The sequence below is a fragment of the Camelus bactrianus genome, chromosome 9 (assembly GCF_048773025.1).
Source record: "Camelus bactrianus isolate YW-2024 breed Bactrian camel chromosome 9, ASM4877302v1, whole genome shotgun sequence".
NCBI classification, from domain to species: domain Eukaryota; kingdom Metazoa; phylum Chordata; class Mammalia; order Artiodactyla; family Camelidae; genus Camelus; species Camelus bactrianus.
This window is the reverse complement of record NC_133547.1, coordinates 337,676-408,469: the sequence shown is the minus strand read 5'-3', so window position 1 is coordinate 408,469 and position 70,794 is coordinate 337,676. Positions and strand designations below refer to the sequence as shown.

At 46.6% G+C, this 70,794-nt stretch overlaps 3 protein-coding genes and 2 long non-coding RNA genes across 8 annotated transcripts in view; 3 read left to right on the top strand and 2 right to left on the bottom strand.

Moving 5' to 3' along the window:
* LOC141578706 (uncharacterized) overlaps nucleotides 1-275 on the top strand; it is a 3,018-nt gene extending 2,743 nt beyond the window's left edge. The window contains exon 2 of the long non-coding RNA XR_012509331.1: nucleotides 1-275. This exon is cut by the window's left edge and continues 954 nt beyond it. This is a non-coding gene — a long non-coding RNA (uncharacterized LOC141578706).
* Nucleotides 276-17,690: 17,415 nt separating this feature from the next.
* Nucleotides 17,691-20,293, top strand: LOC141578704 (uncharacterized). Its single transcript, XR_012509329.1, has 2 exons — nucleotides 17,691-18,043; nucleotides 18,928-20,293. It is a non-coding gene; the product is annotated as an uncharacterized LOC141578704 (long non-coding RNA).
* Nucleotides 20,294-23,448: 3,155 nt separating this feature from the next.
* On the top strand, nucleotides 23,449-35,695 carry ZNF135 (zinc finger protein 135). Of its 3 annotated transcripts, XM_045521908.2 has the most exons (6): nucleotides 23,450-23,788; nucleotides 25,175-25,259; nucleotides 25,403-25,969; nucleotides 30,124-30,250; nucleotides 30,904-30,999; nucleotides 32,396-35,695. In XM_045521908.2, exons 4-6 carry the CDS (start codon nucleotides 30,217-30,219, stop codon nucleotides 34,111-34,113), a joined length of 1,848 nt encoding a protein of 615 aa, XP_045377864.2. In that variant the 5' UTR covers nucleotides 23,450-23,788; nucleotides 25,175-25,259; nucleotides 25,403-25,969; nucleotides 30,124-30,216; the 3' UTR covers nucleotides 34,114-35,695. The 3 variants fall into 3 exon arrangements, with proteins under 3 accessions (XP_045377863.2, XP_045377864.2, XP_010960313.2); XM_045521907.2 differs by lacking the exon at nucleotides 25,403-25,969 and having other exon boundaries at nucleotides 23,449-23,788; nucleotides 30,904-30,987; XM_010962011.3 differs by lacking the exon at nucleotides 25,403-25,969.
* Nucleotides 35,696-50,818: 15,123 nt separating this feature from the next.
* On the bottom strand, nucleotides 50,819-54,110 carry LOC105074444 (cysteine-rich protein 1). Its single transcript, XM_074370899.1, has one exon. The coding sequence runs from the start codon at nucleotides 52,046-52,048 to the stop codon at nucleotides 51,815-51,817; it is 234 nt and encodes a 77-aa protein (XP_074227000.1). The 5' UTR covers nucleotides 52,049-54,110; the 3' UTR covers nucleotides 50,819-51,814.
* Nucleotides 54,111-55,759: 1,649 nt separating this feature from the next.
* ZNF329 (zinc finger protein 329) lies at nucleotides 55,760-68,522 on the bottom strand. 2 transcript variants are annotated; one of them, XM_074370880.1, is made up of 2 exons: nucleotides 68,306-68,522; nucleotides 55,760-58,376 (listed from the first exon to the last, which is right to left on the bottom strand). In XM_074370880.1, the coding sequence occupies exon 2, from the start codon at nucleotides 58,354-58,356 to the stop codon at nucleotides 56,737-56,739; it is 1,620 nt and encodes a 539-aa protein (XP_074226981.1). In that variant the 5' UTR covers nucleotides 58,357-58,376; nucleotides 68,306-68,522; the 3' UTR covers nucleotides 55,760-56,736. The 2 variants fall into 2 exon arrangements, with proteins under 2 accessions (XP_074226981.1, XP_074226982.1); XM_074370881.1 differs by lacking the exon at nucleotides 68,306-68,522 and adding an exon at nucleotides 67,922-67,943.
* Between the last annotated feature and the right edge of the window lie 2,272 nt (nucleotides 68,523-70,794).

Sequence of the window (70,794 nt, the reverse complement as noted above, 5' to 3'; positions counted from 1 at the left end):
AGAGTGGTATTTCATTGTGACATGTGTGCGCTTACTAATGAGACTCAGCATTTTTTCATGGTTTTTAGCCATTTGTGTTTTCTCTGAATTACCTTCTCATTTCTCATTTCATTCCTGTATTTTTCTCTTGGTTTGTCTTTTTCTTGCTGGTTTGTAAAAGTTCTTCACATAAATTTAACATTGATCTTTTATTAGTAATATATCCCTTCTAAGTCGTAACTTATCTTTTACTTTGTTTATGGTGTCTTTTGAAGAAAAGAAGGATTTTTTTAATATCTTTTGTTTCCATTGTGTTTTGTCTTCATTTCAAAATCTCAGCTACATTTCAGTCCTAAAAATAGATCCTGTATTTTCTCCTAAAAGACTTCCTAATCAGCTTAATTGCTGTATAACTGACACATGATAAACTGCACATATTTAAAGTGTATAATTTTGTAAATTTTGATATGTTTAAACCTGTAAAACCATCACCACAATCAAGAGAATGAATCTAACCATCATCCCCAGTTTTTTCACGTCCCTTTAAGTTCCTCCCTCCCATCTCTCCACACATGGGACGATACATTGCATACTCTTTATTTGGGGGGATCTGGTTTCTTTTACTCAGCATAATTATTTTGAGATTCATCCATGTTGTTGCATGTATCAATGGGACATTCCATTTTATTGCTCAGTAATACTCCATTTTGTGAATCTACCACAATTTGTTTACCCAGTCACCCGTTGTTGGACATTTGAGTTGTTTCCAGTTCAGGGCTGTTATAAATAAAGCGGATATGACATTAGCATAGGGTACAAATCTTTGTATGGGCATCTATTTCCTTCTGGGTAAATGTCTAGGAGCAGAATGGCTGAGTCACATGGTAGGTGTAAGTTCAGTATTTTAAGAAACTGTCAAAAAAAAAAAAGAAAAAAAGAAACTGTTCTAATCTGTGATAAAAAAAAAAAAGAAACTGTCATTTTATTTTTCAAAGTGGTTGTACCATTTTACATTCCCAACCACACGTATGAGCGTTCCAACTCCTCCACATCCTCACCAATGTTTGGTGTGGTCAGTCTCTTTGACTTCTGCAACTCCAGCAGATGTGTATTGGTACCTCACTGTGGTTTGAATTTATATCCTAATTACTACTGATGTTGAACATCTTTTCTTGTGCTTCTTTGTCATTTGTATATTTTCTTTCATGAAAATATTTTTCCTGTTTTTCAAAAATTGGGGTTTTTTTTTTTATTGTTGATCCATTTTTTTACTTAATTTTTGTAGCCGGTGTGAGGTAAGGGTCACAGTTTTGGTTTTTTTGTTTTTGTTTGAAATAACTATCCTCTTGTTCCAGTACTATTGGTTGAAAAGGCTATCCATTTCCCACTTCGCTGCCTGTATGCCTTTGCGAAAAATCAGCTATCCACAGATGTGTGGGCTTCTCTGTGGACTGTATATTCTGTTCTGTTGACATATTTGTCTATCTCTATACCAATACCATGAGGCTTTGATTATGCACTTTATAATAATTCTTGAAATCAGATAGTGCTAACTCTTCAACTTTCTTCAGTTCAGAGTTGTCTTCATTATTTTAGGTTCCTTGCAGTTCCATGATTCCCTGTCTACAAAAGTCCTGCTGGGATTTTGATTGGGAGTGCACTGAATATATAGATCAATTTGACAAAACTGATATCTTAACAATATTGACTCCTCTGACATATAAATAAGTATATTTCTCGATTTGTTTAGGTGTTCTTTAATTTCTTTCAGCAATATTTTGTTTTTAGTGTAGAGATTCTTCACATCTTTTGTCATATTTATCCATAAGTATTTCATATTTTTTGATGCTGTGGTGAATGGTATTTTTAATATTTTCAATTTCCAGCTGTTCATTACTAGCATATAAAAATCCAATCGATTTTTGTAGGTTGATCTTGTATTCTGCAATCTTACTAAACTCACTTGTTAGTTCTAATAGCTTTTTTTTTTTTGGTTGATTCCATCAGATTTTACTTCTTCCTTTCCAATATAAATTCCTTTAATTCAATTTCTTTGCCAATTGCCTTAGCTAAAACCTCCCTTACGATGTTGAACAGAAGTGATGAAATCAGGCATCCTTGCCTTGTTCTCATGTTAGGGGTAAAGCATTCAGGTTTTTTGCCATTGGGTGTGATATTACCTGTGGGTTTTTGCAGATGCCTTTTATCAGGTTGAGAACGTTTCCTTCTACTCCAAGTTTGATGAAAGTTGTATTTTTTTTTTTAAATCAGGAATGGATGTTGGATTTTGTCAGGTTTTTTTCTCCATGTATTAAGATAATCATACTTTTTCCTTTTTAGCTTGTTAATCCAGTGAATCATATTTATTGATTTTTGTTACACCCAACTCTGCAGTCTTGAGATAAACCCCACTTGATCATGATGTTTTTAAAATTATTTTTATTATGTTATTATCATTTTATTGGATTCAATTTCCTGAAATTTTGTTTATAAAATGTTTGTAACATATACATTTGATAAAGGACTAGTATCTAAGATCTATATACAACTCCTACAACTCAATAATAGAAAAGACAAATAACCCAACAAAAAAATGGGTAAAAGGCTTGAATAATTCACAAAAGAAGACAGGTGGCCAAAAAGCACATGGAAAAGTGTTCAGTGTCATTAGTCATCACACCACAATGAGCTATAACTAGAATGGCCAAAATGGAAGAGATGGACAATACCAAATGCTGAGGATGTGGGGAAGCAGGATTCTCACGTATGGCTGATAGTCGCATGAAGTATTACAACTGCTCATAGGTAATCAGTTTCAACACGTGGGTGACGTTCTTCCAGGGAGTTCCCCTAGAAGGGCGTTATGGTTTCACAGAGTTGGGATTATCCGTGTTATTATGAGCCTAATTTTGTCTTCCAGTAATAGGCTGTTTAATTCTTGCACCATAACTACGTAAACAATCTCCTACTGGTGAGCACTCCTTACTTTGCTGTTGTGACTCACGCTATAATGAAGGTCCCACACCCACGTGCTTTCATACCTGGGCAGTTACTTCCATGAGTGAATTGCCAAGGCGAGGCTGCTGAGTCGACTCACGGGCGTTCTCTACACTGGGACTCTTCTAACCTGACCGCCCTATAGAGAAGGTGCAGCCATATAACCACCCACGTGTGCTGAGTACTGGGGTCCATGTCCCCACTAGTTTTGCCTACGTCCAACGGTCTTTTATAATCTTTGCCAGTCTTTACCTGTCAGCTGCCCTCCCGGGACTGCATTTTCTGCAGTCTAAAAAGAACTTCCTGACTAGGATTTCTGTATTAAATGAGGTTACTCAGACTGAGTGCTTCGGACACCACCTACCTCATAACATGTGCCCAAGTGTATATTTTTACCATTTTTGCTTACAACTCTTGTACTGATGAGTTCATACACTTGTCCATGTTTTCACTGACCACTTGTGCTCTCATCCGTTGCCTGCTCATGTGTAAGGACGGGGAGCCACCCAGCCTTGGTCCTCCCTGAATGGGATGGGAATGGCCCTAGATCGGGGATTGGCAGAGCCTTTTCTGGTAAGTTCTTTTGGCTTTTCAGGCCATGCAATCTCTTCCACAACTACTAGCTCTACCTTATAAAGCAGCCGTAGACAATAAGGAAACGACTGAGTACATGATATGTTCTAATAAACCTTTATTTACAAAAACACATGGGCCAGATTTGGACTGTGGGCCCTAGTCTGCCAATCTCGGCTCTAGTGTCGCCATTAAGCCTGATATCACCATATTATAAAAACACTTTTTTCCCCTGAAATAATAAATACTAAACTTTATCAATTTTTTCATTGATGATTAAGATGACTTGTTTTTCTCCACTGGTTGATTAAAATGGAGCACTATAGTTGTACACTTCCCAAAACAAAGAACCCCGTTTCCTGGAAGGACTGTTCCTAAATCCATGCGTCCTCACTGTAATGTCTGAGCTGGAACTTTTGCGTTAATATTCCTGAGAGATATTGGCCTTTAATTTTTCTTTCTTTGAGCTTTGAGTGACTAGTTACCTCACAAAAGAGGTAAAATTTAGCTTTCTGCATGTTCTGGGACAGTTGTTGATCAAAGAGTTTTCTCTGTCTTGAACAAGTAAATAATTTGCTGGTAAAACAGCTTGGGTTTAAAATTTTGTGGAGTAATTCTCTTGAGAACTTTTTCAATTTAAGCTGAAATATTTATTAGGTTTTCTATGTTTTTCTCAGTCAGTACTATGTTTTCCTAGAAAACTGTCTTTTTCATCTAAGTTATTCAAGTGTATTAACACAAAGATGTACAAACTTTCTGATATAATTTTCTGTGTTGATTTCCCTTTTCATTCCCAAAGTTGCAAATCTGTGTTATTTTTCTTAGATTGGAATTTATACAGTTTGCTTTTCTCAGAGTCACCTTTTACCAGGTATTTTCTGCTTTTATCTTTATTATGTCTTTGATTTTGCTTTGATTAGAAATATTCTCTTAATTGTTCTTCAGCTTGTGGGTTGCCCACCCGGAGGGTATGAGGCCCGACTATATTGTGAGCACACCCAAGAAATATTTTCTTTTTCTCATTTCGTGTGTTGGCCACTAACTGTCCACTTCTTCTTGCTTTTGCTACTTTGGTGCACCCATTTCTAATGACTCAGACTGACGTTGGATCTACGTCTTTCTCTTCTTTGTCTTTTTATTTATTGTAAAATTGTAGCAATTTTTAGAGAAACATAAAAAGTCACACAGTATTCTAAGACTCTTATTAAATTAGCTATGTTCCAAAAGAGAAGAAAAGAAATGAAAAAGAAACAAAACAGTGTAAAAATGTATATAAATAATTAAAACTTAGCTAGGTTCACTTCTGTGTTTCCCTCTAAGCCCTTTCCAGGTGCACACACAGGGTCACACAGCCACGTTTCTGCACCTCTCAGTGCATTATGGGTGTTCTCCACATTTCTACACAGTGCTCATAATTACAGCTCAGGGTGGCTTCCTGAAACAAACTAGAAGTAGCCTAGCCTTCCAGCATTGGGGGAACAAAGAAGTAAAAAAATAAGAGCACGCTGGCTCTTTGAAGTACTTCATTCAGTCACTTAGTCAAATGTCATCAATTATTGTGACTTCTCGCAACAGCCTTTCCCACACCGGTTGATTGCATTACCTAGGATTATTGAGGGGAGTTTTGATCTTACTAAGTATTTCTCACTGGCAATTTCCCCAGCTATCAAATGCCTCCCAGGCTCAGCCCTTCTCTGGGAATGGTTGAAAAAGACAAAATCTACATGTACTTGTATAGCTTTTCTGAATTAAAATGAAAGATGCAGTTGCCCCCCTGCACCCTGTATGAGTTCTTCGGTGCCCAGTGAGTTTAGAGCCTTGATGATGGAAAGCGTTCCCACACGGCTGACATTTACATGGCTTCTCTCCAGCGTGTGTTCTCTTATGTGAGTGAAGGCTAAGTGAAAACCGAAAGGGTCTGCACCTTCATCATGTTTGTAGGGCCTCCCTCCAGTACGGGTTCTCTCATGAACTGTAAGGTGAGCGCTGTGGCTGAAGGCTTGTCCACGCTTGTTGCATCTCCGGTGCACACAAAGATTAGACCTTCCACTGAAGGACATTCCATGTTCATCACCTTTAGAGGGCTTCTCTCCAGTATGAGTTCTCTGATGTACATACAGAAGGTAAGAACTTGGGCTAAAAGATTTTCCACATTTATTACAATCGTAAGGTTTCTCACTGGTGTGAATTCTCTGGTGCAAAACGAGGTGAAGTCTTTGCCAGGAAGACTTCCCACATTCACTGTATACATAGGCTTTTTCTCTACTGTGAGTTGTCAGATGGTGAGAAAGAGATGAAAGCTTCTTGAAGGCATTTCCACTATATTCACAGGATTTTCCCCCACTGAGCCCACATGACCTGAGAGATGTGACCTCTGGGTTAAAAAATCCCCACTTTCCTTACATCCATAAAATTTCTCTCCTGTGTCAATTATCTCACGTGTAGAAACGTATATGCCCTGGTTGGTATGTTTACCGCACTCATTCAACCTGCACATTTTCCCAAGACTTCCACATGGATTGCCTTTACAAGATTTCTCTTCTAAGGCTTCCTGATGATTCAGTAAAAAAAAAGTTACGCTGTAAGCTTTGAATGTCTGAGTCAATCTGATGGAACTGTTTGATAAGAAATCTCTGTGAAGGAACAAAGTCTGAATCGAAGCTGCGTTTTCTGGCAACTTGTGTGTGTTCCCAGGCCCCATCCAGGGTCACTGTTTGCCCTTGTTTATATTCCACTGGCCCCACACCACCACTGCGTGTCTTCTGCTTTTCTGACTCATCCTCAGACTCCCAGTCACAGGCTGCGGTGGGACGCCAGGAATCACCCCCTGTGGACCTTTCCAGGTTCACGCTGCTGGGTAATTCCTCACCAGAAGTGGCCACTATTGATGGTGACTCTTGGCTTTTAGGTCTGTTCTTCCACGCTGGAAGGAAATGAAAAATGGTGCTTGGACAAAAACTCCTTCAGTGGGAATGATGAGATAAAAGCCACAAGGTGTGCACAACACACGTAGATGTTTTTCAGTATCAACTAAGGGACGAAGAAGAGAGGCCGCAAAATGTACGCACAGAACAAGAGGTGTCCACAGGGAGGCTGATCAGCTAAGAGTCACCAGCAACACAGGGGAGAAGACAGCATTAGGGGAAGATCATGGAAGCAGCAGACATTCCCACATAAACCATTCAGGACAGCCACCCTTCTTGAATGCTTAGATATCTCCAAATTCTGGTCCATCTCCGTGCTTTGGGTGGTGTGGCCATTTTAACAACATTGATTCTTCCAGTCCAAGAGCATGGGGTATCTTTCCATTTCTTTCAGTCTTCTTTCATTTCCCTAATCAATGCTTTGTAGTTCTCCATGTATAAGTCTTTCACCTCCTTGGTCAGATTTATTCCTAAGTATTTTATTGTTTTTGATGTGATTTTAAAAGGGATCATTTCTTTACTTTATTTTCCTGCTGTTTCATTGTTAATGTAAAGAAATGCAGCGGATTTCTCTATCCATCTCTGTGCTTAGTGTCCATCCCTCCTGTTTCTGACATCATACTAAGCTTCCTAACAAACCAGTATCACAAGAGAACACCCCCTCAGACCCAGTCCTCCCAACCGCTGCGAACCCGGTCAGACCACCCCAGCTGCCCTGCTCCTTTTTCTTCCAGGCTTCTCTAGCCCTCGCTGTATATGACCATTTCCCCCATTTTTATACACAGTTCCTTTCTACTTGAAGACCTGCCTTTGGTCCTCAAGGTCGTAGGTGACAGCAGCCCCTCCCCTTCTTGTCACCGATCAGGTCACAACTCCCAGGTCACCTCCTCTGAGAGACCCTCTCCGACCTCCCCACCAATATGGGCTCCTTCTCACTTTCCATCCCATTGTCCTGTTTTTTCTGCAGCGCAGCGCCGTTCAGTGCTATTTAACACACCGTGTTCTTCTGGCCCTTTACTGCCTGTCCTCCCCCAGACACCACACGGCAGAGGTTTTAGGCTCCACGGGGGCGGGGACCTCGTCAGCCTGTTCGTCCTGTGTCCCCAGTGCCCAGCACGGCGCCCGGAGCACCGCGGGTGCCGAGGCACGTCCGTGGGATGTGCAGGCAGGCGATGTGGTTGTGCTCCCCAGCAGCCTGCCTCCTGGGAGGGGAGGCCTGACCGGGGGAGGAGGCTGTGGAATTGAAGGGCAAAGGAGGGGACCTAGAAACTCATGGAGCAGGTTTCTTAGCTGGACCCTTAACTGCAAATGCACAGACCTGGCACAGAACAGCTGCTGGGGTCCTGAGCAGGCGTTTCAGAAGTTACGCAGGGTTGGGAAACACCCGAGTTCTGCCCCAGCACCCTAGGCATTCAGCTGAAATCTGATAAAGCTGCACCCCAGAAGGAAAGACGACGCCTGAGAATAAGGACTACAATCTAGGACTGAGGCAACACCGAAGTAACGCCACCTCATCAATCCTAAAACCAGCCTCAGCAGAGTGAGGGCTCCCTGCAGTAGCGCAACCCCTGCCGGAACAGAACCCACACCCTGCAGCGGGAGGTAACAGCCACGGTCTCCACCACATCTCATCCACAGTGTCCAGGACACAAAAATAACGAGGCACGTACGAGTCAGGAAAACGCAACACATGATCAAGAAAAAAAGGCAACCAAACAGACGTACCCACGTTAGCAGGAAAAGATCTTAAAATGCCTATTATAAACATGGTAAAGAGTATCATGGATAACCTACAATGGGAAACAATCTGAAGAAGAATATGTAGAAATAGAATATATATACATACCTGAATCACTTTGCTGTACCCCTGAAACTAACACAACATTGTAAATCAAGTATATTCAATTTTAAAAAAAGAATTTCATGGAAAAACTGAAAAAAGAACCAAATAAAAATTCTAGAAATAAATAAAAATGTAGTGTCTGAAGTAAAGCATGAATGGACTTCACAGCAGACCGGACACAGTAGAAGAGAGAATTGTGAGTTCAAGGCAGGTAAGTGGAATCTTTATGAAGATACAAAGGGAGAGAAAAGAACGTACAAGCAGAGCATCTGACAAAGGGACTCGCGTGCGGCTGGAGCGGCAGCAGAGGGCAAGTCTGAAGAGGTGGTGGGAGAGAGTGTCCTAGACTGACTCAAGGCAACATCCCACAGATCCAAAAAGCTCAGCAAACTCCAGTCATTTCAAAGAAGACCTCACCTAAGACAGCATAATGTGTTGAAAACCAAATACAAAGCAAAACTCTTGAAAGTAATGAGAAGAGAACAGATTGCATTCATGGGACAATTAGGAAGACAGCTGACTCCACACAGGAAACCACAGAAGCAAGAAAACAAGAGACAAGCGTCTTTCATCCTGAGAGGAAAAACCTAAAATTCTATATCCAGGGAAAAAAGTCCTTCCAAAAAGGAGGATAACGAAGGACGTTTTTAGGTGCACACACACACAGTGAGGAGGTTTTTCACCACCTGAGCACACCACAAGAAACATCACAGCAGTGTTTTTACGTGGTTTATTCCCTATTCTCTACAGTCACGTGAAATGACATAACATGAAAGCCAGAAGGTAACTAAGATCACCCTGATGACTGAACCTGGTGACACAGCAGGTCCCTGAAGCTGGAGGCCGTGTACAAACTGGAGGAAAAGCTGTGAGCCGATGTTTCGTCTTCTGGCCCTCTCTCTTTTCACTGCTGCGTTCAGCTGACATTCCTTACTATTGCTGGCTTCTGTCAACTGCCTGCATGACCTGAGTTTTCAAGGGTTACAGTCTAACTGGGGAAGCCTCTCCCCTCCCACCACGATGCCTCCTATCAGCACCACCCCGTAACAGCGCACTACAGGCATGTACATGTATTTCCTGGCAAATGTTCTACCCCTAAGGTCTGACAGTCATAACAGTAACTTTTCTTTTTTTTAATTTAAATTTTAATTTTGGGGGGGGGTGGAGGTCATTAGGCTTTATTTTTTATTGGAGGTACGGGGGATTGAACCCAGGACCTCATGTGTGCTAAGCACGAACTTCGCCACCAAGCTCTACCCTCCCCCTTATAACATTAACTTTTAAATTTTATTATCTTTCAAAGATATTCTTCCAGTTCTTCAATCAATTATCATCGATGTTAATTTTTTAATCTACTGCTAATTTCTATTGCTAATACTCTTTGGTGACAGTAAGGCAAACTCAAAACTCAAGAATAAGGTAACCCTCTGAGAGTTAATCTAGTAAAATCAACAATGACTGAGGCTCCTCGCCTGTATAAGTAAGTAAGTGTCAATTACTGAAGACGTCTGCCTCAAACTTGACCTGGGCGGCCTGGGCAGCCTGATCGTGGGGAGAAGTTACTGACATGCGATGTTTAGTAAGAAAGCTAAACCTAATCAGTATAAGAAAGATCATAAGAACAGAAGAAGTAACTTAGGTGGTGGGATTTGCAAAGAACTGAAACCTGGCATGTTACATCTGTTAGATATGTAACTTGGCGTATTACAAATATTTACCAAGTTAAGTAATTTGAACTGAGAATAGAGAAGCCAGACATGGTGATAATGTATTCCTTTCCTAACAGATGTTTACTGTTCAAAGGCAACAATCTACAGAGAAAACCTTATGATTCTGACGTTTGAACCCACATTTTTTAGCTCGTCATAACATACTCCAACGTTATGGTAAGTACAGCTAGGAAAGCCATTCTAAGCGACAGTCTCTGGGGGAAAGATACACGTGAAAACTAATTTTCCATTTTTTAACTGTAACTTTTTAATTGAGCCCATAACAAAGACTTACCAAAACAGAACCAAAAAAGAGAAAGGTCACAAGCAGCGTGGGTTTGAAGTTTAAAGCACCAAACCCGGAGACGTAAGAACTGAAACTCCAGTTCTGATTTCTTTAGTCTGTTCCCTGTAAATCCTCTCTGCTCTCAAGAACAGTTCATGAACTGCACCTGCCTTCCAGGGAGAACTGAAACACACATGGGAGCCTCCCCAAGGCCAGAACCACTGAAGGATGGAGCCAAGACTTTAAATGATGACAGACTTTATCCAAAAGTCCCTCTGGGGAAAGCATGTTTTTTAGACAGACGGGAAGCAATTAGAGACAGAAACCTGCAGCTGCAGAAAGGAATTAATAGCAACCCCAAAACTAACTAACTCGGGAGGAGGATGTAGCTCAGTGGTAGAGCATGTGCTTAGCACGCACAAGGTCCTGGATTCAATCCCCAGTACCTCCGTTAAAATTTTTTTTAATTAAAGTAAATAAATACACTTAATTACCTCGCCCCCCCCAAAGAAATCATTTTTAAAAATGCAAAAACTTTTTTAAAATCTAAAAAACCACCTAATTAATTAGGAAAAGCATTGTACAAAAGTACTTTTAAATTCCTTTACAATGCTGGTGACTGGATACAGCAAGGATGACAACAGTGCACCACGGGGCTTGTACAATATGCAGAAGTGACCTACGTGACTGCAGCGAAAATCACACTGATGCCAATGTAAGTTCTCACACTGAACACTAAGTGGCACAGGGTTAACTCCGGGTAGACTATGATCAGCTAGAATTTGTACTGTCACCCTTAGAGCAAATAAGACATAAGAGTACACAGCACTTATAAAGCTAAAAACAGATAAAGGAGATGAAATAATTACCCAATGAATCCAAAAGAGGGCAGAATGGAAAAACAAAGTAAAAGACCAGATGAGACAGAGTAACAAGCGGTAGACCTCAACCCAAACCTACCAGTAATTATATAATAAATACAAATTTACTGAACAGTCAGATTAAAGAATAAGACGGCAAAATGGATTACAAACAAAACCCAGTTAAATGCTGCTCACAAGAGACTCACTTTAACATTTCAACAGGTGAGTTGAAAGTAGAAAGAAGACATGTCATGCAGTGCCTGACTACAAGAAAGCCAGCTGGTTATGTGATATTCAAGCAAAGTGAACTTCAAGGTCTATGACATAGATCATATGCTGTGTCATAAAAACATTTCTCAATTTCCAGAGGAAAGGACATTTCACAGTGAAGAGAAGGCACGCTCAACAGGAGGGCCCGACAATCTGACAGGTCATTAAGCCCGGGAACACAGCTTCAGAATACACGAAGCAAAACCTGATAAAAAATGTTCAGGGGTACGAAATACTAAGTATAAACTAGAGAAGCAACAGGATATATAGCACAGCACAGGGAAACATAGCCATTGTTTTCTAATAACTTTAAATGGAGTATAATCCATAAAAATACTGAATCACTATGTTATATACGAATCTAACATAATATTGTAAATCAACTATACCTCAATAAAAAAGAGAGTTATGCCATCTTCAGAAAAAAATTTTTTTTTAAGTTTTCATCACAAGGAACAAAAAATTATAGCTATGTGGTGATAGATTTTAACTCAACTTAATGTGGTGATCATTTCACAACATACATGTATATCAAACATACTGTAGTATATATACGTTAATGTAATACAATTTTGTATGTCAATTATATCTCAATAAAATTGGAAAAAATTGTTTAGAATTTTACATATATACAAATGCAGCCACAGCTGGAGATTTAGCACTCCTCTGTCAGTAGCCGAGAGAACAAGCAGATGAGGAAAATCCAGAATTAAGTATGCAACACACCTAACTTAACTGACATTTATCAACTGTGCCCAGCAAGAGCAGAATACACATTCACTACAATAGATCGTACACTGTGTCATAAAAACATTGCTCAATACATTAAAAGGAATGAATTCATACAGAATAGGTTCTTTGACCACGATGGAATTCATCTAGCCGTCAACAACAAAAGACTCGTATTTAGAAATTACAGTGAATATTTCACAAATCAAAGAAGGAATCAGTTTCAGATATTCAAAGAACAGGCCAGTAATGAAAATGTAACACATGAAAATGTGCAGGATGCAGTTAAAATAAGGCTTAAAAGAAAATGTGTAGCTATAAATGCAAACATTGGAAGGATTAAAATCAACGACCTAAGCCCCCGCCTCAAGAAACCAGGACAAAGGAAAGCAAATTAAATGAAGACAAAGGAGGGAAATAATCCAGTGGGGAAACCAATGGAACAAAGGAGAAAAAATACAGTCACGACAATATATTCACATATTTAACAAAGTACAACACCCATCCACGACAAAACTCAGCAGACAAGGAACAGTCCTCGGTCAGGCACAGGGCATGGGATCATATTTAAGGGTGAAATGCTGACTGCTGTTCCTTAATATCAGTAACCAAGCAAGGACGTCCACTCTCACTTTTATTCAATATTGTGCTGAATAATCTACAGTGACAGATACCAGAGCGATGGCTGCCACCTCTGCACACACTAACTGGAAAGGGACTCAAAAGGAAAGTACAGGGAGATGGAAACACTCCACGCGTGGATTAGAGGGTGTGTTACACAAGTACACAGTTGTAAACCTTTATTGGACTGAACTCTTAAGGACAGCATGTCTCACTGTACGTTAACTACACACCAATATTTTATTTTATTTAAGTACCAGCGGTCCTGGCCAGTATAGCTAGAATTAAAAAAGAAAAACATAAAGACTGGAAAAGCAGCAATAAAGCGATCTTTATTTGCAGATGACATACTTGTGTAAGAAATCCAAGGAGACTGACAAATTACTAGAACAAGTGACTTCAGCAGGTTCACAGTGATGAAATAAAATTTGCATCTTAAGGCAGGAAAGAAAATGTAAACATAAAATTCACTCTCTGTGTCTGTTTGGGCCCCTCCCTCACGAGCAGAGTGCACCTGCATCACACACTACCCAGAACTTCTCAAAGACAAGAACGTCTGTTCAACCACAAGTATCAATTTTTCCCCTTTCTTCTGACACTAACAATGTGACTTCTTAAAAGAATGGCGTTCTTTTTCAGCTCTGTAGGAGACATAGTGACTAACTGCTCACTTTGTTCATGCTTACCTGACTATATATCGTTGGTGAATTTTATATAAAACATAAGCATTTTGATGTACCATCCTTTGTTTTGAAAATGTATATGACTGTACTTTCAGCTTCTAACAGGCAAAACAGCTCTCAGAGCTTCTGAGAGTCTGTCTCCTGGGTTATAATCCTCAGTTTGGCTTGAATAAAATTTCCTTTTATCTTCTAAACTTGATTGTTAATTAAATTTTCATCAACAATAGAATAGGTCAATTTTAAAATAAACTATATTTGTATACACTAGCAACAGACAATTAGAAAGTAAAATTAAGGAACAATAGTAATTACATCTGAAACTAATATAATATTGTAAATCAGCTATACTTTAAAAAATAATAAAATTAAAATTTGTTCCAGATGAAATAAAAAACAGCATTATAGAAAATTTTTAAAAAGGAACAATAGTATTCACAGTAGCACCAGAAATATCAAATGGAAAGCAATAAAGTTAATGAAAGATGTCCAAGACCTGTATACTTTCAAGGTGCAAAATACTGCTGAGAAAAAATAAAGTACCTAAACGATTAAACCATGATCAAGGAATTAAGGTGTAAATTGTTCCCAACTGATCTGGAAGGCACTGCAAATCAAATTTTGTGGAATTTAACAGCTTGATATTTTCCAATTGACAAGCTGATTCTAAAATTTGTGTGAAAGTGCCAAAGACCTGGACAGCTAAGGCAGTTATCAAGTTAGACGCTGACTTTCACTACCTCATTTCAAGATTTACTGTGAAGCTACAATAATTAAGACGAGTAATGTTGGCCCTAGGCTAGAAAAACAGATCAAGGGAAGAGAAGAGAGCAAAGAAATAGACTCCCCCGACACACATTCAGTTGATTTTTACCAATGCAATGGAGGGAAGTTTTTTCATTACATGGTGCTGGAACAACTGGATTAACAATAAGAAAAAATAAATACCGTGTCTACAGCCTCACACTTACATAAAAGTTAATTCAAGGTGGACATTAAGTCTTAATGTAAAAACAAAAACTATGAAACTACCAGAAGAAAACAGGACAATACATCTGGAGTCTTGGAACAGTCAAAGATTTCTTAGGACATTTTAAAAACTGCCCCCCCAAAAAAACTAACCATAAAAGAAAAGATTAATAAAATCAGACCTTGTTAATCTACGATCCAGCAAGTCCACCCCTAGATATTTTCCCAAGAGAAATACAGAGATCCACTAAAATCACTGTATAGGAATGTTCAGAGCAGCATTACTCATAATGGCCCCAAACTAGAGACAACCCAAATGTTCATCAACAGGAAATGAAACAAACTATGGTTCATTCAAAAAATGGAGTATTACTCAACAGTAACAAAGAAATGAACTAACGATGCATACAATCTCACGGATGAATCTCAAAAATCTCAGGGTAAGCCTCACACAAAAGAAGTAATGTATGATTCTCTTTATATGAAGTTCTACGAAACGCACAAGTAATCTGTGGTGGAAAAAATCTGAACAGTGGCTGCCTTTATTAAGTCGAAAGAGGTCACAAGGGACTTTGTGAGGTACTGAAAGTGTCCTCAAGCTCGATTTGGATGATGATTGCACATATGTATACATTTGTCAAAAATTACCAATTATATACTTAAAATTTGTGTCTTTGAAAAAGTACCATTAGCAGGTGCAGTTCAGTGGTAGAGCGTGTGCTTAGCACGCATGAGGTCCTGAGTTCAATCCCCAGTACCTCCATTAACTAATAAATGAATAAGCCTAATTACCTCCCCCCTAAAAAAGACCCGATGAAATAAAATTCGTATATAAAAAGGTATCATTAGCAAAAATATATAAAAAAGGCCTATTGTCTTCAACGTAACAGCAATGAGAGGAGGGTTGACTTCTCAACAGAAACCATGGCGTCCAGAAGACAACAGCAGGGTGTCTTTAAAGAGCCAGAAAATAAAAAACCTACCTGCCTACAATGCTCTGCTTAAGGTATCTTTCCAGGATGAAGACAAAATAAAGGCACTTTCAGGGAAACAGAGTGGGGAATTTTGTCACTTGAAATGATAAACGGAGCTCTTCAGGCGAAAGGAAAACGATCCTGGGTGGAATCTCGGAACTACAAAGTGGGTGGAGAGTGCGAGAGAGAGCAGATGTGAAGGGAAACAGACACACTGAATGTAAAGACCCTTCGCCACCTCACCTGGGCAGGAATCTTGGGAGAGTCCTCTGTCCACTATCCATGGCTCCACTAGAAGTTCCAGTGGGGCAAGGAGAGCTGGGTTGGGTATCCAAGGCCCTGTCCAAGTGAGAGATCAGGCCGTGAGGGTCTGGAATAGGAGGAACCCTCCTAGGGTTCACAGACCTCACACAGCTACTCTGCCAAGACCCCTGCCAGGTGTAAGTCAACACAGGGACCAGATGCCCTAAGGTCTCCAGCATCCCATCGTGGTATAGGGTCCTCTGGCCAGGGCCCTGCAGCACCCATACCTCCTGGATGACGTCCACAGCCATGTTATCCAAGGTTACTTGCCCCTTATTTGCCACCCACGTCTGCTGGGCGGAGACCCTCATCTCTGCAAAGCTCCCAGAAGGGCAGGGAGGTACATGAGGACGTGAGGATGGACCCAGGTGTGCAGAGAGATGGCCTGCGACGATTCTGGGTCTGAGGGCTGCGCTCGAGGCTTCCTGGGGGCTCCGGGAGAGGGGGTCTGAATAAGCCATTTTCGAGGGGAGCTCCCATGATACTGGAATGTTTACCCCCTAAGAATCTCACCCATTTCCTGATAAACTAGGGATATTCCACAAGATCAAAATGTACAGGCCCCCTTTAGGATTTCCCTTCTGGTCCCCTTCCCTTTTTTTTTTTCTTTTCTTTTTTGTTTGTTTGTTTTGGGGGAGGTAATTAGGTTTACTTATTTTTTTTAAGGGCAGCACTAAGGATTGAACCCAGGACTTTGCGCATACTAAGCGCACGCTCTACCACTGGGCTGTACCCTCCGCTTTGGTCCCCTTCCTTTTTATACCACTAGATATAAAAAGATGACGATGTCGTCTGCTGGTAATAACGTTTAACATTTGCCCAGGGCGCTCCAGCCCGGGCGCAGTGCTACCAGCACTGGCTCTAACGCAAACGCACCTGACCCTCGAGACAGCCTGAGAAAAAGCAGCCGCTCCTCCTGGAGTCTCTTTGTTTGTCTTTTCAAAGGAGTAGCCTGAGCGAGACGCGTCCAGCTTTCGGAATCATGGCGACGCCGGTTTCCTAAGAACTAACGGAAACGAAGTCCCTCTTTGAGACACATCGGTCCAGGGGATGGCAATGTGCGGTAGCCGAAGCCTTCGGGTCAGGGGTCTTCTCGCTGGGGCCTTGTGACTCGGTCCTTAGCGGTGTTAGGGCTGCACCTGAGGCACTTAAGGGCTGCGGGGTCAGTTTTCTGCCTCTTGTTCATCGCTCCTTGGCCAGAGGACGCGCTGAGGGTCCCACCTTGGGGGAGTCCCTGCCGCCCAGCCTGGGAACCAGGCCAGCCCGTCTCGAGGTAGGGGCCCGGCAAGTTGGGGGAGTCCCTGCCGCCCAGCCTGGGACCAACCCAGCCCGTCTCGAGGGAGCGGCGCGGCGACTCACCGCGGGTCGGGCTGCCTGGACCCCCGCGGCCCCCACCTCTTCTGACTCCGGAGTCTCGACCGAGTCAGAGGTGGAAGAAGCGAGTCAGAGACGTGGGGAGCAGTGAGGCCCAACCCTGGCCTTTCTGGGGCCCTATCAGTTCCCGACGGCGACCGGCCCAGACCCCACCAGCCGACCCCGCAGCCCTCCAGAGCCCAGGCTGCGGACGCCAGAGAGCCCCGGAGCAGCGCGCCCTCGGCGGGAACTACCACGACCAGAAGCCCCCGCGGCGCGGCGGCGCGACCAACGCGAGGGCGCGACGGGAGAGTCCGCAGCGTCGAAGCGCCGCCGTGCTGGGGATTCTGGGACTAGTAGTCCTGCGGCCCAAGCCCTGGACCTGGGCGTCCAGAGAGCTCGACTACATTTCCCAGAAAGCGCGGCGGCGCGGGGGGATGCCCAATGGGTGTGCGCGGCCAGGCCTTGGCTGGGCATGGGGTCCTCTGGGACTCATAGTCAAGGCTCTAAAGGCCAGGCCTAGGCCGCCCTGAGACCACACAGAAATGACCGTTGGGCGGGCATCCACAGAGTCCAGGAGGCCTAGGTAAGAGCGTTCTGGGCGTTCTAGGGACTCATAGTCAAACTACCCTTGTCCGCCAGGCGGCGCCTGTGTGCACCTAGAGCTTCGTACTACACCTCCCAGAGAGCTCCACGGCACAGTGGGCGGGCCCGCTCTGCGTCCTTTGGGAGCGGTGTGTTCTGGGATTTATAGTCCATTGTCTTCAGGCCAGAGCCTCTGGGAGCAAGGCATTCTGGGAGTTGTAGTCCATTGTCTCCAGGCTTGTCTCCACGCATCTGGAGCCCACTGAGAGATTTCTAGGGACTGCTGTGAATGCTTACCTTGCATCCCCTGGGTTTGGGGGTCCAGCGATGGGAGCCTGACTCCCACTTGAGAAGAAAAAGGCCAGGTTGCAGGAGAGGAGAGGAGGTGAGGGCACTGGCCAGGGTCCAGAGGAAGGACAGGAACCGGGTCTTGTCGTTGAGGCTGGCCAGGGTGGACAAGTAACTGACCTGGGCAGGAGGGGGCCAAGGCATAAAGGAGGGGCCGTGAGAACAGGGAAGGGGCCTTCGGTGGGAGCTCGGGTGTGGGCTGACCGTGGGTTTAAACGAGGGGAGGTGGGCACTGTCACCATCTCGTCCTGCTGGCCTGCATCCCATGAGCGCTCTCCGTCCTGGGCATAAGGGGGTGGTGTCACCCTACTAGGAGCAGCGCCTGGAGCACAGTCCTCACTCAAGGAACATCAGCAGCTGAGCCTGAAGCCCCTTCTGTCTTAAGTGGGGGCCTGTTGCGGTCCAGGCGCTGATGCAGGAGTCCAGAGTCTGTATGTGCAATGTCTTCCAGGTCCGAACTTTGAGTAAGGAGGTCCTAGCCCACTGGGGGCACCCCGGGATCGTCTAGATAACTGCAAAACGCTGATGCCTGAACCGGCTCTAGCTATCTGCTGTTCCACCGCCAGAGGGTAGTAATAACATAGGTTATAAATAGGTTCCACAGTTAAGGGGAAGGCGTTCTTGGCCTGATTGGTTTATGGAGACGGATATGGGCGACTAAATCCCACAAAGGTAGGGCTACTGTACTAGGGAAGAACAAATCTGACTCCATATGAGTTCTGTTTCTTCAGCCTTAATCCTGAGCTGTTTCCTGTGCTTAGTCATGCTGGCTCTACACCTTTTGTAAAAGAATGTTGCCTATAGTTTGAAATATGTAGGAGAACCCATTCTAAAGGTTCTGGTCTTTAAAGATATAAGACTACCCCATTCATATAGGAACAAAAAGTTGCAGAACAGAGAATAACATTTGTCTTGTTGTAGGTTTACAGGGACACCATGACCTGACCCAAGTGGACAGCTGCAACAAAGGATTCCGACCTCAAGAAGTTTGCAACAACCAACTACACTCCCCTCCCCATTTTCAGTATAAAAGGTGCCTGAATTCTGACTTGGGGAAGATGGTTCTTTTGGACGTTAATTCCCCCATCTCGGTCTGCTGGCTTTCTGAATACAGTCATTATTCCTTACCCCAACACCTAGTCTCCCGATTTATTGTCATGTCATGTGGCAATCAGAACAAATTTGGACTCAGTAACACTGCCAGATTCAGCCAATAAAAATCAGGATGCCCAGTTCAATTAGAATTTCAGGTAAACAATGAATACTATTTTCATGTATGTCCTATTCAATATTTTTGACAAATTTTTTAAAAATTAGTCATTTCTTACATGAAATCCAAATTGAACTGGGTATCCTGCATTTTATCTGGCAACCAATCCTACAAATATGGGAAAACAAAAGTTTCTTGAGGGGTGTTGAAGAAATGGAGTTTCTAATGCTTTAAATGTGCTTGAATATTTTTAAAAAGGTTTTTGCAGGGGGGAGGTAATTAACTTTGTTTATTTAGTTTTTTGATGGCGGTATTGGGGATTGAACCCAGGACCTTGTGCATGCTAGGCCTGCACTTTACCACTGAGCTACACTCTCCCCTAGCACATATTTTTACTAAAAAATTACTCATCTGAAATTAATATTTAACTAAGTGTTGTCCTGTAATTTTATTTCCTAAATGTAGGAACCCTAATGTGACACATACCAAAAATGACTCATACTAAATATACTTCTATTTAAAAGTTCTGAAAATATAATAAATATGGGATGCACTTATACCAAAAAAAGTATTGACTGTTTATCTGGAATTTAAATTTAAGTGAGTAGACTGTGTTTTTATTTACTAAATCTGGCAACCCTACTATGGGACATAGTTACACTGAAAATTACTTACACAAGTATATTTGTAAAGTTTTTGTGTTTATCATCTTTTGAATGTTGGGGATTTTTTATATCAGGCAACAAAATTTGTTTTTCCTGTGCCTATTTCATATTTATTTTTCAAGTAATGTTTACATGGTCCCAGAACAGACGAGGCAATCCTTTTCCTCCCTTTTTCATATATGGTAGCACCTCTTTGTTATTCTTGGGTTTTGATCACTTTTTAAAATTTGAAGTATAGTTGATTTACAATATCACATTAGTTTCAGGTGTACAACATAGTGATGAGTATTTTTATAGATTATACTCCATTTAGATTTATTACAACATAATGGCTGTATTTCCCTGTGCTGTACAATCGATCCTTGTTGCTCATCTATTTAAAGTTCTTCAAATACACTCAATGAGAAACATACTAATCCTAAAAAACAATTCATTGTTATCTGAAATTCAGCTCTTCTCGGGGTCTCTTGTATTTTTTCAGTTGGTAAATCTGGCAATCCTATTCTGGCCCTCTTCTCTCACTCCCTGTGCCTGGCTCACCCTGTGCCTTCCTCCACCTGCGTCCCCTGCAACACCTCAGTGCCCGCCCAGCAGGACCCTTCCCAGCCCCCTTGTCCAGCCTCCAGCCTTTGTCACAGAGCAGCTGCCTGCTGGGTCCTGGGTGCTGCTGGAGGATCAGGGCCCCTAGGGTTGGAGGAGGGGTGGGCACTGCTAGGCTTCAAGGCTCCTGAAATGATTATTCTTAAGGAAGAAATGTATCCAGAGGGCTATATAAACATTGGACCATATTTAAATGTATCTATGGAACAAATTAGCAAAAACGCAGCATAACTGCAGTCTTGCTCTCCATGATATAATTATAGAATTCCTTGAAAGCCACACTGATTTGTAATGTAACTGCTCAGGGTGGGTCCTGCCACAGCCACGGGGAGGGACACCTGTGGCTGGAGGAAGCCAAGACTGGACTTAGAAGGACCCAGCCAATGGTGACAACGTGGTCTCGGGGTGGGGAGGGAAGGCAGCTCAGATGTAGCCTGCAGTTTATCTTAGTTGACTGGCAGAGTGTTTTAAAAATCTTTGAATTCCCTGCCAGCTTCTATTTCTCATTTTGGGGTTTTTTGGGGGGGGTAATTAGGTTTATTTATTTAATGGAGGTACTGGGGATTGAACCCAGGACCTTGTGTATGCCAAGCTCATGCTCTACCACTGATGTATACCCTCCTCCCCTGCCAGCTTTTACAAATCAAGAGATTTCACACACAAATCCAAATCTTTGGTTTCTTTTGAGAAATCCAGACCTGTCCCCATGGCACCTCATGGCTGGGGTCATGAGCAGCAACCCTTTTAGAAAGAGTCCAGGCCCTACAGGCATTTAAGCCTGTGAAAGTTGGTTGGGGAAAAACAAGGATTCAAAGGCCAGAGGCAGGTGGCAGAGGGGCAAGTCCAAAGGGAAGCGGGCAGGGACCTGAGCCAACTTCAGGGCAGGCAAGTCTGGTTCCACACCACCGTCAGCTCATCACCGGGAGTCTTCTCAGAACTTTGAGGGAAAAGAATTCACCATGAGAATTGTGTCCATATCTTTTGATCCAGTAAAGGGTACACATTTTGTGGAAGAAAAGTTAACAGAAAAAAATTGTCTTTTTTTGCACTTGGATTTGCAGGTGAGGGAACTGGTAATTGATGTTTTATATACATTTTAAAGCTTTCTGGGAGGGGTGAGGATATAGCTCAGTGGTAGAGTGTGTGCTTAGCGTGCACAAGGTCCTGGATTCAATCCCCAGTACCTCCATTAAATAACAAACAAATAAACCTAACCCCCGCCCCAAAAAAGCTTTCTTACTGCAGTAGAAAGAAGGGTAGTTTCAGTACAGCAATCACAAATGTGGGCCTTTATACTTTCCGAATGTGCTGGACACCCTTAAAGAAAAGCTAATGAGCTTGCCTTTGCTTTGTTTACATCAGTGTGTTCTGACTTTGGGGATCCATCATATCTTGTCGTAACAACCACTGTTACAGCGCTTATGAGATTTAAAGTCTTTCACTCATGTGTGAATCACCCAAATCTTTTCAAGAGTCTCTATATGTGTAAAGAAAATGTAATCAGCTAGGTTTTTTCCTGACATGAGAATTCTTACTATCTTCTCTCTCGTTTTCAGAGTCAGAGATTTTTCAAAGAAATAGTTGTTTTGGGCAAAGAAAACATGCCCTTGTCTTGAAACTTTTTCTCAGCTTCAAATCCAGCAGGCAAGCCCTGACTGATCTGAATCAATCAGTCCTTTCTTCAAAGGGCAAACACACGTGGCTCAGTGTTGGTCAGATTCTTCCTGCTCACTGCTCCATGGATGTTCCACGTGCATTTGTGAAAATAAGCCCAGCTCAGGTGGGGAATGGTGAATGCCCTCACCTCGTCCACTGTTGGCTGCTGTACCATGGACCTTCTGCCGGGTGGGCCTTGGTCAGTGTTGGCCAAATGTCGAATTCAGTCGCCTGCAGGCACATCAGCTTTGAATGATGTGCTACTTCTCAAACACACAGTTTTGACAAGTATGCAGCGAAGTATCAAGTGCCTAGGTCTAGCGGTGACATTCTATAACCACGTGCTAAACACTGGCAACTGTCCAAAGCTGGTCAGTGTGGCAAAGTCTGAACTGCTCTTGTGTTTGGAATCTTAGTGAATGTTTTTGTTTCAGCTTTCCCTGTAATTGTTTTATTTTTGTTGACCCCCCTGGTTTGTTTTACAATAAAACTTACAGTAAAATTTCCAGTATTGTTACCAAACTGGGTCCACTAGCCCTGTGTGCAGCAAAGCAAATCTACTGACATGTGGGTTGTGGTGAAGGAAAGTACATCATACATCGCAGAGCCCCAGCCAAGGAGAACCAGCAGCTCATGCTCAAAAGACCCGAACTCCAGGAGGGCTTTCAGAGAAGGGTTTTCAAAGGCAACATTAAGGGTGAGGATGGCGGCTACTGGACTTTCTTCTAACTGGTTGGTGATGGGGTAACAGTGTGATGTTTCAGGTGCTAACATCATCAGCATTCTGGTTTCAGCTGGCCTGAAGTCTACGCGCTTGCGGTCAGCAGTTTCCCTCTAACGGAGTTTGGTTTTTGTAAACAGCAGCAGCAGCCTGGGAATGTCCGCCAGACATTGTTACCTACGTCCTTCACGCAGGAACTGAAGGTCCTGTGACTGCTACATGGCTCATCTATCCTTTAAGTGATTACCACTTCCCCTGCCGGGCTGCTGTTCTTTGTCTCTGCATGTCATCGCTGCTCTGATCATTAACCCTCAAGCCAGACTTTTGGAAACTCAGGGGAGGTTCAGGGGACTTAAGTTTTTCCCCTTAAGCAAGAGGTAAGGAACACCAGGGGTCTGCTGATGCTCGGTTTCACTCCTGACCCCATGGCCCCCCTGTCTGAATTAGTCCCCCAGGCAGTCATCTGCTGCAGAAGCGCGGGGAAGGCGGTCAAAGCTCCTAACGCAGCGGCTGCGCAGGGAACATTTACGAGGTGACACCAGTACGGGCGTCAAGACGGGAACCCCTGTCCCAGAAAACCCGACGGGCGGGGACCGACGAGCGCGGCAGCCGCGCGTGGCCCTCTGGGAGATGGAGTTTGGCGCCCTCTGCGCAGGCGCAGTCCCGACTAGTCACGGGCTCAGCCTTCGCCCTGCGATCCACGAAGATGCGGCGTGGGAGGGTCCCGGGGTCGGATACCAGGCTGAGTTCGGAGGGTCTGCGAGACCTAACTCGGAATCCGAATCCCTCTGCCTCGGCCCAGGGCGGGGTCGGGGCGAGCGCGGAGGCACCGGAAGTGTGCGTGCCGCTTTCTGGGAGATGTAGTTTAGCGCGCCTGCGCAGGCGCATTCGCTGCGTGGCGACCGCGGCCTTTGTCCTGCAGTCCGCCGGGTAAGTGAGATTGGGGGTGTTCGGCTCTGGGGAGGCCGAGCTAGGCATGGGTCCAGGGCCTTCTCTGGGGCCCTGGCCGGGGTGTGTACCCAACCGCGCACGTCTAGGTCGAGTCCTTTTTGCTGCTTTGGTCCCGGGGTTTGGGTCAGTGGGGGCGGGGCCGAGTGGGCGGGACCGCTTGGGAAGGAGGGTCCCAGCGTCTTAGAGGAGGTGTTGGGGCCGGGGTTGAGTCCTGGCTTTGGCCAAAGAGATGGGGTCTCGGGCTTGGAGCCACAGTCAGAGAGACTAGCTGCCTCGACCTTTCAGAGCCTGGAGCCAGCCTGACCTGCATCCCTCCCCCGTTTTGGTGAGATGTCCAGAGTTTCGGGGGTGGGGAAGGCCAAGGCCCCAGCACCGTGTCAGCTCTGGAGCCTCACCTTCCTGAAAGTGAGGGAAACCCAAAGCACAACATTTTAATCCTAGCCACCTGGGACCCATTATATTAAACTCTTATTGAGCAGCAACTGCATTCCAGGCACCATGCAGGCTCCTTCATTAATTCAACAAGCAAGTATTTAGATGGCTGCCAAGGTGCCCCATCATATCCAAGAGCGCCCAACATTGTCTGTGCCCCGGACGCCAGGAGAGTCAGGGCGATGACGACAAAGCCATAAAACGTCGCTGAACAAGATAACTCCCACCCAGGAAACTAGTAAAGACAACGGGGCACAAGCTGGATGGGGCAGAATCAGGGGTGCAGAGGCAGGGCCACCAAGGGCCCGTACAGAGAGAAGGGGAACACGGCCTACCTTTGGCCTGAGTTTCACTTTGGCAGTCAGCCAGGGATGAGCTTGTAAATGGTGGGGAACACAGGGGAGCTTGAGTAGGTGCTCATTTGATGTCCGCTGAAGCACTGCTTCCCTCCCAGGAACTGTGGCCTTCCTGTGTATTCTGCTGCCCGCCGGGCTCCATTTTCAGTCCTTTTCCCATTTTAACTCCTAAAATCTCTGTGGGTCACACCCTCTTTTTGTGGGAGAGGGAAACTGAGGCACACTCAACAGTGCCCTGAACCCCAGAACTGTCTGGCTTTCTGTCACAGTAACAGAGAGACTTACCACCCTGGAAATCACCTGTGCAACCGCTACCCACCCTCATTTTCCCTGTATGTGGAATGGGGTAAGGGAAATTCAAGATCATCCTTCACCAGTGCTTGGAATAGCACCTGGGCACACAGCAGGAGCTTGGAAAATGCCAAGCTAAGGGTCCACTGCTGTCGGGTTTGGCTTCGGTGCTGGTCCAGGCTCCAGCAGCTGCAGCGCCTTCCACCTGCGCATAGGGCTTCCAGGGCCCGGCGTTCCTGATCACTGCAGCTGCCTGCTCAGTCTCTCACATTCCCTTTCCCCCCAGAACTTCCTGCAGAGGAGCTGGCTGTTCCTGCAAGAGGCCAGAGTAGGAGGGAATGACCGCTGGGCTCCTCACTGCTGTGGACCCGGTGAGTACACTGCCACCCTCACACTTGGGCTTCCCAGACTCCAGCCTGGGCTCCCCACCAAGCTCATTCTGCCCTCAGGGCCTTGGCCCTCACTCTGCTCCCTGCCAGCAATATGCTTTAGTCAGCTCCACGTCTTCTTCCAGATCTCACCTCACCACCTCCCAGAAGACCTCCCGGATTCTCCCCTGCCCAGTGCCAGCCTGGCAGACATCACTCATCCATCTCACTGATGCATCTGGCACTTTCCCGACATAGGGTTCTGGGTCTGTTCTCCCAGCTCGCTCTCTCCATCCAGTCCCTTGGCAGACGTACTGAGCACCTGCCATGAGCAGGCACCATTCCAGGTGCTGCAGGGGCCAGAACAAACAAAATGAACAGAGATCGCCACCCCATGGGGCTCAGAGACCATATGAGGAATGTAAATGTGCCAAATGTTGGGGAGGGAAAGAAGGTGGGCTGGGGGACCAGGCATTAACCCGTACAGCTCGGGAGGTCCCCCTGAGGAAGTGGCGACCCCCAAGCAGAGACCTGCAGCAACACAGAGGGTGAGGTCGAGGCCCACAGGAAGAATGTTCCAGGTGGAGGGAACAGCACGAGCCAAGGCATGGAAGTGGGACCCTGCTGGGCACTTATGAAGAGCCTGCAGAGGAGGGGCTGGAAGATGGAGAACGGGGTTTTTCTACGCCAGCCGCAGGGGCGCGTGGCCTTTGGTAAGCAGTTCTGGCTGGTTTCGCCATGTGCAGAGGCCCTGCATACAGTAGGTGCTGAGTGAAGGGGGAACGATGAACGTTCCCAACTCTGGTCAGTGCTGGCCTCGCTTCACCCTGTTCGTCCCCAGTCCATCCCATACGGTGGGAACAAGGAGGAAGCCACAGCCCAGAACAAGTTGTGCAAGCGGGAGTGGCCGGGCCGGCCTGAGCTTGACCGCCTGCCCCTCTGAGGCCCCCAAGGCCCAGCCCACGTGGCCCTTCCTCCGGAAGCACGCTGCCAGGTTCTCCCGAGCGCCGACCCTCCTGAGACTTTCATGTTGCCTTGCCCGGACCCTTCTCCCAGCACCCAAGCACCACGGGGAAGGGGAGGTCTTGTATCCATGGTCTGGTTGCGGCTCTAGGGGACCCCAGCGGACGGTCCAGCTGAGGCGCCGGAGGTTCCCCACCCCCAAGGGCAACCCCTTTCTCCGTCGATGTGCTGTGATATCTTAGGAGTCCTGTCCAAGGAGGAGCCAGAGAGGGTGCGAGTTTCCTGCCCACCCACAAGGCCCAGAAGTCTCCCAACCCCCGGGTCGTCTGTCAAGGAGGTGGCTCAGGCCTGGCCAGCAGGTGGCTCTGGACCACCAGTTCAAATCCCAGCTCAGCCATTCTCCCCCCCGGGGACTTTGGGTGACTTCCTTGGCGTCCTCCTCTGGTGAGCAGGGGTTGGTTTGTTATCCATGGCCCAGGCTTACTCAGTGAGCGATCCACATCATCTCTCAGCACCGTCTGTTTGCTCTGAATTTTTAAGATTCACAAATTTAAAGTTCTTAATGTGTCAAAACGCTGGTATCTTCCATGGTGATTTCTGGGTTGATAAGTTGGCGGACTTATTTCTTTAAGGCCACATAGTCCCGGAATGTCAGTCTCATTATAAACATGTCGAGCAACACCTAGAAAGTCCCCCTTGCTCCCCAGCGCCCGGCCCAGGCTTCCCTCTCAAGCTGCCGCTGGTGTCACTTCCACACACCTCCGGTTCCTGTGCTTACGGGTATGTTTTCAGACAGATAGGAATTCAAGTTCTGTTTTACGTAAACAGTTCTGTGCTGGCAATGTCCGACCATTTGAGATTTTTCCATCCGGAAGGTTGCGCCCCAGCTGTGCGTCACAGTGCTGTGCTCTGCGGCGGGGTGAACCTGACTTTGGCTGCTCCCCTACCAGGGGTGTCTGGGCTGTCAGCGGCTTCCTGTTAGGTGTAGATGAGGCAGCATGGGACAGGGCTCTGCAGGGAGAGGGATGGAGGGGAGTGGAATTGCTGGAATAACGAACGGACGCGCTTAGAAACCCTGCCGGTGGTAACAGTAGCCCACGCCCGGGTACACACCACCCTTCCTCTTCTCCGAGGGTCCGGCTCCCCGTCCCGTTGTCTGCCTTTCACGTACTGAGCTTCACTTACTGAGCTGTCAGCCCCTCACCTGCACAGCCACGAATGCTCTTCTTTCCACTTATGCTGCATATGCTCATTTTGCTGTCCTGGCTTGTAGTAGCTTTGTCACTAGAAGTCACGCACTTTGCTCAGTGTATGATTTTCCTGTTGATTCTGTAACAAACCCCAACAAACTCAGTGGCTTAAAACCACACAGATGTATTATTTTATACTTCTAGAGGTCAGAAGCCAGAAAGGCATCTCATGGGGCTAAAATCCAGGTGGCAGCAGGACTGTGTGCCTCCTGGCAGCTCTAGGGGAGAATCCACGTCCGGGCCTTTTCCAGCTCCTAGAAGCCTCCCACGTCCCTTGGCTCCTGGCCCTCTCCCATCGTCCAAGCCAGCTTGGCCATTTCAGTCTTCCTCTCATCCCGCCACTGTGAGGCTGACTTTCTGTCTTGTCCCCATTGAAAGGCTCTTGCGGTTATACTGCTTTCACCAGGATATTCCAGGAGAATCTTCTAAGATCTGCTGACTAGCAGCCTTCATCGCACCGGCCACCGTAATTTCCCCGTCGCTATCCAGGGTTGGTGGTGACACTGTCGTGCCCACCACACTCATTTTTCTTCTTTCTAACTTCTAGTGTCTTATATTTTGTGTGAAGACTTCCTCTACCCCCAGTTTATTAAGGGCTTATACTTCTCCAAATTTTCCCCTTTTGACATTTAAGATTTCTGGGATCTTTCTGTATTTACAGTGTGAGGCAGGTATCTACTGATTTTCTCCCAGACAGAGGGCCCGTGCCCTGTTGTGCCTGTTGCTTTGAAATGCGCCCACCACCACACATACTTTCCACTTACACGTGGAGCTTCGTGTGCTTGGATTTAATTTACATGGTGAACAGATTCTTATTAAAATCGCCCAGGTCCAATCCTTAGACCTGCTGCTTACTAGCTTTATAACTGGGCAAGACTCTTAAGTGCTCCCAGTCTCTGTAAAACGGGCTCGCAGCAGCAGGGACCCTCTCCCAAGATTCCTGATTAGATTGGATGGGATGAAATCTTGGCCCAGGGCCCAGCACGGGCACTGTGGGTGAGGGTTTCATTGAGTCATTTTTTTAATCTTTCATAACTCTTACAGAATATATTTCAGGTTGTGGTGAACGGTGAGGATTTAGGTAGGTTCGCCCCTTGTCAGGCTCACCAGTTATCATCAGTGTGTTTTCTGGGCAGTCTTTCTCTTCCTTACTAATTTGGGCTTCTTCCTTCCTGTGTTAGGACCTAGTTTTAGGCTGAGCTAGTCCATGAAGCTCCCATTTCCCTGCCTGCTGCACGTGGTTTTAGTCTTCATCATTATCATGTATATACTTCCAAGTCTGGTGAAGTGTATCCAGACCCATAATAATCCTTAACCATGCTATCCCAGTGCTTAGCCCCTGACACGTGACCTGTACACATAAGCCATTATCATTGTTACTCCTAGTTGGGCGGACGCAGAGGCCACCATCCCCTCCCTACCAAATCCAGACACAAACCCAGGTGCCAGTGGAGACAGGGCAGGTCACGCAGATGGAGGAGGCACATCTGGCGTACACAGTAGATAGAAACTGTCTTCCCTTCCCTGAAGAAATGGGCTCTCTCCTGCCTGACATCTGTCACTCATAATTTGACTGGCCTCTGTCTTACTGATTCATAGGAGCTTTTTACATATTAAGGAAAGAAATTAGTACCCCACGTACGTCACATGTTGCGCATACATTTCCCAGTTCTTAAGATTGATGGTAGTTTTTACAGTGCATACGTTTTAATTTAGTTGAGTATCTCAATTCAACTCAGTTTTTTGGAGAGGAGTGTCCTAGTCGAAATCTAAGATGTTATGTTATCCAACACGATCAGCCTGAGGAAAGGGAGAGCATCTGTGTAGGCCTGACCTGCTCCCATGAGGGCTTTAAGAGCAGAGCGTTTTCCCTGGCTGGTTGTAGAAGTGGGAGGGACACATTCCGTCTTTGCTGGGAGAAAGCAGGTATCCATGTTGTAAACTGTCAACAGAGAGGGGTGGCTTCCAGGAGCTAAGAGTGACCTCTGGCCAACAGCCAGCCAGAAATTGGGGACCTCAGCCCTACAACTGCAGGGGGCTGATTTCTGTCAACAACAAGAATGGGTGTGGAAGTGGATTTTTATCTCTTATTTCAGAATAGAGAATTCAGCCATGCTGTATTGGAGTTCTGATACAGGATTCTGAGATAGTAAATGGGTGTTGTTTTAAGAGACTAATTCTGGGGTAACACGTTATAATCAACAGATAACTAATGTGGGCAGAGGGGAGCAGCTGGGTTTTGTGTCATGATCAGAAAGGTCATCGCCACCTGAGATTTTTTTTCTAATCTCTCCTTTCCTGAGGCTTTGTTTCATTATGTACACATCTTGGACCCGTCAGGGTGTTATTTTGGGCAAAGGCTGCAGCAGGAATCCAACCTGACAGTTTTGCAGGTGCCCCTTCCCCACTGCCTGGCACGGCTACCACTCTGAGGGGCCCCCAACGCAGGTAACTCCTGGTGACTGCACTATGCTCCCCCTCACTGTGGACTCCTCAGCAGCATTTCTTATTTGAGAGACTTTCCCCCAGCAGGGCCCCAGGCCCCCCAGGAAAACCTGCCCCCAGTCCCCAGACCCTCCCATCCACTGGCCAATGTTCCCGTTCACCAGCCGCCAGCCTGGGGACACTGAGGACACTTGTGTGTGATGTTTCAGGAGCAAGTGACTTTTGAGGACGTGGCCGTGGACTTCACCTGGGAGGAGTGGGGGCAGCTGGAGCCAGCCCAGAGGACCCTGTACCGAGATGTGATGCTGGAGACCTTCGGGCTCCTGGTCTCTGTGGGTGAGGTCTGACCCCTGGACTGACTGTGATTCTCCTGGGATAAAAGTGGAAGTGGATCTAGGCCTGAAAAGCAGATACCTGGGATGTGTCTTGGGCTTCAGTGACCTGACTGTTTTAGGGTAGAGAACATCTGTTAGGATGTTTTGGTTACAAATTACAGGTCCTACTAGCAATGCCAGAAGCAGAAAGTCATGGGGTAAGAGGGACACACTAGGTCCCATGACCACAGAGTCCCAGGGCAGACCTGGGTCTTCCTAGGGTGCTGTGGGGACCCCCTCCACCCTGTACCTCTTCCTGCCTCCATTTGCAGATGGGCCCCTCTGACCGTGACAAAACAGCAGCCAGGGTGTGTCTCCTGGGTCTAACAACTGTAGAAAAGTCAGGGTCTTTGTCCCGGGCACCTATCAAAGGCCCAGGCTTGTCTTGGTCCCCTTGACACTGGTCATGGTTGCCAGAAGGCAGTGGAAGAAGCAGAGCTCTGTTTGGCCCCCTGGGGCCACGGATGGGCTCTGGGACCAGGCGGGGAGGAGGACCCTAAGGAAGGTCACGGGCCTTTACCACAACTCTGGCCTCTCAGGGAACCTTCCGTCAGGTGGACGGAAGGTTGGGGAGGGTCCTAGGAAACAAATGCTTACTCTGGGTCTCCCCCGCAGGGCACTGGCTCCCAAAGCTGGACGTCATCTCCTTGCCAGAGCAGGAGGTGGAGCTGTGGACGGTGGACAAGGGAGTCCCCCAAGGTGTGTGCCCAGGTGAGATGCAGGCCCTGCAGGTCTGGGAGGAGCCATTTGCCCACCGACCCCCGGGTTCTCTCTCTGTCCCTGCCCTCGGATTCTTCAGAGCAAACTGACTACTCAGTCTCTCAGGGAATTTTCACCAGGCCCCTGTTTGCTGTGATTGAGACCAAGTTCCCATCTTCACTGATTTTGCATTCTTGGTGAGGGAAAGGGCACTCAATAAATAGCTAACGAGAACACTGTGACCATGAAACAGTCTGGGAGAACAGAACTCCAGGTAGAGAAACAGCAAGGACAAGGACATCAAGGTGGTGCAACAGGCAGCTAGTGCTGTGTAACAGACACTCCAGCCTCAGTAGTTTAAACTGAAGAATCACTATGACTCTTGCATCTGTGGGCTGGTGGATCCTGGCTGGGCTCTTCTGTGTGACGGGGACTCCCTGATTGGTGCTGTGACAAATTACCACAAACTTAGTGGCTTAAAACAACATGAGTCATCTCACAGTTCAAGTGGCCATAAGTCCAAAGTGGGTCTCCCTGGGCCACAGTCACAGTGTCAGCAGAGCAATGCTTCCTCTGCAGGGTGTGGGAAAATCCATTTCCTTTCCTTTCCTTTCATCATCCAGCTTCCAGAGGCTTCCCACACTCCTGGACACATGGCTGGTCTGTCTTCAGAGTCAGCAGTGGCTGGTCAGGCCCTGTCACATCACGTCCCTCTGACTCTGACCCTCCTCCCTCCCTCAAACTGAACAACTCTTGTGGTTACACGGGGCCCACCCCCACAAGCCAGGGTAACGGCAAATGACTAGCTAATGTCAAAAGATAGCAGCCTCATTCCTCCTTGACATTTAAGGTACCCCCATAAGCAGAGGTTCCTGGGATTAGGATGTGGACACGTTTGGGAGCCACTGTTTGGCTAACCACGTCTGCTATGACCCTTTTTCCCCCTTTACTTTTCATTGGAGTGTAACATAAATGGGAAGGGTGCCCACATCACACTTCAAGGCTAGTCTGGTGTCAGGGTGGGGACGTTGTGCACTGAAGCCGCAGTTGTGCAAAGAGGGCTGGGAAAACAGAGCCCAAAGGAAGGAGGAGAAGGGAAGGGGGTCTGTGTCTCTGGCACCTCCACTAACTTTGCTCGGGGCTGGGGGTCCCCTGGGCCTGGGGCATCTGTCGAGTCACCCTGGAGGCTTGCTCTCTCCTCAGCATCCTCCCTACCCTCATTCTCTGTGCTCCCCTCCCTCTCCTGTTCCTTCCCTGGTTTGCAAAGACCTATGTTTTAATGGGCAAAGCCACCTGTGCCTCAGTCCTTCCAAAACCCTCCATTTTACTCTTCCATCTGCCCACCTACCATGGACTCTTCCCCCAGAACCGGGACTAAGGGACATTTCTACTGTTCTGTTTCTTTTAGACTTGGAAACTAGACCCCAAACCAAACTGTTCACTGCAAAGCAAGACATAACTGAAGACATACCTAGCAATTCTGCAGTAGCAAGGTTCCTGTGGGAAAGTCTCTGGTGCTCTAAGGGTGACAGTGCTGAGGGCCACTGGGCGCAGAGTTGTGAGAGGCCAGGGGGCTGTGCGGTGCAGGTGGCCTTCGTGTCTGTGAAGACGCCCACTCAGGAGCAGCAGCAGGGAAATGGGTCTGGGGAAAACTTGAGTCTGAGCCCCAATTTCCCAACTCAAGCAATGACTCCTGAAAGGCAAGGCCGCCCCACATGGGGAACACATGGAAGGATGGAGAATCCAGACTCAAATGCTCAACAGAAAATCTGTGCAAAAGAGAAACCCTACAGATGTCAGGACTGTGGAAAGGCCTTTAGTCACAGCTCGGGACTCATCGAACACCACCGAACACACACAGGGGAGAGGCCTTTCGAATGTCATGAATGCGGAAAAGGCTTCCGAAACAGCTCGGCACTCACCAAACACCAGAGAATCCACACTGGTGAGAAGCCTTACAGATGCACTCAGTGTGGGAGGACCTTCAACCAAATTGCCCCGCTGATCCAGCACCAGAGAACTCACACTGGCGAGAAGCCCTATGAGTGCAGTGAATGTGGGAAATCCTTTAGCTTCAGGTCATCCTTCAGCCAGCATGAGCGGACTCACACAGGCGAGAAGCCCTATGCGTGCAGTCACTGCGGGAAGTCATTCCGGCAAAGTATCCACCTCACCCAGCACCTGCGAATCCACACCGGGGAGAAACCCTACCAGTGTGGAGAGTGTGGCAAGGCCTTCAGCCACAGCTCATCCCTGACCAAACACCAGCGAATCCACACAGGGGAGAAGCCCTACGAGTGCCAGGCGTGTGGGAAAGCCTTCACCCAGATCACACCGCTGATTCAGCATCAGAGGACGCACACAGGTGAGCGGCCCTACGAGTGCAGTGAGTGCGGGAAGGCCTTCAGCCAGAGCACACTCCTGACGGAGCACCGGAGGATCCACACGGGGGAGAAGCCCTATGGGTGCAACGAGTGTGGGAAATCCTTCAGCCACAGCTCCTCGCTCAGCCAGCACGAACGGACACACACGGGCGAGAAGCCCTATGCGTGCATTCAGTGTGGGAAGGCCTTCCGACAGAGCACACACCTCACTCAGCATCAGAGGGTCCACACGGGGGAGAAGCCCTACGAGTGCAGCGACTGCGGCAAGGCTTTCAGCCACAGCTCGTCCCTGACTAAGCACCAGCGGATCCACACCGGGGAGAAGCCCTATGAATGTAACGAATGTGGCAGAGCCTTCAGCCAGCTGGCTCCACTCATTCAACACCAGAGGATCCACACTGGGGAGAAGCCCTATGAGTGTAACGAGTGTGGCAGAGCCTTCAGCCAGAGCTCCCTCCTCGTAGAACACCAGAGGATCCACACCAAGGAAAAGCCCTATGGGTGCAATGAGTGTGGGAAATCCTTCAGCCACAGCTCCTCGCTCAGCCAGCATGAGAGGACGCACACTGGGGAGAAGCCCTACGAGTGCCGGGACTGTGGGAAAGCCTTCAGGCAGAGCACACACCTCACTCAGCACCGAAGGATCCACACGGGAGAGAAGCCATATGAGTGCAGGGACTGTGGGAAAGCCTTCACACACAGCTCCTCCCTTACCAAGCACCAGAGAACTCACACAGGGTAGACCCACCTTGTGTGCCTGGACACAGGAGAGCCTTAAGCCAAATGCATCCCTTACTAGATCTGACCCAGCCGTACTTCTGAGAAACAGCACAGACATATTATACACAAACTTTCATGCACAACACATTCCTCAGACCCCCTCAGAGAGTTCACACTGATGGAAGTGATTGTAGGAATACAGCGCTCTGGGTCCTCAAGCCCTGGATATCAGATCATCCAGACATTAGGCGAGTGTGGAGTTAACCACTGTTGAGGACCTTCAGCCATGAGTGCCCACTACTGCTTCATTATAGAGCCTACAAAAGAGAGAGCTGGAAAATAATGCAGTGGATCTGGGGATGGCTTCTGTCTAAGGATTCACCATATTCCAAACCAGATATTTTCAAAATGGTGAGAAATCCACCAGATAGATTTCATATAAAGGAATCGAATGAAGTCAGAATTGATCATTATTGTATATTACATTCTTGGGGAGAGGGTGCTTCTGAATGGTGCAAATTGACTCTGATATTCCCTAAAAACAATATGGCAGAGTGTTCCAGACATGAGACTGGCATATTTATGGAATCACCATGAATATTCAACTTTCTCAGTATAAAGTTTTCTGATCAAGGTGCATGGCCACCAGCCTCAAAGATGTGAATTCCATATGACAGAGTATGTATGTGGTATAAACAGATTTTAAAGTAGTTATCTGCATTATGTTGCAATAAGTTGATCTTTATATGCAATGGAATTGAAAAGATTTGTGTAGGAAGACTTGAAATGTAAAGCCACTTCCAAGGAGTCTTGCAGATTCTGAGATGGCTTTTGCTTCTCTGATCTTGCTATAAATTTTCCTACAGGTTTCACAGGCATTAGAAATGCAGGTGTTGGTGTTTCACAAAAAGAGGAAGATTTTTCCTTTGTTAAGCCACCATCTTATGAGCAATAATAGCACCTCTATGTTGGAAATTTATGTTTTGCAATATTTTATCTCTTGAGAAATATATAAGTTAATCTTTGGAACTGTCTTTTCATTGATTCTTCATCCTGATGTTCAGTGAGCTTTTGTTTTTATATAATTTAACTTGAAGGCAGTCTGTAGCATTTCACTGAACCCTGAATCCACTAATAACAGGTACCCTGACAGCCACTATCCTTAAACAGTGACTTCTCACTCTCATTAGAACCCATATTTAAATTGCATTGGCTGAATTTGGTCACAACCATCAGTTTGGGTTATATCAGTTTGGTTTTTTAATCATAATGTGGGACATGTTTCCAGTTAACTTGAGATTTCTCCTTTGGGGGAACCATGTTGCAGATAGTCTTCCCATACTGTTCCTCAGTATGCTTGTAGAATGCCTCCTCTTTTTTGGAATTAACTTAAGTCATTTAAAACCACTTAAGAAAATCGGTAAATAGTGCATAGCAGCACACTCCAACAGAAACAGCACAAGTCACATTGGTAAATTTAAATATATAGTAAGAGTTCCATTGAAACAGCAAGAAGAAATAGGTAAAATTAATCTACTGCTTGTCCCTCTATATCCCAAATGTTACCACTTTGACATGTTGTTAATATTAAAAAATCACTGAGATTTTTGCTTTCTTTTGGCATACTTTGTATTTGAAATCCAGTGTGTATTTTATATTTGCAGTCCATCTCAATTTGCTGTAGCCACATTTCAAGTGCTCACTTGCCACGTGTAGCCAGGCAAGGTCTGTACTGGATGGGGCAGCTCTATAGCCTTGGTCCTTTGGTCAGTTGTTTTGTCCTCCCTCCTTTGACTACATGTATCCTCTTCCCTTTCCCTGCACATCTGTCCTTGTGTAGCTTCTCGTCCTTAGGAAATCAGATGTGCTAGGGAGATCAGCAACAAAGTCAATCAGAATAGAGAGAAGACAAGGTGAAGAATGGCCAGAGATGATAATAACACCCGCATTATTATGTGTGTGTGGATTGGGAGGTGGCGGGCTCACATTAGAGGCCTCCACACTTATGATTTGTTGGCCTTTTCAGAGAAGCTTGCCCTGATGCCCTGGTGAACACCTGTTTTATAACTTATTTCTGTCCTTAGTTATTTTGGTGCTCACGTTGTCCCAGGTATGGCCAGTCCCTTCAGGAAAGCTCCTGCCATGCATGTGACATGCCTCCATCATTTCTTGAACATTTCCTTTCTTTTTAGTATAAGATGTTATAAGCGCATCTTGTTTCTACCCTGAAGTCAGCCATATTTCTCCAGTTCCAAAGAATTGGGGCGGGTGGGGTTTGCTATTTGAGACCAAATCTGAGTGTCAGGTTTGCTCACTGCTACTATGGTGTCTTCTGATGAACCAGGAAATAAAGGTGCACATATAAACACACATAGGTACACACGAAAAGGCATATGGTTGCATATAGGTCTACAGAAATACCTCCAGTTCCAGCCTATGTCTCCCTCACATTTTATGTCCCTTCTTCAACAATGAGAATGCTGATACTCCCCCAAATAAACACATTTACTAATTTGTTTAATTCTAAAATCGTTTCAGAGTTGCTTTTTCAATCCGTTACAAAAAAACTACCAAAAGATTTTATGATTTTTTTTTCTTTTTTTCCTCTACCATCACCAACCTGTCCAAGACACGGTAAAGCACATAAATGGATGACTTACTCTACAGAGAGACACGTATCACCCAGTTTCCCCACCTGTTAATCTCAGGGGAAGCTGGGTTGGCTCAGGCATTAGGGGCAGTGGGTCGGCTGAGGGTCTCAACTCCCTCCAGAGGTGTAGGAACATGGACCACTGAGAGGAAACTTTTTAAGAAACTGGGGAGGATTAGGTTTGTCTGTCTCAGGGTCTCCCTCCCAGAGTGGTTTCCACTCCCAGAAACCGGAACCTCCTGCTGCAGGAGCCCCGCACCTTCCCCCACACTTCCAGGAAGCCATCTTCTGACGGAAGAGTTTCCCTGGGAGCTGCCCCAGTTGTGTGAGCTCTCAGGAGTCCGGCTGTAAGGAGATACCGTTTGTCAGTCAGAGGCTGGAGCTGGAGAGCTGGTCATTTCACTGAGACCTCTGGAAATGTCCTTTCTGTAAACTCAGGTGCTTGCGGGGTGAGAGAGGTCTGGGTTACATTATGTTTTGATGCTCCAGTTTCATGGATTTGCCACGAAGTAAATGAAGCAGAAACTCCAAGGTCCTTCACTCTCCTTCTGAGGCCCCTTCTGAGGCCCAATAGCTAACTTTATCTTAGTAATTTTGAATTCTTCAGGGAGAGGGACTCCTCAGTTGTGTGAGCTTCAGGCCCAATGAATCTGGACTGACCCTGGTTCCACCCACCCAACTCCTAGGACATCTGCACAGGCATGGGGAAGACCCAGCCCCGCACTTCCAAGGACAGTGGTGGATCTCTAACACTGCCGTGAATGAAAACTATCTGAAGGTGGACAGCGTTACACCTGAGACTGCTCTGATCGTACCAAGTGGGGTTCGAATCTATACGCCAAGGCATTGGGCGAGGGGCAAGTGGGGCAAGAGGTCTGAAGGCCTCACCTTGAGGAACAGGGACCAGGATGCACGAGGGTGACCTGCGCTCAAACTTCCTGAAGTGGTTCCACTGCATAAGCCTATATTCCCTAGTGCAGAAGCTCCTGTCCCAGGAGCCTCCCAGGAGTGAGGGAACAGCTTGAGCCCTGACTTTTCCCTGCCTTTCTCTACATCAGAAACACACAGTCCATCTTGTGATGCCAGCTGCCTGAATAAAGTCCACAGTCTCTTCCCACAACCCACCAGGCAACTCACTCACTCAAGATACGGAAGAGACACACACACTTACACTGAGGATGCTCAGATTTTATATGCACACTGAACGAATACATACCAAAATCTTGTACATGGAAAAATGACCAGAAGGACACATGTATATATACTGAGATATCAAAAGTAAAACTTCCCATGAGCTGAAAACATGAGTATTTTTTCTCCTTCATGTTTTAAGTTTTCCATGATTGAGAAAATATTTTTCAAAATGATGAAAAATTAATTTTATTATAAAGCCCTATAAATAATTTTCAAGGGAATTCAAAAAGCAAAATAAATGCAGCCATAATTCCATGACCCTAACAAAACTATTCTCATTTTTACACTTTCTCTATTTGACCACAGCCACCGTATTTTAGTTACAATATAACGAATACTTGTATTCTGCTTCTTGTGCTAAAGTTAGAAATCATTCTTCCATGTTGCTACACAGTCTTCTTAATTATCATTATGCCTTATCTTTCCTTTGAATGGCTCTATCAAAATTTAAGTCATTGTTCCTCTGTAATTGAGTATTTAACTCCATGCAAATGGTCATCCTAGTCACTTGTGTATATTTTACTTTTAACATCCCACCTAGGTCCAGAAAGGATTTCAACATCTCAAATGTATGCAGCTTTCCCCTTTTTCCACATTTATGCCCTTGGGCAGTCCCCAATCCCGGAAACCCCCTCCCCACACAGATACGCACACATACAGCCCAGCCTAGCCACATGACCCACTGCAGTCTACGGGACATTATCACACGGGATGCAAACAAAGGCTTGAGAAACACCAGTCCTGCAGCCTGACCCTCCTGGAACACTCCTTCCACGAACCCAGCCACCCGCCACATGAAGACACGACGTGAAGGAGCACCTGAGCTGCTGGCTTTAGCCGAGCCCACGCCAATGGCCAGTTGGGTAAGTGAGGCCACCCCGGACAATCCAGCTGGGGTCGAGCCTCCAGGGGACCACGGCTGTGTGCACAGCACAGGTGCCATCAAATGGAGCAGAAGGGTGGCCCCGGCTAACCCCTGTCAGTCCACAGGATGGTGATGACTAATACTGCTGCTGCTGAAGCAACTATGTTTAAGGAGTGGTTTGGTACATAGCAGGAGTTGGTTAAAATCACCAGATTTCTGCCTCCTGCTCTGACATCTGGGGAAGGTGGGCATCAAAAGTGTGGGATGGGTGGTGGGAGGATGAGTGAGGTCAAAGTTGAGATCTCTGCTGAGGCTAGTGGGGACCAAGACAGGGACCCTGGCAACCGTGTTCAAGGTCAAATACATTTAAAATACACTCAAGTTCAAATACGTTTAAAACAGCGTTCCACCTGAAAGCCCATGTGGGAATCAGAACCCCCCAAACCAACAGTTTTGGGGAAGGATGAGGGGTAAGCGTGAGGCCATGGGAGGCAGGTCTCGCCCCAGAGTCTCCGTTAGACCTTTAGGCTCTCCTCTGCCAGGTCCCCCAGCCCCGCTCCCCCAGGGACACAGGCACCTTCAGCTTCAGAGTGGGGATCCTACCCACCACCTTGCAGGTTCTGCCAAAGGACCCCAGGTCTCCCTGGCCCCAGCCCCAGGTGTTCTGGCCTTAGCACCCCAGACCTTCTCCGTGGCAGGGCCAGTCCTGGTCATCACAGGAGGCTGCACACACCCTCCCAGGCCTCTTTCCTCTAGATGCCAGGATGGACCCTGAAGTTGTCCCTGGACACTGTCAAACGTCCCCTGGAGCGGGTAAAGCCACCCCCCCCCCCGCACCGAGAACCAGTGCTTTGGACCCCAAGGTCTCCTCCAACTCTGCCCATCACCAGGGCTCTAGGCCGGCACCTAAGGGCACCAGAACCAGGACAGGAGAGACAGATAATGTCCCCAACAAAGGCCACAAAGGAGATAAAGTGGGTGGCCCTGTGGTAACATTGCCACAGGGCCCAGGAGGCCTGGGCAAGGCCAGGAGTCCTGGCTGGTGGGAGGTGGGAGGGTGGGAGGGGTGGGCAGCAGAGTCAGCAGGAAGGAGAGGAGGGCAGCTGGCAGCCAAGGGCACCCTCAGAGGGAGCTAAGGATACTCTGGACACAGCCAGAGGGACAGGGAGGAAGCCGCGGAGTCACCACAAACTGGGCTGGGAGGGCCTGCAGCCAAGGGTCACGTGGTCAGCACCTCAGTCTGAGCCCCTCCCCTGATCTCAGAGAATTCAGCTTTCCCCGCCCCGACCAGGCTCACCACTTGGCTTCTCAGGGAGGCACCCGCCTGTGTGCTCAGCCCCGGAACCTCAGCCCACCCAACTCCTCGTCCCTTGGGCCCCCTGATGATGGAGGGAGGGGAGGCTGAAAAGCCAGAGTGGATCAGGCCCCAAGAGCTGCTGGACAAGGGGTCCCCACCACCGTCGGCTCAACCTCTGCAGGCTTGGCCTCTTTGGTCTGCTCCCCAATCCCTGTTCCAGAAGGGGGTCTGGAGCAGAGCGGCTGGAGAGAAAGAAAGGCATCGTGGAGGAGATGAGACTCCAAAGCTGGGCACCTCAAACCTGTCAGGGAGGCCCCAGCAGGGTCACCGCAGGTCCCAGGGCTCCACGGCCCGCACACCGGTCCTCCATTCACAGAGCAGAGCAGAGCAGCCAAGAGGAGAGCAAAGCAGCTCAAGCTCAGCGGTAGCTCCAGATACTCACAGAAAACACACAAAGGAGACAACACACCTCATCACCCATCAGGTTGGTGGAAATCGTAAAAAGCAACAATGCACAGTGCTGTCGCGGACGTGGGAATGAGGGTACCTCTGTACACGGGCTCTACACACATGCTACAAAATTTTGGAAAACTACATGGAAACGCCCTTTGTCCAATGGTCCTGAGGGACCCACCCTACCCAGACAGCATCCACCACATCCTGCAGATTTACAGGAAGAGGCAGAAACCTTAGCATTGGTGAACTCTCTCGCCAGGACAAGGAAGGGGGGATCCTGTGGAAGGCCATGGAGGTGACGAGGACACGGCCTGGACACTCCAGCCACTGCCTGGAGGGCCCGGGGGGGTTGAGAGGCTGCGCCATGCAAACAGCCAGGGGAACAGCTGCCAACGTCCACACAGGCCTGTGGGTAAGGCGTGTGCACACACGTGTGCGATGTCCAGGAGGACGCAGTCTGACGTGCAGAGGGGACGAGGGGGAGCTGAGGCTATAACTTCTTTACACCTCGATGCTTTTCACCATTTGCGATAAGCACATACAGTCTGCATCATCTCTGAAGAGGAATTTTATTAAAAATAGTCCTTGTGACGCTCACAGAGACCATGGGGAGAAGTCGGAATGACAGCACAGAATGACTTCTGTGCTCAGCTACCTGGCCTCCCTCGGGCTCCCACGAGAACCTGCACGGCGTCCCCCTCCTGTCCCCTCCCAACTACAGACCCTGGCCCACACACCCCCAAGGGATGCCTGGTCAATCACGGGTCTAGGGGGCACCTGGCTCTCTCTGGGTTCCAGATCTTCGCTGGCCCTTCCCGGCCCACCTGGTAATGGCAGACAGGAAAGGCTCACTGTGCTTCCCCATGACACACCCCCTTGCTCGAGGCTGTGGATGACCCCAGGGGAGAATTCAGTGGGTGGACGTGGACCCAGACTTCTGAACAGAGCCCAAGGCTTCAGAGCCCATCACCACCAGTCCCCAGGCCTTGCCCTCAGACATGGTGGAGACTCTGCCCATCCAGCCCCTGCGCTCCCCTTCTACCCATAAGAGGGGGCAGAAATCTGCCCAGAACATTTAGTTAGTTTTTAAGGGGCTGCTTCCTCCTGCTTCCTTACATCTGGAAGGCAGATGTGAGGGCAGGAGCCCAAGCAGCCTTCCTGGCCCATGAGGCAACCATGAGTGTAAGGCTCCTGGGGGTTCAGGGGGCCAGAACCCTGCTGACTGAGGAGCTGCCCTACCAGCTCAGAATGGCTTACTTCTGTGCCCTTATATGCGAGGGAACAGAACTCTCTCAGGTGAGCCACTGGCTAGGGTCTGAACACCATGCTGTCAATGTCACTCCACTCCCACAGCCCTCCAGGGCTGATCCACTCCCACTTCCTCAAAGGCATGTTCTCCTCTGACAAGATGAGTACACCTCCTGGTGGCTCTACCAGGGCCTTGGTGAGGTCCTCTACCAGGGACGCCACCTTCTTGCAGCTCCTGTGGTACTGCGCCACCACCCTGGGCCAGACCTTGTCGGGTAGGACACTCAGGAACTGCTCCAGCATCTGCTCCTTGTAGCGTGCCTCAGGCTGCAGTCACTCGCAATACAGCTCCTGAAGCTGGGCCAGGACCTGGTGGGGCCCATCCACCTCCTGGAAGCCGAAGTTCCAGAGATGCAGGCAGGAGGACAGTAGCAGTGCTTCCAGGGATGGTCTTGGACCCCTCACACTGGTCCCCAGCTGCTGAACCCAGTGTGGGAAACTCCGGGAGAGCTGGGGTATTCCTGGGGATGGCAAACGCCTCTTCAAAGGCAGCATCTTTCCAAACCTGCACTGAGAAATGTGACTGTGTCTAGCCAGGATGAGTGCACAGGACTGTGGCTCTGAGGGTGACAGACACACCAAGGATGACAGGATGTTCTGGGGTCTCAGCCAGAGTCAGAGAGACAAAGAGGTACCCACACAGTGAGAAGCAGGTTGTGGGGCACCCATGCCAAAGGAGAATAAACAGGAGCCTTGGAGCACATCAGCCCCACAACCCACATACCCAGAGTCCATGCACAATTATTTCCAAGCAATCGCTTGTTAAATATCAAGAGTTTTGTACTCATGTAGATAAAAACTAACATAAACATGGGAGGTGGCAACTTATTTTTTAAGACTGATGTTATCAGGATTATAAAAAATTAGTCACGGATAGAAGAAAAATTACAAGACATCTCATAAAGAAGTAAAAATCTTAAAATGTTAGTAAACTCACTCCAGCAATGTATGTTATATACTCAAAACATGTAACATCCCAGTAGACTTGGATTTATCCCAGAAACGTTTGACACTAAAAAATATATTATGGGGACTTCAGTTTCCAGTCATGTGGAAGGACTGAGTGTCAGGAGTGCTCCTCCTACTAAAACAACTGAAAATCTGAAGTAGGTCAGTGGAGAATCTACACCCAATTCTGGAAATGGCACAGACCTGAAGACCTGGCCTGGCCCGCCCACAGAGCCAGGTAGGAGGTGTAAAAAGTCGGCCAAAAGCCAGGGATTATAGGGGAATATAATATAAGTGAAGTGAATGGGAGTTCAGGTCCTGGCCAGCCCTCTCCCCACCCCAAGCTGGTCCAGAAGGGTGGAGACAAATCTCCTTCATACAGGGCAGAGCCCAGCTCAAGCTTGGCTCCCACCTGCAGGCCAAGCCTTGCCCCATGTCCCTCTCTGCCACGTTTGCAAACCAGATGTCTCAGGGTATTCACAGGGTCTCCTGGCCACACCTAGAGATTACTCACACAGTATAAATGGCGCGTGAGGGCAGCGGGTAGTGCCTTTAGAATAAAAAAAAAACATGGAGCATGGGAGCAGCCTCAGTATTTCAGCTGCCTTCCTCGGTCCTGGCCAAGAACACACGGTGGATCCACTCGCGAGGAGAGACAGACAACCAAGAGACATCTTGCACAACCCACTTACGCTCCCTCAAAGCCTCAAGACCAGGAACTCAAGGAAGTCACAGACCCGAGGAGCAGGTGGAAGAAGAGCGACAATGTGTAACCCAGGGCCCTGGGCTGGCTGGGGAGAAGACACGTCTACAAGAAGTTATTGGGGCGACTAGGGAAACGGGTACTGAGTCGAGGATGGTGGGGCCGCTCAGCTTGGCCTCCGACGAGTCAGCTAGGAGACGGGCATATATGATAGGGGTTGGCGGGGGGGAGTAAGGGAGTAACAAGTGTGCAAAACATAAAACACCAACAGGTATGTCTGAATACCGGGTATGTATAAGTAATATTAGCTTTCCTATAAATTAGAAAGTTTTTTTAAAAAGACCTAAAAAAACCAATCCTCAGTGGTGCCGAGGGCCCCTGGCCGGCCGCCCCACTCTCGCCCTTGTCCCACAGGGTTTCCCTCGCCCACCTAAGGGGTCCCAGAGCAAGAGCAGGCACCTCACGAGGCACCTCAGGCAAACCGAACCCTCGCCGGCGTGACTGGGGGGAGAAGCAGGGCGACCCGAGGGCAAAGACAACTTGCTCCCGAACTCAGCCCCTCGAGGGCACCCCCAGCCCTCAAGCCCCTCCCCAGGCGCACGCCGAGGGGCTCGCAGCCCCAGGGTACCCTCAACGCCTCCCGTCGGCGACACCGAGAAGGGCGGCCTGGCCCCCCGACCACCGGGGTCGCTCCCTGCCCCGCCCCTCCCCTCCAGACCCACACCCTCCGCCCTCCCGGTCCCCCCTGGTCACCTCAGAGCGCAGCTACGCGCGCACACCGGCCGGACCGCCACCACCCGCGGCTCGTGAAAGGGACGTCGCAGGCGCGGCTGACAGACCCTCCTCCGGCTCCAAGGGGCCAGGCTGCACTCCCAGAAGGCACCGGGCCGCCCGCGGGGGTGGGGGCGGGGCGAGGACGAGACAGTAGGGCGGGCAGCCAATCAGAGGCCGAGCTGGCCTCCCTTGCCGTTTCCCCCCCTTGCGTCGGCGCCGTCCTTATGCCATGGCAACGGCGTAAACAAGAGGAGACTGGAGAGACCTAGAGGAACAGAGGAGGCACGGACGCAGAGACAGGGAGGGAAAGGTGAGGACCACAGACGTGCACACCCAAGGATGGAGACACCAGGAGGCCAGAGCCCCAGAGACAGCGAGATACAGAGGAGAACAGAGACAAGGAGACCGACAGATGGCGACACAGCGAAAGGGAGGAACCCAGACTCAAAGAAGAGGAGATCCCGAGGCTGGGAGACTCCGACGTGGAGACAGACCCAAGACAGGGACAGACAGAATTTGGTTGGCCTAAAATGGGGAAGACAGAAACTCTGAGAAAAGAAGGCCTGGAGATGGAGACAGCGAAGGAGAGAGGCAGAAACAGGGAGACAACAGAGCCAGACTCATAGCCTTAGAAATAGACGTGGGAAGGGGAGGGTATAGCTCAGCGGTAGAGTATATATACGCCTAGCACACACGAGGTCATGGGTTCAATCCCCAGTACCTCCATCAAAATAACTAATAAATAAACCTAATTAACTACCCCCTGAAAGAAACAAACAAGCAAACGAAAACCCACCAACAAAATAAATAAATATAAAAAAAAATAGACGTTGGAACACCCAGAAACAGGGATGTGGGGGCAATAAAAGGAGGTTCTTCATATCCGGGGAACTGATAGAATTCGAAGACCACCCATACTGTGGGCCTCAGGAGCCGCAGAAATGGAGGAAAATGTGAGAGAGGCAACTGGGGTAAGTGATGTGCCCCGAAGCCTAAAATGGCTGTCGCAGCTCCAGTTCACAGAGCCAGGATGCTGCTTCCCATTCCAGACTTTTCTAGATGGCAGTTTATGAGGCTGTCATTTTGAGGGAGCTGATTTTTTTAATGTTTCTCTGAACAGTTTTATTTTACATATTTATTTACAACAACACTGCCATTTTGGGGCATTCACTTCCATGAATTTTAACTTGTATAACCGACAACACAAACAGAAGAAATAATAGATCCACTGTACAAAAAACTCCCTCCTGCTGCCCTTCTCCCCCGCCCATAACCCTGGCAAACACTGATCTGGTTTCCCCGCCTACAGTTTTGCATTTTCCAGAATGTCATATAAATAGAATCATACAGTATGTAGATTCAAAAGTCCTTGGAACAAAAACCCTTGAGACATTGTGTCTGAGTCAGAAACTGGGAGAATTCTTCTGCCATGTCGCTGAACTTACTGGAAAGAAACTCTAGAAATATAACAGGGCATGAGATTGGCATGTTTTGAGATTGGCATGTTTTAACCAAACGTAATTCCTCTGAGATCCATTCAAGTATCAACAGTTCATGGATAAAGAAGCTGTGATGTATTTATATAGTGGAGTACTACTCAGCCATAAAAAGAATAGAATTGTGCCATTTGCAGCAACATGGATGGCCCTGGAGATCATCATTCTAAGTGAAGTAAGCCAGGAAGAGAAAGAAAAATACCATATGATATCCTCTCAATGTATGCCATCACTCTGGGGTACCAGGCCCAGCAGCCAACCTGCCAAGACCTCATCGACCTCATCATCTCAGTGCCTGGAGCCCCACCTCCACTCGGGACAGACACCCACACACATCCCAGCTGCCATCATCCACATCCAGAGAGTCTGGCCCTCTCCCAGGCAGCTCCTTCAGCTCTTCCCACCTCAGGGGGCCTCCAGCCAATCACATACACTACAGTCTGGGAAGCAGTGCCAGCTGTGAACTCCTGGTGACAGGGGCCGAGAGCCTACAATGGTTGAGAAGGCTGCCGACGTCCCTTCTCCTTCAGCCTCCAGAGTCAGAGAAGAGCAACCTCTACGTCCTCATCATCAACAAAATGAACAATAAAAACAATAATAAGAGCAGTGGTAACAGTGGGAGGTGCAGTAATACCAGTGGGGCGGGGAGCAGAAGCAGCAGACCCACACCGAGCCTGCTCTGTCCTGGGGCCTCTGTGCCCCTCACTGCTCTTCCTCCTAATGAGCATGGGATTATCCACACTTTGTAAGTGAGGAACTAAGGCACATAGAGATTCAACAAGTCACCTACGACCCCACAGCTATGGAGACAGAATCCCATGAGAAACCCAAGTCTGACGAAAGTCAAAACGTGTACTCCTACCCATGGCGCTAACACTCACCTGGTCTGGCCCAGAATTCTCATGCAATTTCATACCATTTTTCTTTATTTGGGGTTAGGATTCCCACATAGGCCTTCTGAGCAGCCAAGGGATTGCCAGTTAAATGAGTGTCCACTGACTGTCAGGGACAGCGTTTTCTTTCGTAAATAAAAGGCCCAAAGTGCGCACCGGCACATATACAGAAAATACTGAAGATATTCTGATATATAATTTAGACTAGAAGCCCTGTGACGTCAGAAGTTCTCTCCTGTTTAGCCAGCTTGTCAGGAGCCTGTACACACTTGTGTGTCTGGCTTCCCTCCACCTTATGAGAATTTTCAGTCTTGCAATAAACAGTGACGATTACAGGTGACACTGGCTACAGGAAAGGAATCAGGTAACACTCACTATCCAGCAACAGGAGCAGGACTACATCACCCTCTTTTGCTCCCACAGCTGTGTCATTCATTGTTACCCCAGCAACAGTCTCTTCTGTGAACGTTCTGGTTTCCTCAGATGGAAGAATCTCACTAGTCATGTAATTCCCCCTCCTGATACTAGTTATTTTATCAGACCTAAGACACAACGGATGGTAAGATGCACATTTTGTGTGCCACTGAGAAAACAAAAGGCTGCCAACTGAACTACAGGCTGCCATTGATTAACCTGATTTCCAAGATGTTAAAATGTGAAAAGAAAATTTAAAAATTTTTTTAAATATGAAAAGAACGTGTATATTGAAATAAATGAATGAGTTGAGTCCTGAGGGTTCTATGTCAGGACTAACTTCCAGGCACACACTTTTTCTAGAAATGGGACAAAAACCTGACTGTGGATTATTTGCAACCAGACAAATGCTCTATCAGGGGCTTCTCTCCAAAACCAATTCTGTGATGCCCTGGAGTCACGCTGTTGATGAAGTGGCCGCTAGATGTGCGGTGACGGGGATCGAAGTGCAGTGAGTGCCGTACGTTCCAACTACTGGTATTTGGGATACAGGTGGTAGAATAAAATGTTACTGACATGAATTTCACCTGTTTCTTATTACTTTTTAAAAACATATGGCCACGAAAGAGTTTGAAATGACTTATGTGTCTCATATGATATTTCTATCAGACAGAACTACTCTGGAAGACCAGATCTCCAGTTGGAAGCTTTCCCCCATAAATGTATGATTGCTGTCCATTTTTTATGAGTTTTCCTTAACATTAAGGTTAGCAGCACCTTAAGGGACTTTCCCGTGTTATCACTCTGTATTGGCCAAATCAAAAATACATTCCTTTTACCCAAGAGCGTCGGCAAGAGTTTTTACCAAGACCTCGAACTCATCATGTTAACCAAATCTTCCAACGCAAAGAAAAGCAACAGTTCCAGTGTAAACGTTTCCCACATTAATTCCATTCCTAGGTTTTGATTTGCACATCATATAACAACAAAGGAATGCCATGAGAAGTAAGTCTACCCCCGCCATCTTGGTCTCCTCCCTCAAAGGTGTCATTGCCCTCAAAAGGTTTCACTGTGATATGTCAGAGTCTCATGTATGTATTTTTAGCACAATCCTTGAAGGTTTTTTAACACATTTGTTACATTTCTAGAATTTCTTTCCAGTAAGTTCAGGCAGAAGAATTCTCCCAGTTTCTGACACAGACACAATGTCTCGAGGGTTTCTGTTCCGAGGAGTAAAGGATGAGTTGCATTATTTTCAAAGAGCCGCTCGTCAATATGAAGTCTCTGGCATTGCATAAGTAAAGAGAATTGGACAGAGCCATCTTCACATTCACTGACTTTACTCGAGTGTCTGTCCAGTGTGCCAACTCTGGTGTCTAATAAGAGCACAGCTGCCCTGGAACTGACATTTGACCCACTGGTACAGGGGCTCTTGAGAATGTATCTTCTGGTGTTTGGTCAGACAGGAGCTGTCCCTGAAAGCTTTGCCACACTGACTACACTCATAGGGCTTCTCGCCTGTATGGATCCTCTGGTGCCGGATGAGGCAAGCAGTCTCAGTGAAAGTTTCCCCACATTCTTTACACTTGCCGGGTTTCTCCCCGGAATGGACTTTTTGATGCACCATGAGGCGACCATTGCAGTTGAAGGATTTTCCACAATTCATACACTAACACAGTTTCCCTCCAATGTGAATTCTCCCACATTTAGTCAGGTATGAGCCACAGCTTCCCACACTTGGCACGTACAAAGGGTTTCTCTCCTGTGTGAATCCTCAATGGACAATAAGGTGGGAGACATTGGGGAAGGATTTCTCATATTCATTATGTCTGGACGACTTTTCTCTAGCTTGAGTTCTGTGGTGCAAAACAAGGAAGAGTGGTGGCTGAAGGACTTCCTGCACTGGCCGCCTTCATGCATCTTCTCCCGTGTGGGTCCTCTTGTGCTTGATAGAGGCAGAGCCAGCACTGAAGGCTTTCCCACATTTACTGCATTTCTAGGGCTTCTCTGCTCTATGGAGGTCGTAGTTCTTGGGGAAGGGTTTTTCCACAGTCACTACAGGTAAAAAGCCTCTCTCCAGTATGAGTCCTCTGGTGCCAGGGAAGTGAGATTTCCATCTGAAGGATCGCCCACATTCATTGCAGTCAATGTATTCATCTCCAGATGAATTCTCTTCTGCTCAACAGTGCATATGCCCTGATCAGACACCTCCTCTCACCCCTCCCCTTGTGTGGCTGCCTTTCTCTGAGTTAGACCCTGTTCACTCGGGGTGCAGAATGGCTGTCAGAATTTACACTTTCAGTTCATCTGGTGGGCTTGTCTCCTGTTCTCCACCAAGGTGGCCAGGTTGTCCAACCTGGCTGACGGCTGTTCTGTGGTCATCTTCATCAAGCATGGGACCTTCATGGCTTTTCCAACAATTGGATATATAACTGGAATGCTTAAATGTCTGAGTCGTGTTCAAAGAAAGCTTTTGTCTGGGACCTTTTTGAGATGGGTGAGGACTGAGGAGAGGGTCGTCCTCTCTCCATGTTCATGATGACTACAGCCTCTCATCAGACCCTCTTGTTGTCCTGGGTAGATGCCTTTCGCCTCAGATGAGCCCCTGGGTTTTTATGGAGCATTTTTACCTCGTCCTCACACTCCCAGATTTCTCCTAATGCATATAAACAGGAATCATCCCCCAAAAATCTTCCATTTTCTTGAAACCGGATGGTTCTTCCCCCAAAACAACCTGCGTTGCTGCTTCCATTTGGACTTTTGTTTCCCAGGCTGGGGCAGGGAGAAATATTTGAATCCTTAGAGAAAAAAAAAAAGAGTTAAAATGGCATTATGTTAAAAACTGGCTAGACGCTTAGCTGCTAAAACTGACTCTGTGTCCACCCTATGACGGCAATTCCACCTGCAGGTGTATGACTGAGAGCACTGAATGAGGAGCGTCCTAGCGCTCCCCAGCACATGGCAGGCACACTAAGGCCAATCATTATGAACCCGCCTGCTGCCATGTGCCCACCTTCCCAACTGTCCCACCCACTAGCATCCAACCCCACCTACAGCTCAGTTCTTAGTGGAGTGAACATGCAGCTCCCCCTGCCCCCGGATCCATGCGCAGACCTGAGTCACTACAGACGTCACTGAGAGTGTGTGTAGGGTGAGAGATGCAGTGCAGGTCGGCAGCCTCACAGTCCTAGTTGGACCCTGGCTCCACCACTTCGTCAGAGAATGAGAGAGAGAGAGCCCGCGATACACCCACAGGTTCTCCATGACCACCGCTGCAACAGGGCTCTCGGGTTCACAGTTCTTGGGGAACATCTCATCCAGGTATCCATCCCCTCTCTGGGTTCCCCTCCAGGACTCCTGGCTAGACCAGACCTACAAACAGCGCGGCAGAGCCTCTAACCCAGACCCTCAAGCCCTCCTCACACTCATGGCCCTTGTCACAAACCACAGTCCCTCCACGTCTGCCCACGAACCACTGTCCTCTTTTCATGTCACACCAGGGCCTCACATCTGTGCACCCGAGCTCACTCTGACCTCTGGGCTTCTTCCTCACACTCAGTCTTCCCCTGAGGCCACGGGTACCCAGCAAACGGGTACAACGTATCTCAGGCTGTGGAGTTAGAACTCCAGACAAGGTACTGAGGTTTTTCTTTTAATTGAAATTTTTATTAAAATAATTGTAGATTCTCATACAATTAAAAGTAATAACAGAATGATGCCTTGTATGCTTTGCCTAGTTCCTCACACTGGTTACAATCTGCAAAACTATGGTAAAATAACACAGCCAAGATACTTTCATGCAATCCACTGATCCTCTTCACATTCCTCAATTTCAGCTGTGCTCATTTGTCTGTGCCTGCACTAAGCTCTACACAACTCTACCACCTCTACGGGTTCTTGTGTGTACAACGGCTAACAGCAAAAGGCGCAGCTCCAGCACCAAGAGTATCTCTGCTATGGGCTGTGCTTTAATAATGACACCCACTTCCCTCTCATCGCCTGGATAATGTTTTGACCACCTTCCTCATCTCCTGAGGGTTACTTCCTCAGGCATTAGTTAATTTTGTGTTTCCATGCCAATTTAAAAATTGTTTGTTCTAGTTCTGTGAAAAATGCCATTGGCATTTTGATAGGGATTGCAAATGATAGGTCTGTTCAAGTCACTTGCCCGTTTTTATGCTGTGTTTTCTTTCTTATTGGGACGCCGAGTTCTTTGTGTATTCTGGACACCAGTCCTCTGTGGGGTCTGTGAGCATCAATTACTATCACCTACTCTGTCGCTTGCCTTTTTCACTTGTGTAACACTGCTTTCTAACGAACACAAGTCCTTAACTTTAATGTAGCTAGGTTTATCAGTTGTCCCTGGTTTGGTTAAAAAATATTGGTCTCTGCCAAGATCACAAAGACATTCTGTTTTTCCCTCTGAACTCTATGGTTTTGCCTTTTCTTATTTAGAGCTGCAGTCCTCAAGAACCTATTTTTGTGCATAGCAGGGGTCAAGCTACGGCCCACAGGTCAAATCCAGTCCAGCACCAGTTTTTATACGGCCTGAGAGCCAAAGATGGTTTTTATTTTATTTATTTATTTTTTTTTACAGGAGTCCAGGTTTATTGAGGGCATAGAGGTCTACAGGGGAGACCCAGGTGCTGGTGGGTAGGCCTCCCATCAGCCTGGAGGGGCAGCGGCCTAGCGGGCAGCCAGGGATGGGGTCTCCAAAACCTGGGTTCACTTGAAAGTGTGACTCTCACCTCCACCACGCCCAAAGCCTTTGGGTCCGAACATGGCAGCGTAGTAGGGGTGGTTGCAATAGGGCTTGCCTTCATGCTCAGCGTGACCCCCTGAGGTCAGCATCTTTCCACATTTCTCACACTTCAGGCAAGGCCGATGCCAGTCCTTCCCGAGGCAGGTCACCCGCTCAGCAAAGTACACCTCCTTGTCACACTTGGGGCACTTGGGCATGGTGGCGCCTGGTCTGGGTGGGCTGACTGGGCAGGAGCCGGCAGGTGTGTGGGACTCAAAGATGGTTGAAAAAAATCAAAAGAATAAGGTTCAATGACAGACGGAAATTATATGAAGTTCAAAGTTCACACATGAAATTTTACTGGAATACAACCACGCGCATTTGCTTACAAATTGCCTACAGCTGCTTTCACACTACAACAGTCGAGTTGTTACAGCAGAGACCATTGGTGTGCAAAGCCTAAAATATTTATTATCTTGCCTTTTACAGAAATTTGCTAACCCCTAATGTACAGTGTGAGATATCACCACCGGATTTTAACTATTTTTAAATTCTTACAAAACCATGAGATACGACTTCATACCTACTATGATGGTTATAATAAAAAAGACAAGTAGTAACAAATGCTGGTAAGCTTGTGGAGAGATTAGAATAGTTATACATTGTTGGTGGGAGCATAAAATGGTAGAGCTGTTGTGGATAAGTCTGGCAGTACCTCAAAAGGTTTGATGAAATAAAATTCATATTTTAAGGCAGGACAAGAAAATTTGAATAAAATTCTGTCTGTTTGGGCCTCCTCCTTCTCTCCCTAACGTGCAGTGTGCACCTGCATTTACACATTAACCAGAGCTCCTCAAACATGGGAACGTCTGCTCGGAGGTAAGGACAGTTTTACCTTCAAAGGTAAGGAAGATCATTTTCCCCCTTCTTCTGACATTAGCAATGTAATTTCTCAGAAGAATAGTGTTCTTTCCCAGCTCTGTTGGAGGGTCATGTTGACTTGCTGCTTCCTTCATAAGCGCTCACCTGGACTACGTGTCTTTGGTGAAATTTGTTAAAATATCAGTATGTCGTTTTGATCCTTTGTCTCAAAAATGTGTGCTACTCTACCTTTGACTTCTAGCAGGTGGGACGGTTCTCGGTTTCCGAGTCTGTCTCCCAGGTTATAATCCTCAGTTAGTCTCAAATAAAATTCTTTTTTTTTTCTTATTTTGATTGTTAATTGAACTTTCGTTGACAGATTAAACATAGAGTTGCCATGTAACGCAGCAATTCCACTCCAAGGTGTCTTACTCAAGAGTACTCAAGTATTCACACAAAAACTTGTACATGAACAATCAGAGCAGCCTTACGCATAAGAGTCCCCACGTGAAACAACCCAAATGTCCCTTAACTGATGGAAGGATGGTATAGCCATGTGATGAAATAGTATTCAGCCATAAAAAGGAATGAAGCACAGACACCTGTTGCAACATGGATGAGCCCTGGCAACATTATGCTGAGTTAAATGAGCGACTGGCTGCATGGGCTGGAGGATGCCACTTATGTGAAATGTGCAGGGTGGTGAAGTCCACAGAGACAGACAGCAGACTGGTGGTTGCCAGCGGCTGGAGGAAGGAGGGAATGAGGAGTGCTAATGGGTACTTGGTTCCTTTTGTGGAGTAATGAAATGGAATGGAATGGAAGAACGGCGATGGCTGACCAATCTCGTGAAAATACTAAATACACTGAATTGTACATGTGAATTTTTTTCAATTTAGAAAATTGTTTAATCTCTTTTACCATAAATGGCCACTGATTTAGTTGAACTGCTTTGGTCACCCTAAGCCTAGACATCCTAGACTTATTTATATGCTGTTGTCTTCTTGGTCACACATACTCTCAACCCATGCATCTCTGGAGGTCTGAAATGCTGCCCTTGTAAATGTGGGTTTTTTTATTTGGCAAAGGCAGCCTTCCACCTCACCCCGTCCTCTTCTCCAGGGAAGCCACTTCTCCAATAGCTGTCCAAGAAGGGATGTCACAATGGCTTTACTGCCCCTCCCTGAATTTGACGTATCCCAACTCCATTCTCTCTTGGTCCACAATGCCATGCACCCTGGCTTCCCTCCTCCCTTCTTGGCCACTTCGTCTTCATCTGGCTGCCTCCATCCCCTCTGTTTCTCCCGTGGTCGCTTGCATCTTGGGTCTCCACCCTGAGTGCTCCTCTAACAAAATACGAGGTCTACAAGGCTCTTCCTACCTGGTCCTGCCTGCTCCCCTCCCCTCCTCCTCCCTGATGCCCCCCCACTTCCCCTCCACATCAGCACATATCGCTCCAAGTGGGGCAGTCTTCCCTCCCCGCCCCTTGGAGGAATTAACTCCTTTCCTCCTGGCTCTCTGCTATTGTTTTGGTTCTTTTTCCTATTCAAGTTCAAGTTGATGTTTTGTGACTGTTTGATGAATGCCCATCTTGCTCTCTAACTAGACAGTTCCATGAGGCTGGACACACTGCCTTGCTCCCAGTTAGACTTCAAGGGGACCAACATGTTGACGTCTCAGATGCTCATCAGGTGTTTGTTGACTGAATGAGTGAACTGCAAGATGTTTTCCAAAACATGAATGATTGCTGGTGGAAGGTTAGACTCCAGATGTGATTTCTTATTTTCATGTTTTTCTGGACTTTGCAAGTCTTGGCCCTCACTGAGCAAGAATTACCTTAGAATCAGAAAAAAATAAAGACATGCACCCACAGCATGGATGCCCACTGTTCACTTGTGCTGGTTTACCTCCATCTAACTCTTAGCTCAACAAGCATTTACTGAGTACCTGCTGCAGTATTACAACAGCCAGGGAGGCCAAGAAAACAGAACAAGGTGTTTACAGTCCAGCAGGGAAGATGAACAAGCACTGGATGGTGGGGATGCCTTGGAGAGACCTAAAGCAGGGAAAGAGGACGGAGTGTCTGTGTTGGGCAGGGGCGGTTACAATTTTAAACAGAGTAGTCAGGGAAGGCCTCACTGAGAAGGTGATGTGTGACTGATGAACTGCAGGAGGTGAGGAAATGAGCTTGATGTGTTGGGGGAAGAGGATCCCCACAGAGAGAATGGGCATTGCAGGGGCCCTGACATCAGAGCGTGCCTGGTGTGTCTCAGGAAGAGCAGGGAGGCCACTGAAACTTGAACAGAGTGACCAAGGGGGAGATGGGAGGAGATGGGACATGGAGGTGACAGTTGCTATCAATTAAAACATTATGGCCAGAAGACACCAGAAACTAGCACGACACTGGAAATCAACTATACTTTAATTAAAAACAAAGCAAAACATTATGGCCAGGCCAAAAAAATTAAGAAGACAACAGAGGTAACCTGTGTTAGGGCTCACAGTATTTGCTGCTTCTTCCACCAGGCTTATGTTAATTTTTTTTGTTGTTGCCGGAACAAATTACCACAAACCTCACAGCTTAAAACAACACAGACTTATCATCTCACAGCTTCCATTCACTCAGCAGCCTTCCCCCGACTCTGCCTCCAGAAAAGCTTGTCACAGTTCCAAGGGCAGCCGCCCAGAGCTCCCAGGCGACAGCTCTCACCCAGGCAGTGTCACACGGCCTTGGAAGGGGTGCTCCCAGGTCCTCCCAGACCTCTCTGTGGCCTCTGACTCCCCATTCTCTGAGACCCACCCTCTTCTCCATAGTAACACCTTCTCATGATCCAAGTCCCAAAGAAGGAAATTACTCTTATGTCCCAAGCTGTGGGAAGCCGATTCCAGAGAAGTTGCCCCCCATTCATGCTTACAGCTGCCCTGTGACCCTGACCAAGTCACTTCTGGTTTTAAAAAGGTCCAAAGAAACCCCAAACTCACCTCCTTTTATCTCCACCTTTTTATTCCTCATCAAGTTATTTTAACAATGCATGATTTGTAATAGAAGAAAAATCATACACAGTTAATAGTTCTCTTGGAAAACCACATTTATTTCTCCATGATCAACTTCCAACCTACATCCATATATGTGCACATCTTTGCGTGGCTGCAGCAACAGCAAACCTTGCATTTCATGCTTCTGGTTGCCAGCCATATCACAAGCAGTTTCAACACGGCCACAAAACCTTCATCGTTATGGTCTGGCAATGGCCGCGTGGAACAGGTCAGAAGTGTCCCGAATGATGAGGGGGGACAACGTAAACACACAACTCAGTGTTTTTTGTCTCAACAACTAAAGCGATGCGCCACACATCTTAGCAGCAGGCCTTCCCTGTTGGCAGGAGCCTGCTTCAGCCTCCTCTTAAGAGGGACAACACCACTGTCCACTCACAAGCAACTTCCTCTTCCAGCTGCCTCTCCTGAAATGAGTCCTCAGCATCTTGCAGGACCACAACACAGAAACACATTCAAACAGCAACCCACTGTGTGTGGCTGCTGCGGGATGGAGCACTGTGTGGGGCCTCCCAAAGGTTGCCTTTGCTGATACAGAGAAGATGGGAAGGGCTCCCGCCGAAAGTGCCCCTCAGTGGATCAAGTAAGAGTTTGCTTCCCTCCAGTAAGGCAGGAGCTTCCTGTTGAAGGGTCCCTCAGCCCGGTCACACAGGTCCTCCCCCGTTTAAGGACTCTGATGCAGGGGTGGGTGGGCCTCTGGGGAAGCATCTTCCCGACTCCCGCAGGTTTTATTCCAGTGTATGTACGACTGGGTTTGGTACAGGCTGGGTCATCCCTGAAGCCTCTGCCACGTCTCTTACCATCCTGTATTCTCTCCGAGAATTCCCTCATGTACCAACTTAACAGTATGGCTAAGGACTGTTTCATATCCACTGATGCACTGGATAGCTCAACGGAGTCTTTTCCACTGAAAGGGAGGAGCCTGCCCTGAAGACGCTGCTCCTTCACACAGGTTTTTGACAGCAAGTTGGAAGACGAGTGTGGCCCAAGTTCATGAAGTGTCCACAGGCTGTTCTCCTGGGTGTGATCTTCGGTGCCGGACGAGGGAAGAGCTCCTTCTGAATGCCTTCCCACACTGAGGACAATGGCTGGGACCCTCCCTGCTGTGGAGTCTCTGATGCACTGCCAGGTGAGAGTTCTGCTTGAAGGACTTTCCACATTCTGGACACTGGTATGGGGTCTCCTTAGTGTGAATTCTCTGATGCTTGGTCAGACAGGAGCTGTCCCTGAAAGCTTTGCCACACTGACTACACTCATAGGGCTTCTCGCCAGTATGAGTCCTCTGGTGACGGATGAGGCCGGCAATGTTCCTGAAAAGCTTCTGACACTGGTCACAGCCATAGGGCTTCTCGCCAGTATGGATCCTCTGGTGCCTGATGAGGTAAGCACTCTCAATGAAAGTTTTCCCACATTCGGTACACTCGTAGGGTTTCTCCCCAGAATGGATTTTTTGATGCACGATGAGGTGAGAGTTCCGGTTGAAGGATTTCCCGCATTCCACACATTCGAAGGGCTTCTCTCCAGTGTGCGTCCTCTCGTGCTGAGTGAGGTAAGAGCCGTCTCGGAAGGCCTTTCCGCACCTGCTGCATTCGTAGGGCTTCTCCCCAGTGTGGATCCTGAGATGCACGGTGAGATGAGAGATGTCGGTGAAAGGTTTACCACACTCATTACATCTATACGGTTTCTCCCCTGTATGAGTCCTTTGATGCAGAATCAGGGATGAATTTCGGTTGAAGGTTTTTCCACATTCTAAGCATTCGTAAGGTTTCTCCCCAGTGTGAATTCTCTGGTGTTGCGTCAGAGCTGACCCATCGCTGAAGGCTTTCCCACATTTACTGCATTTATAGGGCTTCTCTCCTGTATGGATTCTTTGATGTACAATCAGGTTGTAGTTCTTGGAGAAGGATTTTCCACACTCACTACAGGTATAAGGTTTCTCTCCAGTGTGAGTTCGGTGATGCAAAACAAGGGAAGAGTTCCGTTTGAAGCACTTGCCACATTCAGCACATTTATACAGCTTCTCTCCAGGGCCGCTCCTCCTGTTTTCAGTAAGAGATGAACTCAGGGCAAAGATGTCCCCAAAGTCCTTACCCTCATACAGTTTCTTACCTCTTTTCATTATTTTTTGCTCACCAAGAGAGGCAAAATGGTTAAAAGGCTTCACACTTTCAATGTATTTATAGGGTTTCTCTCTAGTTTGAGTTCTTCCAAACTGAATAACTTCCATGGAATGGTTGAAGGCTTTCCCACAAGTGTCACTGTTACCTGTTCTCTTAGCTACACAGCTTTTCTGACAACTGTATAGAGCTGGGTCACAATTTAGACTTTTAACATCTGAGCCGTGTACATGGAAACCGTTGGCTGCAGAAACTCTCTGATGTCGTGGAAGGTCTGGGCTCACACTCAAATGCTCCCCAAACCCAGGATATTCACGAACTGCTTCCTGAGCTCCTGGTTCCTCCTGAGTTATAACTGATTGCCTCAAATGCCCCTCTTGGTTCTCACAGTCCCAACTTTCACCTAGAATGGAGAAATGAGGACCCTCCCTCATGAATCCTTCCACCTCCATGTCACAGGATAGTTCTTCTGCAGGAATGTTCTGAGCTGTCATTTTCAATCTCGTGTCTCAGGCTGGAAAGTAAAGAATGAAAAAGACAGACTTAAATACATGAAGCTGTACCTGGAAGAGGAATGAAAAATGGTGATAGGCCAGGCGTGAGGGTGTGTATCTTTACCAGTTTTCTTTTTCAAATTCACATCTATACAAGGTGGGAGATAAAGTGAAAGTCAAGGGATGGAGCCAAGAACATGTTCAACAAGAGCCAAGAACACGTTCAAGAAGAGCCACATGGCATTTTCATCCTCCCAGAGAACAGGCAGGAGGAACAGTGTTGGGGGGAAATGTCACCAGAAGGATTAGCCCCTCACGTGGGAGACCAGGGCCAGGTGTCACTGCTTACACAAGAACACCATCTCAGCTGCTGTGTGCTTGTCCCCACCACCCACTGCCCCTACCAACACTCAGCACACACTCCAGGGCCTGCACTTCACAGTGGGCTTATGCAGCACTGAGTGGGCAGTTCTCACCCCACCTTTGTGGCAGAGCTCTGCCTTCACAGATGGGACACAGCACAGGTCTGGTGACCTGAAAGTTCTGAATTCCTAGATCTGTCAGTGACCTCCCTGCGGGGTTATTGTGAGAATTACATCATGTCTGAGGCTGGCTCTGAGCTGGGAAGGACAGTTCTCTAAGTGGTTGCCAATGTCTTCAACATTGTTCACCTTCCTCTAACCACCCTCCACCCCTCTGACTTGATGATATCAAGACAACTGGCTCTCAATGCTTTTTTTTCTCCAGGTAAAATGAAATTAGACCCTTACCTCAGGAAAGTTTTTTTTTTTTAATTTCAAATAGATAAAGACCTTAACATAAATTCAAAGTTTAAATTATGTAGGGTACCTTCATGAATGGGGGAGTCCTTGATCAAAATGGCTTAATAAGCAAAAGCCATACAAAGATCAACAACTTGATACCAACATAAAAAAATTCCAAACAACAAGACACAATAAGAGTCAAAACACACGTGGCAGCTGGAGAGATGATACTATAAAGTATAAAAGAGACAAAGGAATAGTGCCCAAGATCTATTAAAAAATTCTCACAGAAAGCACACACACACACACACACACACACACACACACACACACACACAAAAGGTAAAGGATAAAAGAGGCATTTCATGGAGAGGAAATAAAAATGTCCTGAAAACATAAATATTTGCTCATTCCCATCATCATGTAGGCAATTACAAACCTGCTACTTTAAGAACACAAAATACGCACATTTCATGTGAGTAAAAGTAAAACAAGGTGTGGGCAGGTCTTGCAGGAAGACAGCTGGGGGGTGCGTACAGTGGTCAGTCTGCTCAGCTAGAGGCGTAGTGGAGACATGAAACGGGCACCTTCCACCACCTCCCAGTTCCACTTGGCGGCATCTCAGACTCAGAAAGCACGAGTCCGGGGAATACCTGGAGAGCAAGCTATGCCTAAGGAGGTGGTCGCTCTTAAAGGCCAGCAGGAAGCAGACAGACCACCAGTGGGGATGAACAGCACCACTAGGTAACAAAAACAGAAACCTGATGATAATGGAAGGGTACTTTCAAAATGATGAGGGAAAAACGGTCAGTCACATTATTGTCCAAGAGTGAAGGTAAGATAAAGACAGATTCAGAAAAGCAGAAGCAAAGTTTATCTCCAAGGACACTGGCCAGAAGAATAGAAAGACTGTTCTTCAGGAAAAAAAACCTAGAAGGAAGGAATGGAGAGACTGTGTATGTAAATCAAACCCAGTGATGACCACATAAAATGCAGCAATAACAATGCCTCGGGGCGTAACAACAGGATGGACTAAAATACTGAGTGGCAGTGAGGCGAATAAAGGGGACAAAATTAAGTGTCCTGGCATTCTCACACGTTATTCACGATTCATGTCAGACGTGGTCAAGTCAGGAAAAAAAGAATAAATGTTGTGTAAAACTTCCAAACCATTTGACAACATTGCAAAATGACTATAACTCAATAAAAAAAAAAAAAAGTTTGAAAAAAAAAACAAACTTCCAAGCCCACAGAGCAGTGGTTCTCAACCAGAGATGGTCCTACTCCCCGGGGACACCTGGTAATGTCTGGGAACATTTTCAGTTGTCATGACGGGGGGGCAGAGGCTACTGGGATCTAGGGATGCCGCTAAACACTCTTTAAAACCCTGGACAGCCCCTCACAGCACAGAATGACCCAGCCCAAATGTCAGCAGTGCTGAAGTGGAAAAACCCTGTTGCAGGAGAAAAGATCAATAAAGGGAAAAAAAAAACACCATCAGATCAATCCAGAAGAAGCTGATAAGGGGGGAAAGCCCAGAAATGACCGGTTACAACAGAAAGTATGAAATAGGACACCACCAGTAACAATAAATGTAAGTGGCCTTAAAGGGCAAGATCAAGACATTCTGTCAGATGGCATTAAAAATGTGTTTGTAACAGACACACCAAAGCAGAAGGACACAGAAGACAAAAGCAAATGCTTGGAACAGACAAATGCTAACCAACCAAGACTGCACGGTCCTTGGCTAAGCATACTTTGCTATTCAAGTTGATGGAGGGGCAATATAACAATGGCAAAGATGTCTACATTAACAGCATGCCTCCAATACAGAACAAAGCCAGCAAATCCAACCATATGGGCGGTGGGTGGGGGCTGAATGAACCTCTCTCAGAAATGGAAATTCAGAAAACTGAACAGAGATAAGCATGAGAGACTGTAACTAACCAGCCTGGTCCCACAGCTGGACGAAGAGCCACCACCAACCAGAACCGAAGGCTTTCTAAGCACAAGTGGAAAATTTGCTACCTGATCATAAATGGTCCAAAGAACAAGTTCAACAAAGGCCAGGCCACAATCTGTTGACAATAAATGTGGTCAAATTAAAAACCAGTAACAGAAAGAAAACAAAATAAAAAAAAAAAAAACTTGAAAAAACAAAAACCTGTTTCTTATTAATTCACAGATCAAAGAGATATCTTGATGAAAGCTAGAAAACATCTACTTGGGAAACACAAAGAACTGAACAATGGAAATGGTACACTTCAAAACGTGTGGCAAAAGAGGATGCAGCTAATGCAGCTCCTAGGCAGAAAATGTTGGTCTTTGGTACTTAGGTTTTACAGAGAAGACCAAAGACTGTTAGTTCACTGTTCCACTTAAGACTTAAGGGAAAGAGCTGCAGAGTAAACCAACAGGAGGTGGGAGGGAGGTGGCAGTAAGAGCAGAAATCACAAAAACTGAAAACAAGGGAACAGCCAAGAAGATCGAGAAAAACAAAAGCCTATTACTTAAAAAGACCAATGAAATAGATATACCATTGACAAGAGTAATCATAAAAAAAGAACAAGAAGGCACACATAAGTGATCTTCATCATGAAAACGAGACTTTAGAAATAGAAGAAAGTTACCAAAACGGCAACGCTGGATTTATCCTAGGAAAGCAAGGACTATGAAACATTAGAACACCTACTGATACAGTTCCCCACATTTTCAGGTAAAAAGAGAAGACAGCCCCCTACACCCCATCTCAATAAATTCACAAAGTAATTCGAAGAAATCTCACCCAGACTCATGATCAAAATGCTCCCGGATTAAAGCAGTAGACCCCTTCACCTTATGTGGAAATTCTTAACACACAGGAACATGGGGAATTAAGGTAAACGTCACATCTGAGAAAACATGAGAACTGCTCACTCTGAAGCCCAGACCAAGATCCAGATGCCTGCTAGGTCCACAGCACTCAACAGCGATGCAGAGGGGCCAGCTGGTCAGGAGCTCACGTCCCCAGCTGTCCCTCCTGGACACTCCTACTTGCAGGCCTCTTGAGGCTGCCCTGTCGCCATGCTGCACATTGCCCATCCTGAGCCTTCTGAGTAGACTGGGCCTGGGTGGCCTGTAGTTGTCCTGTGAACACAAGATGGAGAGCACCTCCCCACAGGTCTATAGCGGGCAGGATGCATGTGTGCACTTAAAGGAGGCAAGTAAGACATACACAGGGTGATACCACTTAGAGAAATGTTTAGACACACAAAATATTTTGGAAGTAAAAATATTAAAATGCCCTGGCAACACACCTAACAAAGCTGTGATCGTGACTGTCTTGGGGGTGTGGGAGGGAGCAGGAGTAAAGGAATTATCCATTTCATCTATAACAGAAATAAGAAATTGAAACAAGACTTTATTGAAATAAGACTTACACTTTCTTAAAGACATTTAAGAACGTAAAAAGACAAACTACCAAATGGGAGAAAATATTTACAAAGCAAATATCTGATAAAGGACTTGTAGAAGATATAAAAAAAACCCTTACCCAGTAGTAACAGGACAATCCAAATTTTAAAAATAGGCAAAAGATCTCAATAGACATTTCTCCAAAGAAGACATACAGATGGCCAATAAGCACATGAAAAAATGATCAACCTCATTAGCCATGAGGGAAACTAGTCAAAAACACAGTGAGATACCACTTCACACCCAGTAGTGTGGCGAATATCAAAAACAGGACAGTAACACATGCTGTGAGTATGTGGAGGAACTGGAACCCTCACACACCACTGGGGGAATGTAAAACGGTGCAGGGAATTTAAAGCTGTTTCGCTTTGCAAAACAGTCTGACGGTTTCTCAGAAAGTAAGCACAGTTACCATACGACCTAGGAATTCCATTCCTAGGTAAAAACTCAATAAAAATGTAAACATGATTACACATAAACTTCTACACAAATTATGAGGGCACAGCAGCCCTATTCATGATAAAAAAAATAGAAACTTCCTAAATAAATGTCTATCAGCCGACGAATGGATAAACCAAGTGTAGACATACACACAATGGGATATTCTTCAGCCTTAAGAAAGAATGAAGTACTGATAAATGCTTCAACAACACAGATGAGTCTTAAAAACATTATGCTCAGTGAAGGAACTCAGACACAGAAGATTCCATATTGTCTGATCCTATTTGTATGCAGCATCCAGAACAGGCAATTCCGTACATACTGAAAGTCAACTCTTGGTTGCCAGGAGCTGGGAGAACGGAGTATGGAGAGTGATTGCTAATGGGTAGGCGGTTTCCTCTTGGACTGATGAAAATGTTCTGGAATTACACAGTGGTGATGGTTACACAACTTTGTGAATATACTGAAAACCCTGAGTTGTGCAGTTTAAATGAATGAATCATATGGTATATGAATTACATCTCAATAAAGCTGTGACAAGTGAATTTATACCTATAAGGGGACAAGTTTCCCCCAGCCTGACCTGCAGCTCAACCTTGGCAGTACTTTCCCTGGGGGCATCTGGAAATCTGTGGAGGTGTCAGGTTATCACAAAGACGGAAGCAGTGGGAACTGCCAGTTTCTGATGGGGCTGAGCCAGGGACAGAGATCTGCCACCATGCTGGGGACGACCCCACATGCTGCTTGACTATCCTGTGGGCCACGTCCTTGCAGGTGTCAGCCTGGGGTACCGTGGTACACAGCAATACCACATGGGCTACAAGACATTAGGGAAAAGCAGTTTTTGTTTAGGAGAGGGAAGCCGAAAGGAAATCCAAATACAGCCCTGAATTCATGACCTCATTCCTATTTACCACCTTCTCCTTGATGAAAACTGGCCCTTCCAACTTTGCCCTCAATCAGTGAGGGCCTGAGTGCCATAGTGAGGTTACCACAAAAAGAACAAATAATCACAAGTATACAGGCAGACGTTAGGACAGACTTAGGGAAATAGTATTAAATAAGGGTATTTAATGCAGGAATTGCGCTCAATTTCATTAATTAAGGTTATTCTAAAAACCTCACAGTATGTATGCCCTCATACATATCTGTATATTGCTATTTTCAGCAGTACAATAATACAAAAACTATGTTGTCAAAAAATTCATCTCAATGTTGTCCACAAATTACGGGGGTTCTCTGTTTCCACGCCCCCCTCCTCTGACCCTGTCCTCAGATATCCACAATACCACTTCTCTGAAGCCCCAGTATTAATTTCTCCTCCCCATGGCCAGAGAAGGTGGTCTCTAAGGCTTTCTACACACTGAATGTAGCCCCAGTATATGCTGAGACTTCAGGTCTGTCTGGAGAACTGCCTTCTATGCTAAATTGTCCTGATGCTGTTCCAAGTCATAACAGAGGGGGTGACTGACCCTTCACCTGTCACCCCAGATCATCCTAGGCTGCCTAGACTGCCTTAAATGCATAAGTGCTTAGAACCTGCTTCCACTAAGGTATTGTATTTCTTCCTTTCCTATTAAATACACCTGGTCTGGACCCACTTCCACAACACTCATATTGCAGCAGTGTCCAGCCATACCTCACCTCATTCAGTTTCACTAAAGACAAGGAAGGCCATCCTATTTCTCTTACTCCAAGCCTACGGCCTCCAGCATCAGACTACTCCCTATGTCTTCCAGGTAGCTGTGCCAGGCATTTAAATATAGAAATAAAATTTTTAATTCAAATGCTTTTCCTTTTATTGATTCCTCACATGCACATAAAACTTTATAATCTTTAAAATTATATTAATATTTGATATAATCTATAAAATTTTCAGTATGGTAAGAGGCACACTGCAACTATTGATCATAAAGAGTGAGCAATACAAAAAAATTAACTCAAACTGCATCACAAGCCTAAATATAAGAGCTAAAACTACACAACTCTTAAAAGAAAAACATAGACAGAAATCTTCAGAAAATTGAATCCAACACCAAAAGTACAACTGACAAAGCAGATGAACTGGATTAATAAAAATTAAAACCTCTTGGGGGAGGTGCCAAGCTGGGGGAGTAAAGAGACTCACAGATCGTCCTCTCCTACAAATACACCAAGAATTACATCTACAAACCCACTGAATTGCACAGAACACTACTGAATTCTGGCAGTGTCTCTCTCTTCGAAATATAGAATTCTTACAAAATCTGATAAACAAGTTTATACTGTATAGCACAGGGAACTATATTCAATATCTTGTAGGAACAAATGGTGAAAAAGAATATGAAAATGAATATATGTATGTTTATGTATGACTGAAGCATTATGCTGTACACCAGAAACTGGCACAACACTGCAAACTGACTATTCTTCAATTTAAAAATATACATATACATATACACACATAAAAAATATATATACATATATAACACACAAAAAATTAAAACCTTTCGTGCTTCAAAGACTGTTACTAAGAAAGGAAAAAGACAACTCACAGGACAGGATAAAATACCTGCCAGTCATCTATCTGATAAGGCACTGGTATCCAGAATAAACAACTCTTAGAATTCAATAATAAAAAGACCAATAACCCACTTCATAAATGGGAAAAGGATCTGAGTAGACAGTTCTCCAAAGATATACAAATGGCCAATAAGCACATGAAAAGATGCTCAATATTATTAACCATAAGGAAAATGCATATCAAAACCACATTGAGATACCACGTCCCTATGATGTCAGTTCCATTCCTAGGTTATCCAAGAGAAATGAAAACATATGTCCAAACAAAACAAAATAAAACCTCGTACATGAATGTTCATTTGTAACACATCCAAAATGGAAGCAACTCAAATGTCCATCAACTGATGAATGGATAAACAAAATGCAATATATCCATACAATGGAATATTATCCATCCGTAGAAATGAACCAAGTACTGATACAGGCTACAATGTGGATGAATCTTGAAAACATTATTAAGTGAAAGAAACCAAAACAAAGGACTACACTTATATGAAATGTCTACAATAGGCAAATGTAGAGACAGAAAGTAAATCAGTAAAAAGATAAGCAAGAGTTGAATTTGTCAGGGTCAGAACTCCTAGTCTAGAATCCACTTGGCATGTTTCTGGTACCTTGAGACTTCATGAGAGAAGTTATAGTTTTATGGGGATGTGCCAAGCTGGTGTAGAATTCCATTCCCAGGCACTCACCTCTGAAAGGCTTTATACCCAGTGTCTATGACCCTTCAGAGGGATCCACTTACGGCCAGTGACTGGATGTTTGACATCAATGGTGGCCAGATTTCAGCAGTCTGACCCCACCTGCATGGTTCTTGCCATCTCTGTGGACCACACATGATAATGTTTACTTCTTCAAATGATACATTTGTTAACAAAAATAGTTTGCCACCAACTTTAGCCCTGTCCTAATAAAGTTACCCACCCGATTACCAACTGTGATCAACAGTCTGACTTCATTTTTGATAAATGACTGCTGACAGCTTTCAACCCCCACCTCCCCCTCCAACAGTACACTTCCCCATCTCCTTCTGCCCCACATGGAGGTGAACTAACAACAAAGCCTGAGAACTTTTTCCTTGGTGTTGGCGAGAAGCTCAAACCATGCAAGCCCCAACCAATGCAAGGCCACCCTTATGACATCTCCATTTTCTAATCACAGTAAAATCCCAGTTAGCCTCCTTTTCCTGCACTCTCAGGCTATTTTTGGATCACCTTGAGAAGCCTGCTGCACTCTCCTGAGACAATCTCATTATGGGAGTAATAAATCTTTTATCTTCTTTGGGGGTAAGTTGTGTAAAACACAAAGAGTGTGCATATGTGTGCTACAGGAAGGGAGAAAAGAAAGGTAATGCCAATATGATAAAATGTTAGTAAGTTGAGTAAATCGATGGTTTTACAAGTGTTCATTGAACTATTCCTGTACCTTTTCTGTAGGTGTAAAACTTTTCAAAGTAAGAAGTTGGGTGGTAAGGGAGAGAAATAAGCAACAAAATGAAGGAAAGTTACCTGCTGCAGGGGGAAAAAATAACAAAGGCTTGGTGTTCTAAACATATTTTTACAAGCCCAAGTCCCTAACAACCCACTGTTTTAATTGGCAAAGGACAGGGATCTTTTTGGGGTGATGTTAATTTTTATAAAGGTTCGGATTACATTTGTCAAAACTCATCCACTGATACAATGAAGATCTGCCCATTTCAGTGTAAGTCAGTTTTCCCTCAAAAGAACTTAAAAAGCAATATTGAACTCTAATTGAGGTTGTTAAGCATACTGAGGTGCTGAGGGGGAAGTGGAGTGAAATCTACCATTTACTTTGAAAGTATCCCAAAAAAGGTTACTGGATGCCTGAAAGAATAGACAAAGGGAACAAGTATATGGGATACAGAAAGTAAGCAGATGTTAACGGGTTGCTAGTGCCTCAACTTTTCCGTTTGTAGTAAAACCTTTATCATAAACTATTGGAGGAAGAGGAGCTACGGAAATGAACCTCGAAGCCAAGGAACAGGAAAGCGAAGTGGCCACTAACAGGTGGAAAAACTCGGCCATCACTGAGAACCGCAGCAAGACCTGATTTTGCAGCTTGGGGGGGGGGGTGACAGGTGATATGACACCTGCCGGACTCGGTGGGAAACCGCACAGTCTGCGGGCGCAACACCGCCACCTTCGCCTGAAACCCACAGACGCCCATACCGGCCCTCCCACCACCCGGCAGAAGCGCGGCAGATCCGGCGGTCCCCGCAGCGGCCCAGCCAGAACACGGTGCAAAACGGTCCCTATGGAAGGACAGGCTCGATACAAGCGTGGAACCCCCGCGCCACGCGGAAAAAATCGTTGGGACGTCCTTACCGAAAGAGGGAGCGTCCACACTCGCAGAAGGCAGGCGCACTGAACCTCCACCGAGCGTCTACACTTGCTGAGGAGCCTCCGCACCCGCCAGGGGGCGTCCCCACCCGCCGGGAGGTGTCCACACCCGCAGAAGAGAGGCATCCTCACTCTCTATCCGGCGTCTACACTCGCCGGGGGGCGTCCTCACTCTCGGGGGCCACCGCGCCCGGGACCGATCTCTGGCCTGCGAGATGGGCGCGCCCACTGCCCGCGGGAAACCCGCCGACGGACGCGCCGCTCCTGCCTCTCACCCCGGACCCAGCGGACACCGCCCCCGACCCTACACCCACCCAGCCCTTGCGGGGAAACCGCGGCACCGAAGGGCGGAGGAGCGCGCGGACTCACCTCAGGCTGGCTGGTGGCATCGGCGGCAGGGGCGGCCGCCATGTTCCGCGCAAGTGCGCGTGCGCGCGCCAGGACCCGGATGTGCGCGTCCCAGGAGGCTCCGCGGCCTCCGCGGTGTGGAGACAGGCGTTCCTACCTTTCACTTCTGCTCCAGGCTGCACCTGAGGCCGGACCCCTCGCCGGGTCCAGCCCCCTCACCCGATCCAGCCCCTTGACCGTGTCCGCTCCCCTCACGTGGTCCGGTCCCCTCACCTGGTCTGGCCCCCTGACCATGTCCAGTCCCCTGCCCGTGTCCGGCCCCCTTACCCCGTCCGGTCCCGTCACCCCGGGCGTGGGTTGCCCGAGGGTTCAGGACTCCCGTCCGCCCGCCCTGCGCCCTCCCTTCACCACCAGCCCGGAGGCTTAAGACTGTGCCATCCGGAAGAGCTAGCCCTTCTCCGCATTTATTGTTCAATTATTTAGTGATTTCAGTGTGGACTCGCTGATACTTATTTTCTCCTACGGTTCTAATCATTATTGTGCAGCCTTATTTTTATGTACTGCATAGTTTCCAGAAATAATTCTACATCTTTTTTTTTTTTTTTGAGAAAAATACGTTAAAATTCAAATAAGGGCACCTCATTATCCTTTGACAGTATGGTTATTTATTTAGGAATCTAAACGGAAGCCACACATTAGTGAGACAGTTAGGTAAGGATTCTAGATAGGCAGTTAGGAATGCCAATCAGTGTATTTGTTGTGGGAAAATCAGTATATAAAAATCAGTAATAAGGACTTAAGAAAATGTGCTTTGAAAAGAAAGAAATGTTCTCAGTTTTATGTATGTGTATAAAACAAAAATAATTCCAAAAGAAGTAATTCATATATGTACAAAAATAAATACCCCTACACCCACCATCTAACATGAATGTGGGGAGAGAGAGCCTCCAGAGGAGACCCCCCCAACGTTGTGAGGCCTAGGGTACCAGATGCAGTCACTGCACAGCCTAAGTCAACGTTGAGGAGATAATTCTCAAAGAATCTCATACATATATATATATATATTTCATATTGGTGATTGTAGGGGTTTTTTTAACTTAAGTATAGTTGCTTTACAATATTGTGTTAGTTTCAGGTGTACAGCAAAGTAATTCAGTTATTTATATATTTCAGATTATTTTACAGTATAGGTTATTACAAGATACTGATAAAGTTCCCTGTTCTGTACATTAAATCTTGTTGCTTATCAATTTTATGTATAGTAGTTTGTACTTGTTAATCCCATACTCCTTATTTATCCCCTAACCTCTCCCCTTTGGTAACCATAAATTTGTTTAATATGTCTGTCAGCCTGTTTCTGTTTTGTATATAGATTCATTGTTTTTTTTTAGATTCCAGATAACGTGATGTCATATATTTGTCTTCTCTGTCTGACTTACTTCACTTAGTATAATAATTCTCTAGGTCCATCCATGTTGCTGACCAACATTTCCTATATGTCTATTTACTAGCTACCCAGTCTTTTATGGGACTGGTCACTTCATATTTTTTATCCATTTCTATGCTGGAGTCTATCTTACAAAGTGTATCAACTTCTACATAGCAGCTCCCCTGCCTCCTTTTTCCTGCCTGGCTTCTCCAGACAGTTGCAGTTCAGGGTCAGCACATAGAAATGGAGTTAGATGTACAAAGGGTTTATTGGGGAATAACACTAGGAAAAGAAAGAAAAAGTGAAAAGGGGTGAAAGCAGGATTGGGCTGGAGGCACTGTCTGACCACCATGATACCCAGCAAGAAACTCCAGAGAAGATGGCCAGTTAGAGGAGTTTCGCGTTGGGTGCAGACATCCAGGCCCGTGGACCCTGGCCTTGCTTGCTTAGAGGAATGTGGCCAGAGGCTGCTGGGAAAGGAGTGTGACCGGAGCTCCCAAGGAGCCCACAGCTGATAGCAGGTCCTTCCTTGAAGGGGAACCTGAGTGGCAGCCAACCAAGAATCTATCCTTGGAGCTTGGCCTCTGTCGGTGCAAATACTGCTCTTAAAGAAAAAGAACCTACTCTCAGGTTACAAAGCCTCGCCTCATCAGAGTCCTGCCACCCCAGTACCATCAGTTCTAGCCCCTTGGTGTGTGATCCTCTTTCAATCTGTAGACTTCTCCATCAGGAACAGTGCCAGGGCCCACGATGCTTTTAAGGGTCTGCCAAAAGGTTATCATTTCTTTCCTTTTTTTTGGTTATTCTTTTTTTTTTTTTTTTTTTTGAGGGGGGAGGTAATTACGTTTATTTATTTATTTATTTATTTATTTATTCTTAGAGGAGGTACTGGGGATTAAATCCAGGACCTCATGCATGCTAAGCATGTGCTCTAGCACTTGAGCTATATCCTCCCCCTCATTTCTTTTAAAATTAGAGGAGAAAAATGAATTTAATCTCATCTGGCTTATGTTCATCTTTATTCCAATGTAGTCATAAAATATAATTTTTTCTATTTGATGGAGGAAGGAGCCAACAAAGG

Excerpts from the sequence above, each read along its gene's own strand:
- ZNF135 (XM_010962011.3), top strand. The coding sequence starts at position 25,227 with ATGACCGCTGGGCTCCTCACTGCTGTGGACCCG. Across the intron at positions 25,260-30,123 it reads TCCTCACTGCTGTGGACCCG|GAGCAAGTGACTTTTGAGGA; the intron begins GTGAGTACACTG and ends GTGATGTTTCAG. Across the intron at positions 31,000-32,395 it reads CCCCCAAGGTGTGTGCCCAG|ACTTGGAAACTAGACCCCAA; the intron begins GTGAGATGCAGG and ends TGTTTCTTTTAG.
- LOC105074444 (XM_074370899.1), bottom strand. The coding sequence starts at position 52,048 with ATGCCCAAGTGCCCCAAGTGTGACAAGGAGGTGTACTTTGCTGAGCGG.
- ZNF329 (XM_074370880.1), bottom strand. The coding sequence starts at position 58,356 with ATGACAGCTCAGAACATTCCTGCAGAAGAACTATCCTGTGACATGGAG.